The sequence below is a fragment of the Canis lupus genome, chromosome 27 (assembly GCF_003254725.2).
Source record: "Canis lupus dingo isolate Sandy chromosome 27, ASM325472v2, whole genome shotgun sequence".
Lineage (NCBI taxonomy): Eukaryota > Metazoa > Chordata > Mammalia > Carnivora > Canidae > Canis > Canis lupus.
The window spans coordinates 11,899-82,974 of record NC_064269.1 but is presented as its reverse complement, the minus strand read 5'-3'; the positions used below and the strand labels follow the sequence as shown (position 1 = coordinate 82,974).

At 36.3% G+C, this 71,076-nt stretch overlaps 5 protein-coding genes across 9 annotated transcripts; 4 read left to right on the top strand and 1 right to left on the bottom strand.

The window, feature by feature from the left end:
- The first annotated feature begins 1,814 nt into the window (after positions 1 to 1,814).
- Positions 1,815 to 2,753, top strand: LOC112667282 (olfactory receptor 6C74-like). Its single transcript, XM_025458883.1, has one exon. The coding sequence runs from the start codon at positions 1,815 to 1,817 to the stop codon at positions 2,751 to 2,753; it is 939 nt and encodes a 312-aa protein (XP_025314668.1).
- A 7,799-nt stretch (positions 2,754 to 10,552) lies between these two features.
- Positions 10,553 to 11,497, bottom strand: LOC112667281 (olfactory receptor 6C6). Its single transcript, XM_025458882.1, has one exon. The coding sequence runs from the start codon at positions 11,495 to 11,497 to the stop codon at positions 10,553 to 10,555; it is 945 nt and encodes a 314-aa protein (XP_025314667.1).
- Positions 11,498 to 29,632: 18,135 nt separating this feature from the next.
- Positions 29,633 to 30,571, top strand: LOC112667280 (olfactory receptor 6C6-like). The gene has a single exon (XM_025458881.1). It carries the CDS (start codon positions 29,633 to 29,635, stop codon positions 30,569 to 30,571), a length of 939 nt encoding a protein of 312 aa, XP_025314666.1.
- A 14,722-nt stretch (positions 30,572 to 45,293) lies between these two features.
- LOC112667279 (olfactory receptor 6C3-like) lies at positions 45,294 to 46,232 on the top strand (the record flags this gene model as incomplete). The annotated part of the gene is made up of 1 exon (XM_025458880.3): positions 45,294 to 46,232. A coding segment is annotated over exon 1 (939 nt), but the record flags the coding sequence as incomplete, so codon positions are not given.
- A 3,370-nt stretch (positions 46,233 to 49,602) lies between these two features.
- LOC112667278 (olfactory receptor 6C6-like) lies at positions 49,603 to 68,893 on the top strand. 5 transcript variants are annotated; one of them, XR_004809830.1, is made up of 5 exons: positions 49,624 to 49,729; positions 54,043 to 54,128; positions 60,688 to 60,739; positions 66,790 to 66,891; positions 68,501 to 68,893. XR_004809830.1 is itself a non-coding variant. In XM_025458877.2 (4 exons), exon 4 carries the CDS (start codon positions 61,317 to 61,319, stop codon positions 62,292 to 62,294), a length of 978 nt encoding a protein of 325 aa, XP_025314662.1. In that variant the 5' UTR covers positions 49,624 to 49,729; positions 54,043 to 54,128; positions 60,688 to 60,739; positions 61,097 to 61,316; the 3' UTR covers positions 62,295 to 62,317. The 5 variants fall into 5 exon arrangements, 4 of the variants coding, with proteins under 4 accessions (XP_025314663.1, XP_035563197.1, XP_025314662.1 ...); XM_025458877.2 differs by lacking the exons at positions 66,790 to 66,891; positions 68,501 to 68,893 and adding an exon at positions 61,097 to 62,317; XM_035707303.2 differs by lacking the exons at positions 66,790 to 66,891; positions 68,501 to 68,893 and adding an exon at positions 61,097 to 62,317 and having other exon boundaries at positions 60,688 to 60,766.
- Positions 68,894 to 71,076: the final 2,183 nt, after the last annotated feature.

The window sequence follows — 71,076 nt, the reverse complement described above, 5'->3', positions numbered from 1 at the left end:
AAACAATAGTCCTTTCTTTTCATTTATATATGTCTACATTATTAACATAATTTTGATAGTAGATCTCATTTTTTTAACCTTTGAATACTCTGATAAATGCATCTAGATATAATTGGAAACAACTTTTATTTGTCCTTATATATTTATTTTTATTTATGTATATGCTTCTTAATAATAACTTGTGTTTTTGAGATTGAAAATAATTGTCTTGGTATCGAGACAGAAAATATTGTTTTATCTAGTGCCCAGAGCCAAACTTTAATTATTTTATTGCATTTGATGATGAAGATAGCAGGGAAGGAAATAGAGATACAAATGATTTTTTTGGAGAAATAGATCATAATCTGTCCTGTAATTACTTGTACATTTTGTTTTACTTCTAAGGTGATGACTTATTCGAACTTAAACCTGGTTTCCAACTGACTAGCCTAGCAAACTTGGACATATGACTGTCTCAATGTATGCCGGGTGTTGAAAATAGTGTTCCAGAGTTAATATTTCTTTAATTATGAGTTAGCTGAATATCGTTATGTTAGGGAAATATAGGCTTCCTAAAATTGGTGCCATCATTGTTCTGAGATACATTATGTGTTTGAAATTTACCACGCTCACTCCTCATCTCTTTAGGCTATACTGATCTCAAAATTGTTCGTATTTTCAGTCTGTGTTTTAGACAGGAAAATAGTAAATACAGAAGCAGGTGAGGAGGAATTTTTTGGTGAACTTTTTCTCCTTAAAATTTCTACTTACTAAGTTATATATTTTAGTTACAATTTGCATATTTTATATTTTTAAAATTTGTGTCTTATAATTTACATATTTTAAATCAATTAATTCTGTTTTCTCAAACTCATTATTCTATCTCTAAAAAACCTTACCATTTAGGTTTCTGTAAAGCTTTGTCTTTATCTCTGTCCATTCTTTACTTCTGATAGTTCAAACAATTTCCTGAAAAGTGATTTGTATATTTATATCTGCCTCTGTATAATTTATTCTCACTTTCACTTTATTTTATTTGACCTTCTTTCAGAACCATAACATGCAGAGGAAACCTGAATTTGTTTGATATACACACTGAAATTACCAGACTATTTCCACTGATTTTGTTTCAGGATACAAACTGGGAAGGGTGGATATTGAGGGAATGGAAACACTAGTAAGGATGGCAAATAAATATTTTCTCAATGCCTCAGAGTCACTTATCTGAAATTGTATCCCATTAGTCATGAAAGTAAATGAAACGAGAATCATTAATCATTTGAGTTGATTAGTTGAGGCGAATGGTTATGTTATGGTAGTCCTGTCTATTGGTAATGGAAATAAACATTTATTTTATTATTACCGGTCTTTGTGTGTGTGTGTGTATTTAAAATGTAATAGATGGGCTGCTGCACTTTTAATAACAAATACCACTTTGTTTCTAGTATGCAAAACTTTTGATTGAACAGGAAATGGCTTCTATTCCAATTCTTGTGCAAATTCAAGAGAGGAAAAGCATTTTTCTATGTTTGAAATGCCCCTCTAATTTCCATCAAATTTATTAAAAAATCAACAATTTCTACCATCTTATAGGTTATTCTCCAGTAAGATTACAAACTGAAGATGGAATTCTCTGTCCAGATAATCTGGAGACACAAACTATCAGTCTTCCTGGCATAATCATCTAAATATGGATGAGCATTATGTTACTCTGAAACATCACTTTGGTGACTTTTCTTAAACATTACTTATGACTATTATTTTTCCATTGGGATCATCAATTTCTCTCTTTCTTTTTTCTTTCCTATTTAGACCTGAGAAAGTAGAGGACAGTAATGGGAAATCACACACAAGGGATAGTGTTTATCCTGGCAGGTCTGACTGATGATCCACAACTGAAAGTTACGCTATTTGTCTTCCTGCTTCTCACCTACTTGCTGAGCATCTCTGGCAACTTAACCATCATCACACTCACCCTGGTGGATACTCATCTCAAGACCCCCATGTATTTTTTCCTTCGGAATTTTTCCTTCTTAGAAATTTCCTATACTACTACATGCATCCCTAAATTGTTGGTTACTATGGCAACTGGAGACAAAACCATTTCCTATAATAATTGCATTACTCAATTGTTTTTTGCCTTCCTTCTTGGTGCATCTGAATTTTACTTGCTGGCAGCTATGTCCTATGACCGCTATGTTGCCATTTGTAAGCCCCTGCATTACACAACCATCATGAGCAGTAAGATCTGCATGCAACTTGTCTTCTGTTGTTGGCTTGCAGGATTCTTTACCATCTTTGTACCCCTCCTATTGGGTCTAAACCTTGACTTCTGTGCTTCCCACATTGTTGATCACTTCTACTGTGACACAACACCCCTGCTGCAGATCTCCTGCTCGGACACACAGCTCTTAGAGACAATGGGATTTATTTCTGCATCGATGACACTTGTGGTCACATTAATCATGGTGATAATATCCTATACCTTTATTGCATTAACAATCCTAAAAATACCTTCAACTAAACAGAAGAAAAAGGCTTTTTCAACATGTTCTTCTCACATGATTGTGATATCCCTTTCTTACGGCAGCTGCATCTTCATGTATGTTAAGCCATCGGTCAAACAAAGAATATCTTTCTCCAAGGGAATTGCAGTGCTCAACACCTCCGTGGCTCCACTTTTGAATCCTTTCATCTATACTCTGAGGAACCAGCAAGTAAAAACAGCCTTCATGAACATGGTACAAAGGGTTGTTTCTTTCTTAAGCAAATGAATGTCCTGTAGTATTCTATATAAAGGAAATGAACAAAGGAATCCCTGCTAATATCAGTGTATCAGTAGTAGCTTCTAATACATAGTATATTTTGGTTGTTTTTTGAGTTTTTTTTCTTTCATGTTTAAAATTCATCTTTATCTTTTCAAGCTTCCTTTGAAGAAAATCTTTGTTCCAAAGAAGTTAATTTTCTTTATATCCTTCAAGACATTTTTTTCTCATTTTGCTTCCTTTTTTTTTTAATTTTTATTTATTTATGATAGTCACAGAGACAGAGAGAGAGAGAGAGAGAGAGAGAGGCAGAGACACAGGCAGAGGGAGAAGCAGGCTCCATGCACCGGGAGCCCGATGTGGGATTCGATCTGGGGTCTCCAGGATCGCGCCCTGGGCCAAAGGCAGGCGCCAAACCGCTGCGCCACCCAGGGATCCCCATTTTGCTTCCTTTACCTGTGAATATCTGAAAGAAATGGAGATAACCTTTTCAGTCTGTCTCTGTTTGTTATCTTTGAATTCTATTCAAGAATATAAAATATTTTATTTATTTTATATTTAATGTAGCATGCAATGTAAACATTATTATTCTTTATTTGTACTTAATTACAACCTATTTAAAACTAATATTCATTTATATTTTTTATAATACTACCAAATTATTGCTACACTATTTAATAAAATGAAAAGGCAATTGTGGCAGAGAATAACCACTAGTGTTAATAATCAAATTAGAATATATTAGTTTACTTAAAAAAAGATTGTGGGGGCGCCTGGGTGGCTCAGTCAGTTAAGGGTCCACTCTTGATTTTGGCTCAAGTTGTGATCCTATGTCAGGCTCCATGCTTAGCAGGGAATCTGCTTCAAAATTCTCTTCCACTGCCCCTCCTACTTCTCTGTCTCTCTCTCTCCCTCCCTCTCTCTTTCTCTCTCTTCAAAATAAATGAATCTAAAAAAAAAAAAAAAAAGAAATAAATGAATCTTAAAACAATTAAAAATATTGTGCATTATATTCAATTTAAATTGGTTGTTTAATTTGTGTTAGAGAACTGTGAGCATTTACAAATATTTAAATTAAATATGACAAATGACATACTAACAATCATAAGAACGATTGAACATAGCTGCCTCATGAAGAGTGGAGCAGCATAATAATTTCAACAAATACCTAAGCCTGGTTTTGAAATAATCCAGATATGCACAGCAACTTCAGATGAATTTATGAGTATAAATATGTTAAAGAAATTATAAATCACACACATAGATTCATCAGGAAAAAATAGAAGGCACAAATTACCTATGTTAGCATTGATAAAATGACTTCACTACAGATCCTATGGATATTGAAAGAATAATGAGATATTATGATATTATGAACCACTTTATAGGAAAAATAGATAATTTATGTGAAATGGCTAAAATCCTTGTAAAATATAAACTTCCAAAGCACTCAGAAGAAATTTATAAATGGAGTACTCTATAGCTGCTACAGTAAGCTATTTGTATTTAGAAATGTTCCCCCACCCCCCACCCCCACACACACACACAAATTGAGGTTTAGATGGCTTCACTTATGAGGTATACCAAAAATTTCTAAACATTCTCCAAAAAACTGAAAAGGAGGGAATACTTGATTCATTAGTAAGCCATCATTATCATGATACAAAAACACAGGCAAGGCACTAAAAGAAAAAGTAAATTCAGAAAATATTCCTTATGAGTACAGATATAGAAAATCTAAAATAATATATGAAAATGTGATCCATTAACATATAAAAATGATAGTATACCAGTACCAAGTGAGTTTTATTTTTTAAAGAATTTATTTATTTATTTATTTATTTATTTATTTATTTATTTATGAGAGACACAGAGAAAGAGAGAGAGACACAGAGAGAGAGAGACAGAAACAGAGGCAGAGACCCAGGCAGAGGGAGAAGCAGGCTCCATGCTGGGAGCCTGAGTGGGACTCAATCCAAGGTCTCCAGGATCAGGCCCTGGGCTGAAGGCTGCGCTAAACCGCTGAGCCACCTGGGTTGCCCAGGTTTATTTTTTAAATGCATTGTCCATTTAACATTAGAAAACATATTGATATAATTCTTAGCATGCATACAACTAACAAGAAGACATCAAAAGGTGTGGGGAAAAAATAGTAGAATTGAGAAGAGAAGAGATGAATCCACTATCATAGTTAGAAACTTCAATAACTGTATCCAAAATGGGCAGATCTAGCAAGCATAAAATTGGTAAGGACATAGTTAAACTCAACAACACCATCAATTAGCTGTGTATAATCGACATCTATAGACTATTTTAATCAACAATAGCTAAATATCTTTTCTTCTCAAGCTCACAAAGACAGATCATATTCTGGACCATAAAACGCACTTTAAAAATTTTGGAGAGTAGAATTGATACAATATTGGCTCTCAAACCACAATGGTATTACACTAGAAATCAATAAAAATGATGACTGAAAAATCCTAACTAATACATGCATCATAGAAGAAATCTCAAGAGAAATTCAAATTTTTTTAACTAAATGAAAATGAAACAACACCTATTTAAAGTTTGTGGAAGGCAGTGGAAGAAGTGCTCAGAGAGAAATTTATAGCATTAAATGTTTCTATTAGAGAAGAAGAAAAATCTATAATCAGTTATCTAAGTTTCCACTGTAGGATATGGACATTAAAAGGGTCATAAGGAAACACTATGAACAATTCTATTAACACAAATTTGATAACCTAAGTGAAAATGACCATTCTTTGAAAGAAACAATTTGCAAAAACGCAAGAATAATCTGAAAAAACATATCTATTAAAAATTCACTGAATAGTTATTACTTTCTAAAACAGTGTCAGGCATTCCATGTTCATATTTTGTTAGACAGAATTCTATTAAGATACCACCCAAAATAATTTACAGATTTAGTTCAATCTCTGTCAAATTCCAATAACATTATCTTTTTAATGGAAAACTTTTAAAAAACGGGAAAATTTCATTCTCAGATTCAAATGGAATTGTAAAGAAATCCTATTATCCAAAACCATCCTGAAAAAAAAGACAAAGGTGAGAAGACTGACACTTCCTAAAATCATACTATGAAATAATAGTAATAAAAAAGGTGTGAAATTGGCATGAGGACAGATACATAGAAACGTGGAATAAAATGAAAAGTCCAGAAATAAGTCTATACATCTATCACTAATTTTTTTTACTAGAATATCAAAACATTGAATGGAGAAAGAACAGCCTTTTCAACAAATAGTGCTGGCATAACTAGATAATCACATGTAAAAGAGCAAAATTACACTCCTACCCTACACTGTACAAAAATCAGCACAAAGTATATCTATGACCTAGATATAAAAGCAAAAATATCCAACTCTCTTTAAAAGGGTGGATATATCTTCATGACCTCGGGTTTGGATTTGGCTATGGATCTTTAGATATGGTATGAGCAATAAAAGGATTAAATTGTGCTTCATCAAAATTAAATACTTTTGTTGTTCTGAAGACATGATCAAGAAGTGAAAATAAAATCTACAGAAAGGGAGAAAATATTTTCAAATTGTATATCTCACAAGGTTCTAGTATCCAGAATACACAAAAACTATTACAAATCAGCAACAACAACATAAAGAAATAATCCAATTAAAAGTGTGCAAGGATTAAAAGTGTGCAAGGCAAGGGTGCCTGGGTGGATCAGTAGTTTAAACGCCTGACTCTTCGTTTCCCTTCAGGTCATGATCTCATGGGTCTTGAGATCAACCCTCTGGCAGACCCAACACTCAGCAGGGAATCTGCTTGAAGATTCCCTCCCCCACTGGCACATGTGTATGTGCAAGTGCACACTCGCTGTCTCTCAAATAAATAAATCTTTAGAAAATGTGCAAGGATTTGAATACAAATTTCTTGAAATGAAGAACAAGCACATGCAATGGTGCTCTATATCATTTGTCATTACGGAAATGCACATCAATACCATGAGGTACCACTGCAAATTCATTAGGATGGCTCTAATTTTTAAAATGAGGTATGGAGTAATGGAAACCCTTTTCTATTGTTAGTGGGAATTAAAATTACAGTCACTATGGAAAACAGTTTGGCGCTGTGTATGGGCTCGAGGTGTGTACGTCGTTTGTGTTATGTTAAAAGAGAGTCCACTAAAAATGACAGAACATCGAAGTCTATCACAAAGAGCAATAAACAGAGAAATATGGGCTTTCTTGGTTTCTTTCTTTGTTTTCACTTGTATATGACTATTAATGCAATATGTTATCCTTCTGGAAAGCTTACATTAAAGGAAAGCAAATTCAGAGAGTGTCATAGAGTTAGTGAAGTTCTGAGTAAAAATGATATGAGAATTTTGAGAGGATGTCATTGCTGGCTAACGGAATATTGAGGGAGGTTGGGTGTCGGTAACATTGTGTTTATGAGAATACTAAGAGAGTAAGTATCCTTAAAGCCTTTCCTCCTTCTCATTTTTTTCTCTTTTCCTCCTTTTTCCTTCTTCCTAGAAGTCAGTTATGAGAAACCACACAACAGTGAAAGCCTTTATTCTTCTTGGACTGGGCGGTGACCCAGAATTGCAGGTGGTTATTTTTCCTCTCTCTTTCTTTCTCTTTCTTTTTTCGACTTTACCTACATGTTGAGTGTCACTGGGAATCCAACGACAATCACTCTCACCCTACTGGACTCTCAACCAAAGAACCCATGTATTTCTTCCTCCAAAATTTCTCATTTTTAGAAATCCCATTTACAACTGTGTCCCAAATTCCTCATCAGTATGGCAACAGATGATAAGAAAGTAGGAAAGCTGAAGGTATTCCATTTTAGGAAGGCTCCATCTCTGCTGGTTTTTGCTAGACCCCATTTACTCATGTCCATATTTTGCATCTGTAGAAGCCAAAAAAGCTATGTTCCCACTTCAAGGGGGATGCAAGAAAATTTACCATTTGCTGAGTTTTGTTCTAGGCCCCAAACACCTGATAACACCCAAGAAGAGCCAGATTCCAGACGTGTTCCTGGACATTATCTTCAAATAAACCGCTGACGCAGGCATCAATACCCCTACCTTTGGTAATTTATAGAATAATACCTATTGTTCACCTGAAACTTGCTTTTCTCTGGATTCCCAGAGAAACACCTACACTAGACCCTTTTTTGATACAAACCTTACTTAGCACCCCAAAACAACAAAGAGACTTGTTCTCCTTTCCTTTCCAAGTCTCCCAGACACTCCATCTGCTCCTCTCTGTCTGCCGCTTAAACTATTCAATAAACTCTGTTTCTACATTATCTGGCTCACATTTGATTTCTATTCTGTGTGAAGCCAGGGACCCTCTCGGCTGATCCCGTGGGACCCTCCACTGGGTCCTAGGACCCAGTCTGCATCAATAAGACCATTTCTTACAACAGTTGTGAGCACAGCTATTTTATACTGGCTTGAACGCAACTGAATTTTTTCTTGTGGTTCCTCAAGCCGATGTTTATCTTTGGACAAGTACTTCACAGACTCTGGGCAGATGTCCTTAAGGATTGCTGTAGTTATACATTAACTATTTGAATAATGTAACCCTTATTAGTGAATAAAGGGGTTCAAATAAGTTAACTCTTTTAATCTAAACAATAATCTTGTTTTCCAAGGACTTGAAATTCCTAATTATGAAGCTTTCAAAAGAAATGGAAATTAGAATTATGAGATTAGAGCATTGGAAAAATGTTTTTAATAGTTTTAGAAGATTCTCAGAATCATTTAATGAAAGTAATAGTAATCATATTTTCAGTAATGAATTTTAAAAAATTGCTTGCAAATTTGTAAGTCAAATGAGAATTCCCTTTTGACCAAAATTTCTATAAAAATACCAAAGTCAGTTATTTTGTTTAGCAAATTCTAAAAACAATGGCAAGCAATTGAGGTCAGATGCATTTATATAGGGTTTCTAAACAGATGGAAGTATTAATCTAATTACCATGAACGAAAAGGAGTGAGGTAGATGAAAGATATGGTTCTATCACTTCCCTAAACCAAAATTAAGGGTGGAATATATACACAAAGGAAATAAATCTTTCCTGGCTGGAAGTTTGCTGAATTTTTTAATATGGAGGCTTACACTATTGTTGCCAAAGGAAAAGAATCTGTGCATTTTTTCTTCAGGTCAGAATTACTTAACATAATTTTGCTAGGTAGAAAACAAACTGGAATTGAGAGAAAGATTTTGGCAAATACACTTTATATCAGGTAATGATTTAATTGACACTATGCTGCTATGGAAAACATTGCATTTATTTTACAACAATTTTAGAAAACAGATCAGTAACATAGAGTATATTGGCTATATTCCAGACAGAGGAATGAAAGAAGTAGGAATAATATAATCTACATCTGTAAGACTACCAAAGTGAGTCTTACACAAAACCTTTCAACATTACTAAAATACTAAGTTTAAGTCCAAAATACAGTTGTGGTATACAGATCCCTTCAATTTCTCTAGGCTTGTTTTCTCTATCTGTATAACAGCATATGAAGTACTAATTGAACCACATTTTTGAATGTTCAAAATTAAGTGATATCTTTTACTGAGTGCTAAACAGTTTTAATAGCATATATTTAATGAACTATGAGATGTGGATTAAATTTCTCCTACTTTAGGGGTCCCTGGATGCTCAACTGTTAAGCATCCAACTCTTGGTTTTGGCTCAGATCATGATCTCAGTATCCTGAGATCAAGCCCCTCATGGGCTCCAGGCTCAGTGAGGAGTCTACTTCCCCTTCCGCCTGCTCATCCCTACCCCTCTTCCACACACTGTCTCTAAAATAAATAAAATAAAAACTTTGAAAATTTTTCTCCTACTTTATATATGGAAAATCTGAGGCACAAAAATGTTATATATTCTGTGCAGTATTCCATTTTGTATTTGTAAGAAAACCTTTACTGGATTCAGGCTGAATATCTCAAAAACCCTTTTTAAAGCATCAGATATATGAATTCTCCAAATGTATGTCATTATCTAACACCTCTGTGCTATTCGCATATATTTATAACTCAGTCTTCTTTCCTACTGTATATTTTTAGTCTCAATATAATTATTACTTTCTCCTAAAAGTCCTCCCAGAACTCCAAAATTACTTAGAAGCTATATGGTATGCCCCATCATATTTTAATATCCCTTTATGACAACACTAATTATACACTATATATTAATATTAGAGTTAGGTGTCTGTCTCCTTACTTAAGGACAAGTTTCTCAAACATAAGGATTGAGAGCCTTGCAACATCTGAAATGAGAGATACACAAGATGTGTTTAATCAATTAACAAATTACGTATAGCAAATTATACTTATAAAAGGCATATTTTATTTAAAGTCATGGTTTCTAGTAGCTAACATACAATAAAAAATGCTATTTAAAGCTTGCATTACCACTTCAGAGAGTAAGCTATTGTAGCAGGGTGTTTTCATTAGCGAGAATAAAATATGAGGGTGAGACTGAGCTGCAGGATTCTTCAAGAAAATGTCCTATATGGGATAAGTAATGAAATAGAAAAACATGATCAGAAGAAATGAATGAGGGCGCCTGGTGGCTCAGTTGGTTGAGTGTCTGCCTTTGGCTCAGGTCATGATCCCAGGGTCTGGGAATCAAGCCCAGCATGGGACTCCTTGCTCAGCTTCTCCTGCTTCTCCCTCTCCCTCTGGCCCCCACTCTGCTCCCACTCTCTATCTCAAATAAATAAAATCTTTTTAAAAAAGAAATGAATGAAAGATTTTTTGTTTTTATGACAACGTTGTGATTTGTAGCAATTATCACAATTTTTTTTTTGAAAAATACAACCTTTTTTGTAACATATCCCAGAAGACTTCTTTCACCTGCTGGTTCCTTAGGGTATAAATGAAGGGATTTAGTAAAGGGGCGATTGAGGTATACAGCAAAGCTACACCTTTGGATACAGTCACCCTTTCTTTGGCAGATGGCTTAATATACATAAAGATGCAGCTCCCATATGTCATGGAGACAACAATCATATGGGAAGTACAGGTGGAAAAAGCTTTGGCCCTTTGCTGTGCAGAAGGGAATTTCATAATGGTCTTCATGATGCAAGTGTAGGAGAGAACCACTAACACCAATGTGACCACAAGTGTCACCACGGCGAAGATGAAAGACATCAATTCTAGGACATGTGTGTCTGTGCAGGATATCTGCAGGATGGGGGAAGTTTCACACATAAAGTGATCAATCGTTTTGGAAGCACAGAAATCCAGCTTGAGTCCCATGAGCAATGGGGGAAAGATGATTAGGAATCCAGTCAGCCAAGAAGCAAGTACAAGCTGATAGCACACTCGGCTGTTCATAATGATTGGGTAATGCAAGGGTTTGCAGATGGCAACATAGCGGTCATAGGACATAGCAGCCAGAAGGTAAAACTCTGTAACTCCCAGTAAAAGAATAAAAAATAATTGAGCCGCACAATTATTATATGAGATGGTTTTTTCTTTAGTCACTATGGTTTTCAAGTATCTGGGAATACATACCGTTGTGAATATGATTTCTAGAAATGAGAAATTACGGAGAAAGAAATACATTGGCATCTTGAGGCGAGGATCCAGCAGGGTGAGGAGGATAATGGTTAAGTTCCCCATCAGGCTCAAAGTGTAATTAAGAAATAAAAACACAAAAATCACAACTTGCAATTGTGGGTCATCTGTCAGTCCTAGGAGAATAAACTCTATTTCCGTTGAATGGTTTTTCATCTCTCTTTATAAGCCTTATCAAATATACATAAGAAAAGAGGACAAAGTCAAACATATACATGAATATAATATACTGTAGTGTAATGTGAATTAACCTATATATACACACATTAACATATATATATAACTATATAAAACCTAAATATATATAAATAGGCCTAAGTGTATATAAATTGAATATATAGAAATTAACCTAAATACATATAAACTAAATGAATAGGTGCAGCCTGAGTGCCTCAGAGGTTTAGCGCCACCTTCGGCCCAGGGTGTGATCCTGGGGTCCCAGGATGGAGTCCCACATTGGGCTCCCTGCAGGGAGCCTGCTTCTCCCTCTGCCTGTGTCTCTGCCTCTCTCTCTGTTTCTCATGAATGAATAAAATCTTTTTAAAAAATCCAAATGAATATATATACTAATTTCACATTTTAACTAAATATATATATATTAACCTAAATATTTATATATTTACCTAAAGTGGAAAAGGACATATATTCTCTAATTTATCTATTTGTAAATTATTTTTCCATCTGAAATTTACAATGATGCATAATTACATGCTAAAGGTAACTCTAAATTCTTTCCTATCCATTTTTTCTCTTTATAGTAATATTTCTCACAATTTTTTCTCTGGAACTTGAATATTTTCTTTGGCTAATATGCATTTTTACCCATTCTTCCTGGGTCAACTCAACTCTACATGCATAATTTAAATAAAAGAAGATGAATTATTTTTAGTGTAGTTTTCCATCATTTTTTTTCACCTGAGCAAAAGAGACTAAGTTGTTCTGTGTTTTAGAAATTGTATCCGAGTGATTTTCAAAACCAGGATTTAGAGTTATATATGATAATTCCTATGATAGTCAATGACTAAGCAGGATTGACTTCCATTAATTAGATAAAGTGAATTTTTTTCTGCACTAAGAATACACAATTATTATCAACTTTCTTGACTGGCTATGCTATGACATTCAAATGGTTGGTTGTCTTTCAGGATATATAATAAATACAACAAAGGAAAACATGACAAAAACAAACAACATATTTTAATAAAAATATTCTATTTTTTTCAATTAACCTTTTTGAGGTGTATTCCTAATGTATCCACATAATTTGGGTCACTGCTTTTTAATATTCCCCCATATTTTTGTAAAACTATTGATTACTTCAGAAATTATTGTAAGAAAGTAAAATCTGCCACCCCAAAATGTGTCTCTTTGACATGACGATTAATTTAAGCTGATTATTTTTAAGAAATGGAAGTCTCAGAATGTTTTCCTTTTTACCTCCTCAAATTTCTAAAAGAATTTATATAAAAGACTTGCTCCAAAAAGGGAGATATTACCACAAATAATTATGGTTGTTTGTATGCTAATATGAATTGGCAAGATCTAAAATGTGGTCGAGAGGGAGGACCTTAGCAAAGTCTGGTTCTTAAAATTCTTCTTTATGTTCATTCTTTCTGTGTGGCCCAGCAAAAAATTGTTTCCCAAACACTTACTCTTTTTCATTTTCCTTTGAATTCTCTTCCATGTCTTTAAAGTCCCAGACCCCTACATCTTTGGAGCTCAAAATGGTAACCTCAAAAAAAAAAAATGGTAGCCTCCAATGCCTGACTGCCCATAATTCTCATAATCTTACAAGGCTCCCGTCCCATATATATGCAATTAATTTGATATTGTCCTGTTAATGTCTCATGTCAATTTAATTCTTAAACCAGCAAAAAAGAATCTGAATAGTAGAGTAAAATTTTTCCTCTCAAACATTATATTACTCTCTGTCCTTTCTAAGTATAAACATTCTATTTATTTCCATGTTATAGTATTCCATTTTATGTGAAACATGCTAGTCTGTTTCATTATATGTGTTACCTGCAACGTTTTAAAGGAAATAAATTATTAAAGCACTCTGTTATTTTTATTCTTTTGCTTTTGTCTAATTAATATTGCTGTTTCTTAATTTTTTTTGTTAGGAGAGGAACAAAACTAGGATTCTCCATGCTTAATGTGGTTTTCTGAAACAGATTTTAGGGAATAGCTTAAATTTTATTAATGGCAATTGAAGACTTGTAGTCTTCAGCTACTGAGTGGTCACAAACTTTTTTTATAAAAATGTATGTTTATGTTCATCTTAAAACTCCCAACTTTGCTCTATTTCTGACTTGAAAAAGTATGCTCTAGGAGTTATTCATACAATTTTGGTTACCAAGTGGATCTATCAGACTGTTCTAGAACTATGTTATTCCATTTGAGAAAACCGTTGCTCAGCATTTTTTCCACATCACTTAACCAAGGGCAATACATGATTCATACAGAGAATCAGAGAAAAATGAAATTTAGATGCAACTGTATATGAATAAGATAGATTACAATATCTGTTAATACACAGCCAACAAATGACTGTAGCATATAAGTGTAAAAACACTTATAGACCTTAAAAATTGAGAACTCAAATTCAACTCCCTGAATTGGACTTGTGCATTTGATATAACTTCTGATTTTGAAGTCAAGTTAAAATTATTGTTGCCTTACCTCCTTGAACCTATTGTATCTAGTGTTCCCTTAAGTGTGCATGGCAGAGATGTTTCTTGACATAATTAATTATGATTTTACTCTCTTATCATCATATTTTATTTTCTGAGCTGGATACTTACTATGAATGATTTTTGTGGGAAGGACCATGTATATACAGTGCTTCTGTAAAGAATTTCCACATTCCCTCAGATTCATACTCACTTTGAAGCTCAGAACTCAAGTATTAATAATTTTAATGGACATCCATTTTCTATTCCAGATAAGTTGCATTTTGTGAAAGCTTGTTGTTACAATTGCTGTCATTCAAAACCTCAAAATGAGTAGTTATACTTTAAAATAAAATGAAATACGGCAACTGAAAAAGACTCGTGGCATCATCTGATGAAAGATAAGCAGCTGTTCCAAGAGAAATTCCATATTGGTCCCTGTACACTTATGAAATGCTGCAGTTTTATCACTTTCTACTTACTATAGGTCCAGGGGTTCTACTGAAATAAAGGAAAAGAAAACCTAATCTTTGGGGATCAAAGGTCCAAAAGTACTAATGACTGGCAATAAAAGACACCACTGTAATCCACTTTAAATAAACGTTGAAGTAGAAGTATCCCAGAGGAGTATAATAAGTGATTTATAATAATTGATGAAATATTTAACAGGATCATCAGCCGTTCACTGTCCTGGCGCAACACTGAAAATTCCCAAACCGGTTTATACAAGCCCAAGACACTACCTTGCTTCCAATTAGCAAAGAAGCAATTTCAGACATTAATGTAAACCATCTTACACTCTGACACCTGGTAGTGAGTTATATTTACAAGTAACAAGCATAATATTTTATCAGATTAATAAGTTGAGGCTTCAGATGGATGTTTGATGAAATTATTTTGATCCTTCAACTGAACTGATTTTACCTGTAAAATACATTTTATGTTAATGCCCAAAACTAGAAATGATCCAATATCCACCATCTTGTAAATAGTTTAACAAATTACGGCATATGTATATAATGCAATGAATTAGATATAAAAAATGATTGAGGGGATCCCTGGGTGGTTCAGCAGTTTAGCCCCTGTCTTCAGCCCAAGGCATGATCTTGGAGTCCTGGGATCGAGTCCCACATTGGGCTCCCTGCATGGGGCCTGCTTCTCCCTCTGCCAGTGTCTCTGCCTCTCTCTCTCTGTCTCTGTCTCTCATGAATAAATAAAAAAATTTTAAATGATTGAATCTTAGAAATATTATGCTAAGTGAAAGAAGCCAAATGCAATATCTATATACTCTATGATTATATTTCTATAATTCAGAAAATCACTGAACTTTAGGCGTAGAAATCTAATCAAAGGTTTTAGAGGCTAATAGTGAGAATGAATGACCATAAAAGTGTCATGAGAAAACATTTTACAATGGACATATTTTATATCTTGATTGCAGTGGTGGTTGCATGACTATATATTTTTCAGAGTTCATCAAAATATATCCCCCTCAAAAGGTGATCTTTTTTGTAGTTAAATTCTATCTCAATAATCTAGCAAATATATTTGGATGTGACCTACTTTTTTTTTACTAGACTATTAATTAGATTACTTAGATGTGTACTGTCTGATATAACAGCCATTTAGTCATATGTGGATATATGAATTTAAAGTGTTAAATATTAAATTAAAAATTAAATATTTAGTTCCTCACTTGGGGGTCATGGGATGGGGAACTGCTACTGTGCTAAGATCTAAAATCACCAAAATTAACAGTAATTTATCATCTCAGCCTTCCTCTGGGAGTTACAAGCCTTCATTAGACTCTAAAGTTCTAAACTGATTCCATCAGACAGATTCTCCCAATGCAAATGATGCCCAGATTCGGGGTGCTTCCTATTTCACTATCTTCTTAAAGTTCCCTCAAGGATCCACTTATTTTCATGACAAGGTTGTAAACTCCAAGTAAATAACATACTTGACTGGAACAGATTCATATTTAAAGTCAATATATTCCTCTTTTTTCTACATTGATCAGTGTATCGGGTTTTAAATAACCATTCTTTAATAATTTGAATACAATATATTATAAGTATTCACATTTTGCAGATAAACTCCAATATCGATTTCTTTTATTAAAAAGAAATAAACTAAGTCCTTAACATATTAATTTGGTTTGGTGAGGTTTTTGTTTTGTTTTGTTTTGGTTTGGTTTTGGCTTTGGTTTTATCTTCTTTTTTCTCTAATTCATGAGCTACAGATACGTCTAGAAAGGAATTCCCTCTAATCTTGTGACAACTTCCTGACTTTTTCCATAGTGATACATTTGTCAAATTTCACATAATCTATTTAGAATCTGTGAAACTGTAATAAATAAATGCCACAAATAGCTGTTAGTTTTCTTTTTTTTATTGGAGTTTGATTTGCCAACATATAGCATAACACCCGCCAAGTGCCCCCCTCAGTGCCCATCACCCAGTCACCTCCAACCCCTGCCCTCCTCCCCTTCCACCACCTAGTTCATTTCCCAGAGTTAGGAGTCTCTCATGTGCTGTCTCCCTTTCTGATACTTCCCACTCATTTAGAGGCTAATAGTGAGTCCTGGGATGGAGTCCCACATCAGGCTCCCTGCATGGGGCCTGCTTCTCCCTCTGCCTGTGTCTCTGCCTGTTCGCCCCCACTATTTTTTATATTCCCCAAATGAATGAGACCATATAATGTTTGTCCTTTTCTGATTGACTTATTTCACTCAGCATAATCCCCTCCGTTCCATCCACATCGAAGCAAATGGTGGGTATTTCTCATTTCTAATGGCTGAGGATATTCCACTTTATACATAGACCACAGCTTCTTTATCCATCATCTGTCAATGAATGCTATGGCTCCTCCCACAGTGTGGCTATTGTGGACATTGCTGCTATAAACATCGGGGTGCAGGTGTCCGGGCATCTGTATCTTTGGGGTAAATCCCCAGCAGGGCAATTGCAGGGTCGTATCTGCCAACACTTTGATTTTGGCCTAGTGAAACTGATTTCAGATTTTAGGATTCCAAAATTGTGAAAGAATAGTTTTCATTGGTTTCAGCCATCTATTTTGTCATAATTTGTTACAGTATCCACAGAAAATTAATACATTGTCCAGTAAAATAAGTGGCAATATATACAGTTATAGAAAAAAAAACAGTAATAAAAATCAAGCCTTGGGAACATAAAGAAGAGCCTTCATTTCCTAATAGATGGCACTCAGATCCTTCAAAGATCTTCCTGGTAAAAGAATTCTAAAAATTCTGAAACAAATTTAAAAAGAAAATGAAAGGATGAGTGGCTGAGCTGGTGGAAAAGTAAGTAAAATCTACAATGTCTACAAAGGTAAAAAGAGTGAACAAATCCTGAAACAGATCATCATAGGTAAGAGGAAGTGCCGGCCCATGTTTTGGATTTTTCTGGACTTTATACAATTAAGTAACAAAGCAGTTCAGTGTTCATACACAGTGGATAATTTGTGTTGCTTGTAGATATATTGAACCTGAACCAGGAAAATCCATCTCTCTCAAAACTCGAATAAGAAATATAAATCTTCACCAGAGAAAGATAAATGTGGACACTTGCCTCCTTGATTGAAAACAAGTGCAAGAAAAACAAAACAAACCAAAAAAAAAACTTTCTTTAGGATTTTTTTTAATTTAAAAAAGGATGTCAGAAAACCAGAGAAGCTGAATTTCATGAGTTCTTACAAACAGAGGGACTTAAAGCCTGGAATTTTAAAAATCAGTGGCTCATTGGTGGGCCTGGAAAGCAATAGAAAGCTGAACCCCTGTCCTTAAAAAAAGCACAACAATCAGCCCTGCAAAGAAGCAGCAGTTTGAAAAACACCTGGGGTGGGGTGGAGCTAGGATAGCAGAGAAGTAGGGGGATCTGGGCTTTCCTCATCCCTGGAACACAGCTGTATTGATCACTTGAAATACCCAGGAAATGGATCTGAGGATTGGAAGAAAGATTTCCATGGTTGGAGGGAGACAGTGCGGCAGGTGGAGGTGTGTGGAAGTGAGTTAGGGGAGAGAGCTGCCCTGCTTCACAGGGGAGAGAACCCTTTGCACAGGGAAAGAGAAGGGAAAGAGAGGTTGAGAGAGGAGATGTAGGGTTCACAAAAAAAGAAAACCTATTGGACCACAGACTGGGGAGTTGGGGGAGCTGCGTGGCACAGGTTTATTATGGTCAAACTCTGAGCTTTGAGAAGTGTGATACTCCGGAATGGAGCTGTAGTGAGTGCTCCTGGTGAGAAGGAAGACTTTGGATGGGGAAGAGGCACAAAGTGGTGTAGGGTTCTCATGGGTCGCACTGGGAGAGATTGTTCCCCTTCCTGGATTACACAGGGAAGAGGATATATACCATCTCCAAGGACAAAAGACACTGTAGGCATCAACAAATGGCCTTTCATCTGCAAGGGACAGAGGCCTGTGCAGAGAGGGGATAACCTGGTTACTGCTATTTGAGGTGCCACAGCATAGAATGTGCCCACTTCAAGGGCAGGAGACTGGTTTTCTGGGACAAAGAACACTAGTCAGAGTGCAGGGAGCCTCTAATCCAGAGGAGGGAGCATATCCAAGTGGTGGTGGCTCCTTTATGAGTTGGAGCTTTGAATCCCAGCCTCACCAGAGATAAATGCAAGATACCTGGCACTGGCCTCCTGACGGCCCTGGCTCCAGTGAGGGCTTCCTGAACAAAGGGGGGGTGTCACCAATTTGCCCAGGCTGCAAACACTGTTGGACATCAGAGGGCAACACAGTGGCCCCCAATGGAGGTGGAAGCCACTGACATCAACCCCCGCCCCCTAATGCTAGGCAACTGCTTTTTCTTTACTGGGGCAGGTGACTCAGAGCCAACTCAGCTACCCTTTCCCCCAGAAGAGCACACAGACAGGACTCTACATGAAACAAGTTTACTGAGAATACAGTGCCCCACAGTATCCCCTTCGGTTCTGGTAGAAATAGAACCTGGTAGCATTTTTTTCTTTTGTCTTACTCTTTTTTTTTTTTCTTTTTCCTTTGGAATTGGGTTTACAGTTTTCTGTTTGTTAGTTTGTTTTTACATTTCCTTTTCTCTCTTCTCTTTTATTCTTTTTATTTTTTGAATCAGGATTCTTTTCTTTTCTTTTTCTTTGAAATCAGGCTATAGTTTTTTGATTGTTTGTTTTTGTGTTGTGTTGTTGTTCCCTTTCCTTTTCTTTTTGAAGCAGGCTTCGCCCACCCACTCCCTTTTTTTCTTTTTCTTTCTTTCCTTTTTTTTCCCAGGCATTTTTTAACAAACAAATCAAAGCATACCTTAATAAAGGTCCCGAAACTCCTCACTGCACCAAGGAGGAACTCTACAGAGGATGGACCTGTGGGAAAGAGCTGCCAAAACAGCAGAATTGACACGGCATACACCAAAAACACTTCCTTAAGTGCCAGGCCCTGGACACTGTATGACTTTTTAAAATTTAGTACTACTCCGAGGTGCAAGAAACATAACAACCCTTCATAACATACAAAAGATAAAAACTTAGCCAACATGACAAGATGGAAGAATTTGCCCCAAAAGAAAGGTCAGGAAGACATCATAGCCAGGGACTTGTTCAAAGTAGATATAAGCAATATATCTGAAGAAAAACTTAGAACAGTCCTTAGACTACTAGCTGGACTTGAATAAAACATAGAAGATACCAGGATAACCCTTGCTTTAGAGGAAAAGACCCCAAAACTGGTCAGGCTGAAATAAAAAATGTTAAAGCAGAGATAAAAACCTGATGAGATATAATTACTATGAGGATTGAAGAAGCAAAGGAGAGCATAAGTGATATAAAAGATAAAATTATGGGGATCCCTGGGTGGCGCAGTGGTTTAGCGCCTGCCTTTGGCCCAGGGCGCGATCCTGGAGACCCGGGATCGAATTCCACGTCGGGCTCCTGGTGCATGGAGCCTGCTTCTCCCTCTGCCTATGTCTCTGCCTCTGTGTGTGTGTGTGTGTGTGACTATCATAAATAAATAAAAATTAAAAAAAAAACTTTAAAAAAATGTTTAAAAAAAATTAAAAAAAAGATAAAATTATGGAAAATAATGAAGCTGAAACTAAGAGGGAAATAAAACCATTAAACCATAAAGGTAGACTTAGATAACTAAATGATTCCATAAAGTGAAATAATATCTATAGCATAGGAGTCCCAGAAGAAGAAGATGGAAAAGGGGGGGGAAGAAGGTTTATTGGAACAAATTGCAGCTGGGAACTTCACTAATCTAGGGAAGGAAACAGGTATTCAAGTCAAAGAGGCACAGAGAACTCCCCTCAAAATCAACAAGAACAGATCAACACCATTACATTTCATACTGAAACTTGCAAAATACAAAGATAAAGAGGGAATTCTGAAAGCAGTGTGGGAGAAAAGGTCCTTAACCTACAAGGGTAGACATATAAGGCTGGCAGCAGACCTGTCCACTGAGAACTGGAAGGCCAGAAGGAGAGGCATGATATATACAATGTGCTAAATGGAAAAAATATGCAGCCAAGAATACGTTATCCAGGAAGGCTGTCATTCACAATAGAAGGAGAGATAAGAGTTTCCAAGACAAACGAAGACTAAAGGAGTTCGTGATCACCAAACCAGCCCTGCAAGAAATATTAAAGGGGAGCCTTTGAGCAGAAACAGAGACCAAAAGTAACAAAGACTAGAAAAGGACAGAGACATCTCCAGGAATAGTGACTTTACAGGTGATACAATAGCACTAAATTAATATCTTTCAATAATTACTCTGGCTGTAAATGGACTAAAGGCTCTTATCAAAAGACATAGTATATCAAAATGAATAAAAAAAACAAGACCCATTGATATGCTACTTACAAGAATCATGCCTGTGGCATATGGGAGGAAGTGTTATTTACCAATCTGAGAGCACATCCTGGAGGGACAGAGACCCCTGGGAGACTCTCCAGGAGCAAAGGAGCTGATGGGCAACATTTCTCTCCCCACCCCTGGCATAAACACAGAGCCATCTGCAGACAGTGCCAACATTCATTACCCAACTCACTTACACTATGGCCACCCTGCCCATCTTTCCATCTTCAGCAGATCTGCTATTTTCAGTAACAGTTGCCTCAGTCCTGGTGCTGCAAATGCCCTCCTCCAGACTACCAGTGAAAATCCTGCCAACACTGCATCTCTGGACCTGTGCATTGTGCAGGGCCTCAGTCCCAGTTGTATTGGTGGCTCCCTTCCCACGAACACTTAAACACATCTTGTTAAAACTGCACAACCCACCCTCACCAACCCATTCCTGGTGGTGAGTATACATCCTCTCTCACTACTATGCAAACTTTAAAGGCATTGTGTGCCCCACTACCCCCCCACCAATATGTTCTTAGCCAGAGCCCATTCAAACCAGGCAAAAGACTGGCACTGTGCAAGGAATCCTGTGAAGGGCCAGCATCACTCCAAAGTGCCTGGGGTGAGGGAGAGATAACAACTGCAGCCCTAGCAGTGGGCTGGGGGACAACAGTTGGACCCACCCACCTTGAAAGCTTCTCAAGGGACAACGCAGGGAAAGCACCCTGCACTTTGGTGCTACTGCATCTTTGGCAAACACCTGGTCCACCTAAACTCAGCCCAAGGCAGCCCCAGATTGATCCAACAACACCACAATGACACAACACTGCTCACAAGAGGCAAGGAGCACTACTGTAGATGACTGTAATAAAGGAAAAAGTGGCTAACACATAACAGCAAGGCACGTGGAGCACACAGAAGAGACACCCCTGCAATGCCTGGTTCTGGTGAACAGGGAACACTCCACTGCAGGACAATGCAGGGACTCTTCTTCATAAAGCTATTACTTTCAAAAACTGGAGAAGTAGCTGACTTTCCTAATATGAAGAAACAGACACAGTGTTAGAAAAAAGGAGAATGAGGCATATATCCCAAATGAAAGCCAGAAAAAAACCACAGCAAAAGATCTAAGTGAAATGGAGATAAATAATATGCCTGATAGAAAAATTAAAGTTATGATCATAAACATACTCACTGGACTTGAGAAAAAAGTGGAGGACCTCAGTAAGACCTTTAACAAAAAGATAAAAGGAAGCAATCAGAGATAAAGGGCACAATAAGTGAAATTTTAAAATACTACATGGAATAAAGAGCCACTGAGAGGAAGCACAAGAAATTAGCGACCTGAAGGATAGAGTAATGGAAACTAATAAGGCTGAGCAGATGAGAGGAGAAAAAATATGCAAAATGAAAACAGACTTAAAGAACTCAAAGACTCCATTAAGTGTAATCTCATTCACATTATAGAAATCTGATAAGAGAGAAAAGATGGCAGAAATTTTAATTGAATAATTAATAGCTGAACATTTTCTGAATCTGAGGCAGGAAACAGAAATCAAGATCCAAGAGGCACAGAGATGCCCAACCAAATCAACCAAGGTGGTCCACACCAAGACGCATAATTATTAAAATGGCAATAAGTAGTGATAAAGAGAATTTTAAAAGCAGCAAGAGAAAGAAGACAGTTACATACAGAACTCCTATGAGGCTTTTAGCTGTTCATTCAGCAGAAATTTTGTAAGCCAGAAGAAAGTGCCATCACATATTCAAAGAGCTAAAAGAAAAAAAAAAAAAAACCTATAGCCCCAAATACTCTATACATGAAGGCTCACACTTAGAATAGAAAAGAGATAGACAGTTTCATAGATAAACAAGAGTTAAAGGATTTCATGACAACTAAACCAGCCCTACAAGAAATGTTAAAGGAGGACTCTAGTGGAAGGAAGAATTTTAGGTAGGAGGAAAATAGTAGGAAGGACAAAAGAGGTAAAAATGGTATACTTGGGATTCATAAATGGAGTTTGAGGAACTCATAAATGAAAGAATGTAAAGAATGACACCATATATCTAAACAGGGAGGGAAAGGCATTAAGAATGGGTTCAAATTTGGGGATCCCTGGGTGGCTCAGCGGTTTGGCGCCTGCCTTTGGCCAAGGGCGTGATCCTGGAGTCCCAGGGTCCAGTACCCCATCGGGCTCCCTGCATGGAGCCTGCTTCTCCCTCTGCCTGTGTCTCTGCCTCTCCCTCTCTGTGTGTGTGTGTCTCTAATAAATATATAAATAAAATCTTAAAAAAAAACAAGTACCCTTCCAAATTAACTAGTACTTGAAAAATAAGAAAATATGCCAAAGACCAGAAAAATATGTCTACCGGATAAGTAGATGTCATGAATATACTGAATGCAATGTAGTACCCTGGATTAGAGCTTGTAAAAGGGAAAGAAAATTAATGATAAAACTAATGGAATACAAATAAATTCAGACATTAATTAATAGTCTTGCTTGTTTGGTGGTATCTTTTCATTTTGACAATAGAATACTGATAATACAAGATATTTACATTAGCAGAAACTGGGTAAATTTTTCTCAAATAAAAGGGCTTGTTGAAAACAAGTAGCCTTCTCTAAAACATTAGCAAAAACTCCTTATGTCATCAGAGAGTAAAAATAACAGCAGTACAAAGCCACAGGTAACTGATTTAGAATCCAAGAAAAAAATTACTGCTGTCTCCGAGTCTCTGCAGACAAATATTTGACATTTATGATTTGCCAAAATGGAGGAACCCGAGTCAAAACTTAGGCTTTTATTTGAGACTACTGAAATCTTACTTCTAAGAATAAACACAAAGAACTTATCATTTGTCAAAAAGCATGGAATACAGAGTTGTATAATCTCATTCCTTGTTTTGTCCAAGGTTATCCGTCTTTAATACATGCCAGAATAAACTGAATTCATTGATTAATTACATTTATCTAATAAATTTATTTGAATAAATTAAATAGATAAAATTTTTAAATGAAGTAAATTAAATCCTATTTCTAGGAATAAATCATCATCCAAAATCATTGGCATTTGCAGTTTTGCATATATGATAAAAATTGCAGAAAGGTCTAAAGACTAAAAAAACATGAAAATAACAAAAATACAGAGACCTGAATGCATGGTCAGTGAAATATTTAGAATTAATAATTTTTATTAGATCTATAAAATTAACAATTTAAAAATAATTGGTATTAAGAGTTCAAGAAATATTTGCCCAACAATCTGAAGCAAAAAAAATGGGGATCATGGACTGAAAAATTGATAGGAAGAAATACCCAGAATCACTGTTACAAAAAAGTGCATGGAACCTACATTCTTCACTATGGAATATAGTTATGTAGAGGAAACAAGTTTTGATAATACTATAGATTTCACAGAGTATAAGGAAGACAAATAGTACTTTAACAAAAATAACTGTATTTTTGTCTTATTTAAATTGTTCAGACTAGGATGTTGAAACTCTTCCATGAGGTCACTGTGTTTCTAATCTGATATGCCTAGAAACACACCTAGGTCACAAACCTAGGTGTGTTCTGTGCTCTCTCTTGTTGATTGGCCAGTGTATTCCTAGTGTGATTGCTCATACTCATGGCTTCAAATGGTTTGCCCTCCCATGTGTGGATATCACAACGAGAGAGGGTGGAGAGGACGAGGAGGGCAAACCCCTTTTATCAAAGAAAAAACAAAGGAAATTTCACATCATTTCCGTTTACATTTTTTGGACATAATTTGTACACATGGTCACAAGTTGCAAGGAAGACTAGCCATGGACATAGATAAATATTCCATCAATACAAAGTGAAGAATTCTTGGGTATTTTATTTTTTTAATAATAAATTTATTTGTTATTGGTGTTCAATTTGCCAACATACAGAATAACACCCCGTGCTCATCCCATCAAGTGCCCCCCTCAGTGCCCGTCACCCATTCACCCCCACCCCCCGCCCTCCTTCCCTTCCACCACCCCTAGTTCGTTTCCCAGAGTTAGGAGTCTTTATGTTCTGTCTACTTGGGTATTTTAAATGTCAGTTTAAGATCACTGAATCATATCACAAAGACTATTTGGGGTAAAGACAGCTTTCAGAAAAGATAGTGAGGATATGTAGGAAATGCATCAACTAAAATAATCTTTTTATTTCTGTCTTTAAATCCTTATCTATATATCTGGGACTCAAGGATTTTTTTAAATGTGCGTGAAATAATTAACTAAAATGACTGTGCAGAAGAGCAGATTATGGAAATCTATACTGAATTCACAAGAGACACAGTAAATAGTAGGGGTTTTTAAATATATTTTTAATTTAAAAATTTTTAGTTCCTGGGGAGAATTCTTATATAACATATAAGTTTGTGTCCATTGAGGAATACACTTCTTTGAAACCATATCATTCTGAGAAATCTTTGTAATCTTTAGATAGTTTCTTCAGGACAAAATAGAATAAGTACCCCACAGAGTCAAGTGTTGGCCATTTTATATGGCGCTGAGTAATACATAGAAAAGTATTCAAAACACAAATAAGTATGCTATAGTAATGAGGAAGTTTAACACATTAGATTAGAGCAGAAATAAATAAAATAGAACCTAAAAAAAAAAAACAGGAAAAAAAGGAGCTAGTTGGTTTTTTTTTAAGATCTATGCATTTTGTAAACTGTTAGCCAGACTCATTTAAAAAAAAAAAAAAAAGGACTCAAATAAACAAATCACAAATGATAGAGGAGAAATAACAACTGACAACACAGAAACACAAGATTTATAAAAGATTATGAAAAAATTGTATGCCCCAAAATTGTGCAACCTAAATGAAATGAAATTAATAAATATCTCAACACATAAAAGCTACAAAAACTGAAACAGGAAGAAAGAAAATTTGAACAGAACAATTATAAGCAATGAACTGAATCAATAATTTTAAAAATCCCAACACACAAAAGTCCAGGAACAGATAGCTTCACAGGTGAATTCTACCAAACATTCTAAAGAAGAGTTAAGCCCCCCGCCCCCCCCAAAAAAAAGAGTTAAGACCTATTCTTCTCAAACTTTTCCAAGACATAGAAGAGGAAGGAAAGCATTACTTTGATACAAACACCAGATGAAGACACCACAAAAGAGAAAACTACAGGCCAATATCCCTGATGAACATAGATGCAAAAACCCTTAACACATTATTAAAAAACTATAATATCCATTTCGTGATAAAACGCTCAACAAAATAGATGTAGAATGAACATACCTCAACAAAATAAATGCCACATTCTCAACAGCTAATATCATACTCAATGGGGAAATAATGATCTCTTCCCCTAAGGTCAATAACAAGACAAGGAAGTTCCCTCTCACCAGTTCTATTCTATGTAGTATTAGATGTATTAGCCACAGCAATCAGACAAGAAAAAGGAATAAATGCCATGTAAATTTATAAAAAAGAAGTAAAATTCACTATTTGCAAAAGACATGATACTATATAGAGAAAATCCTAAAAACTTCACCAAAAAGTGACTACAACTAATCAATGAATTCATTAAGATCACAGGATACAAAATCAATGCACAGAAATCTGTTGTATTTCTATACATCAATAACAAAGCAACAGAAAGAGAAATTAAGAAAACAATCCCATTCACCACCACACTGAAAACAATAAAATATCTAGGAACAAACTTAACCAAGAAGGTGAAAGACCCATACTCTGAAAACTATAAAAGACTGATGAAAGAAATTAATGATGATACAAACAAATGGCAAGATATTCCATGTTCCTGGGTGGGGAGAACAAATACTGGTAAAATGTCTATACTACCCAAGCAACCTATACATTTAATACAGTCTCTATCAAAATACTAACAGTATTTTTCAAAAAAACTAAGAAACCCCAAAACCCTAAATTTGTATGTAACCACAAAAAAACTGAATAGCTAAGCTAAAGCTAGTAGCAAAATTATAGTTATCACAATTCGACTTAAAATTACAATATTAATTGTAAAAATATTATAATTATTATATTTATATTATAATTATAATAAAATACTATATTATCATATATTAAAATATTATATTAATATATTACAAAGTTTTAGTCATCATTAGTACTGGCAGGAAAGTAGACACATAGATCAATGGAACAGAATAAAAAGCCCAGAAACAAACCATGATTCAATTACTCTTTGACAAAGGAGACAAAAATAGGCAGTGGGAAGATCATCTTTTCCACCAGTGGGGTTGGGAAAACTTGAAAGCTACATGCAAAAGAATGACGCTGGATCACTTTCTTACTCCATACATAAAAATAAATTCAAAATGGAATAAAGACCTAACTGTGATACCTGAAACCATAAAAATCCTAGAAAAGAGCACTGGAATTAATTTCTCTGACTTTGGCTATGGCAACGTTTTTCTTAAGATTTTATTTATTTATTTGAGAGAGAGCACAACCAAGGGGAGCGATGGAGGGAGAGGGAGAAGCAGACTCTCCTCTGAGCAGGGAGCCTGATGCAGGACTCAGTCCCAGGACCCCAGGATCATGACTTGAGCCAAAGGCAGACGCTTAACTGAGCCACCCAGGCATCCCAACTATAGCAAAATTTTTCCTGAGGCAAGGATACAAAGGCAAAAATACACTATTGGAACTTCATCAAAATAAAAAGCTTCTGCATAGAATATTCTTGTTATAAATATGTACCACTATATTGAATGGCAGATGGAGCATCAAATGGTGCTGGTATAAAATATATTCATGGTGTATTTGTTCATTTTTTTGCTTTATATTTTCTATTGTTTCAAAATTTTAAAAAATAGCAAAACATTTAAGTACTTCAGTACACCTTTAATTTGAGGTATTAGGTCCCCAGCTAATGAAATCTTGACATTAACTAAGGAAGCAAAAGAAAAGTTTCCTTTTGGGGTAAATCCTCTTAAAGCTACATATGGTCAAACTAACTCAGGGCAGTGGAATATCTGAAATTCGTGTTGGCATTAATTGTAGGGTTTAAGTTATCTCTAGTTCTCTTTTGGGAGAATATCTGTTTTGTTTTGTAGTTAAAGAAATTCAGCTTTTTGCTGAAAGTGATTCACAGTACTTTTAATTTCCTTCCTTCTTTGTTTGTTTGTTTGTTTGTTTTGGTTGTTGTTTTATCTTTTACACAAATAATACTATTCCTGACACTAGTCTCCAGGGGCATTTCTTTTTCTTTCCTTTTCTTCTGTTTTAATTAATCCCTTGTGTCTCTTACGAACAAAATAATAAAACTCTGCATTTTGCTAGTGCACAATTTGAAGCAAGAATTCGTTGTTAAAAACTTTGGGTTCTGTTTATATGCGGGATTTCCCATTTACAGCATGACATTTTCATGTAGAATTTTTATGGAGATATTTTCTTTCATTTTAATATATAAGAAAAGAAGACAGAAAATAAATTTTACCTGGCCTGAGAGAGGAATCCAATTATTTGTAATAACTGGGTCCCGTCATTTTAATGGGTGTAAGTGGAAGTGAAAGTTATAAACAGATGCATATAATTTCCAGAATGAATATCTGTTTTTAATTTATTTATTTATTTATTTATTTATTTATTTATTTATTTATTTTCCATATCTGTTTTTAGAATACTTCTGGAGAAAAGCTTTGCAATTAACTTTCCTTTTAAATGATTGATTTTTTTTTTTACAATATTATAAAAGAGAGAATATTCATCATTTCTTTTTGACCCCTGTTTCTTCCATATCCCCATAGTGGGAAAATTATATCAATGTATCCTAGATAGGGTAAGTCACTTATAGTATACACCTAGGTCATAAATGAGAGCATTCCCACAAGTAAGAGTCAGGTCAAACAGTCAAAATTTCATGATTAAATGTAACTGATAGGAGATGACTGATGTATTTGAAATCAAAGAAAAATAATAACAGTGAAATGAGATATAGGAACAATGGGAAATTACTGCATAGGGACAAAATAATGGTATATATCAGAATATTTCAATCAGAGAAAATATGTAACTGCCATGATTTGTATATTTCACAAATTTTTAATTGTTTTAATGAGCTAAGTAGTTCTGTATCAATATTGCAAGTTGACTTTGGTACTAATTTTCAAGATGTTACCAGAATTTTTTCCGTAATTCTTAAGCTATTTGTTGTGAGGCTCCTTCCACAGTTTGGCTATTGTGGACATTGCTGTGATAAACATTGGGAACAAGGGGTGTTGGAAAGGGAGGTGGGCGGGGGGTGGGGGGACTGGGTGACGGGCACTGAGGGGGGCACTTGACGGGATGAGCACTGGGTGATATGCTATATGTTGGCAAATTGAACTCCAATAAAAAAAAGAAACAAGTTTTTAAAGTTTTATATTTGCAAAAAAAAAATAATAAGTCTTAAGCTATTCATAGAAAATACATTTTAAAGTCAAGCTATTTTCTGTCTATTTAGAACACTGAAACAGAATTCAACTCTTTTAGAAATGATCAGCTAAAGTTTACATTATCTTTCAGGTTCAAAAAGGGACAAGAAAAAAATTTAATAGTGTCGTTATCATACCTGTCACTTCAATGGAACCAGCACTCAGAGGCGCCTAGGTTAACCTGTGTTAGAATTTTAAAGATTATCTGTCTTGTTAAATTGGATCAACTTTTTAAACTTGCTTAAATTTCTGATTACATATATTTTTTTTCTGTAGCTTTTTAAAAATCCTCTTGTTTCCACTTCTGGAGTTGTTCTCCAATGCCGATTTCATAAGCCTCAAGTCTAAAATGAGGAATCAGTCAACAAAGATCGAGTTCATTCTCCTGGGACTGACCGATGACCCACAACTGCAAATTGTGATTTTTACATTTCTCTTCATCAACTATGTGCTGAGCATGACTGGAAACTTAACCATCATCCTTCTCACCCTGCTACATCCCAGCCTCAAGACTCCCATGTATTTTTTCCTCCGAAATTTCTCCTTTATGGAAGCTTCACTGACAACAGTCTGTATTCCCAGATTCCTGATAAGCCTCATAACTAAAAACAAAGTCATTTCCTACAATTGTTGTGCATCTCAGTTATTCTTTTTCCTCCAATTAGAAATTGCAGAATTTTACCTGCTGGCTGCCATGTCCTTTGACCGTTATGTAGCAATCTGCAAACCCCTGCATTACCTGATCATCATGAACAACAAAATGTGCTACCAACTCCTGTTCAGCTCATGGGCCGTGGGCTTTCTGCTATCGTTTCCACCATTGGCTGTGGGCCTCACACTGGATTTCTGTGCTTCCAGAGTAATCGATCATTTCATGTGTGACATTTCCCCTGTGCTGCAGCTTTCCTGCACTGACACTCGTTTCTTGGAATTGCTTTCGTTTGTCTTATCTCTTGTAACACTTCTGATCACGTTGCTGTTACTGATTCTTTCTTACACATACATTATCAAGACCATTCTCAAGATCCCCTCTGCTCAGAAAAGAACCAAGGCTTTTTCTACTTGTTCTTCTCATATGATTGTGGTCTCCCTTACGTATGGTAGCTGCATCTTTAATTACCTAAAGCCAACAGCGAAGGAAAGGGTGACTTTGTCCAAAGGTGTAAGTGTTATTTATACCTCGGTTGCCCCTTTATTAAACCCTTTCATTTACAGTCTCAGAAACCAACAAGTCAAACAAGCCTTCAAGGATGCACGCCAAAAGATTTGCTCTTTTTCCAAAAAATGAAGAGAAATGTTAAGTTTCAAATCTTGGAGGAAAAAAATAAACAAAAATTTGACTTTATTTATAAATTTACTTAATCTATCCTTCAATTAGTTCACCTCATAATAATTATTCACCTCATAATGTTTTATTTATTTTATTTTTTAAAAGATTTTCTCCATTTATTCATGAGAAACACACAGAGAGAGTGAGGCAGAGACACAGGCAGAGGGAGAAGCAGGCTCCATGCAGCGAGCCCAATGTGGGACTTGATCCCGGGTCTCCAGGATCACGCCCTGGGCCGAAGGCAGGCGCCCAACTGCTGAGCCACCCAGGCGTCCCACTTCATAATATTTTAACTGAATCTTTCAGCACTATGCATCTTTTCCCTTCCACTTCTCTTTATGATCAGCATTCCTTTCTGTACTACGGTAGGATTCTTCTATTAAGTCATCAACACAAAGGTGAAATTTCATTTGCTCTACAACATATGTTACTGACCTCCTCGAAAAACCCTGTTTTAATTAGATATTCATCATAAGAAATTTATAGAATTATACAGACATCAATATAACAACATGGACTACCGTGGGGACTCTAGGAAGTTCTTCAAAAGTCTCTCAAAATGTTTTCAACAAGACAAGCTTTGAAGTCATAAAAAGCTCATATGTTCTAAAATGTGGCAAGACTTTATCTGTTAGAGCCTTAGATCTGGAAACTTGGAGTGAATAAGAATCACACACCTGGTTGGCTTATTTAAAAACAAAGTCAGTGTTCTCATTTCAAAAATGTCTTTTCAATTTACCTGTAGTACAATGTAGAAAAATGGACTGCAGCAATTCTCAGTAAGTGGTTTCTATGAAGATTTCCTTTTTAAATATAAAAACCTATGTGAGCAGGTTTTTAGTTTATAAAAATAGTTATGTTAAAGGTACTGGATGGGTTTTTGGATTGGAGTCAGGAAGACAAGTGAGAGAGTAATGTTTTAAACTAAATGAGCTATTTCAGAGTTGAAATGCAACAGTGTCAATGAATTTTGAAGCTTCAGTAGATGGTTCCTGAGATATTTAGGAGAAAAAAACTGAGAGAAACTGTTGAACATTTGGTTATAAGGGATAAGTGAAAGAATTTAAAAGAATGAACTGTGTCCTCCTTAAACCTTCCTTCTGCCCATCCCTGCACTTACTTCCTTATAATTTCAATATTTTTAAAGAAGAGAGTATTATTAGTATCCTGTCAGATTCAAAAAAAAGACTTAAGACTACTTAATTTGCTGACCTTATTATTTCAGAAAAGATTTTGTATGTATTATATTTGTGGGAAGGTAAAATAATGGTTTGAAATTGTTATCAAATATGGAGAGTAGTTATTTATGAAAAACAAAGAAATGTCTATTTTTGTTTCTTTGTTCCCAATTGATGTAGATACATTTTAAAGTGCATTAAAAGCAATGGTAAAGAAAATAAAAAGATTCTGTGCACGTCCTTTTCTCCTCATGCTTTTATGGAGACACACACTGCTTTCTAAGAGTACCTGAGGAGATATGTGGATTCTAACTTCACAATCTGATTTCTCAGATGGTACTTAAAGCGGCAATGTTTTTATTCATGTGAAAATCAAGCAAATTCCAGTCACCAGAAGCAAAACTAATGAAAACATGTTTTACTTGAATATGCTTCATAGGTTTCTTCTGCCGATCCTGTGATTGTATCATGATTCACTTGGAAGAAATGAAGGGGAATACATGTAAGACCAGAGGGGGGAAAAAGGGATTTAAGGCAATTATAAGGGAGTAAGTCCATGTTATTATATTCAAGCCCTCAAAACATTCCAATAAGCTCTTTAAAAACTACTCCAAAATTACTAGATTGGGTTTGTGAGTATTTTTCTCATTCATCGGGTTGTCTTTTCACTTTCCTATTAGTGTCCTTTGGTCACAAAAGTTTCAATTTTGATGAAGTCAATTTTTAATTTAATTAATTGTGTGTGTGTGTGTGTGCGCGCGCGCACACACATGCTTCCGGTGTCATATTTAAAACACCATTGCTTGGGATCCCTGGGTGGCGCAGCGGTTTGGCGCCTGCCTTTGGCCCAGGGCGCGATCCTGGAGACCCGGGATCGAATCCCACGTCGGGCTCCTGGTGCATGGAGCCTGCTTTTCCCTCTGCCTGTGTCTCTGCCTCTCCCTCTCTCTGTGACTATCATAAATAAATAAAAATTAAAAAAAAAGAAAAAAAGAGAAAAGTTTAAAAAAATAAATAAATAAATAAAATAAAATACCATTGCTTGATCCAAATTGCAAAGATGGATGCTGACTACTTACACTAAGAAATTTGTAGCTTTATATCTTACCTTTAGGTCTGGTTTTAACTGAGTTAATGTTTGCATATGGTTTGAGGTAGACACTAAACTCATCTTTTCCATAAAAATAGTTGGTTATCACAACATGTTTTGTTGAAAAGACTATTATCCTCCAATGGAATGGAATAATCTTGGCACCCTTGTTAAAAGTCAACTGACCATAAACAGATCTATTATAGGGCTCTGAGTTCTATTCTTTTGAGCTATTGCTCAATTGCTATGAATGAACAAACAAAATGTAGGACAAGTATGCCTCATTTTTATTGCACTTTGCGTTGTTGCACTTTACATACACTGCATTTCTCACAGTTGGAGGTTCGTGGCGATCCTGCATCAAAAGTCCATTGGTGAGGGATCCCTGGGTGGCGCAGCGGTTTGGCGCCTGCCTTTGGCCCAGGGCGCGATCCTGGAGACCCGGGATCGAATCCCACATCAGGCTCCCAGTGCATGGAGCCTGCTTCTCCCTCTGCCTGTGTCTCTGCCTCTCTCTCTCTCTCTCTGTGACTATCATAAATAAATTAAAAAAAAAAATTAAAAAAAAAAAGTCCATTGGTGACATTTTTCCAACAGCATTTGCTCATCTCTGTATCACACTGTGGTAATTCAAATGATATTCCAAGCTTTTTCAATGCTACTAACTGTCACAGTCATCGGCGATCCGTGATCTTCGATGTTAGTATTATAACTGCTTTGGAACACCATGAGCACTGCCCATACAGGACAGCAAATGTAATCAGCACAAGCTGTGTGTGTTCTGAGTGCTCCACTGACCAGCTGTTCCCTCTCTCTCCATCTCTTCTGGCCTCTCCATTCCTTGACACACACCAATATTGAAAACAGACTAAATAATGACTCTAAAGTGGCCTATAATGTCCAATGTTTCTTACTTTAGGTCAAAAGCTAGAAATGATTCAGCTAAATGAGGCATGTCAAAAGCCAGGGTAGGCCAAAAGCTGGTTCTCCTGCACCGGATAGCCAAACTGTGAATACAAAGAAAAAGTTCTGGAAGGAAATTAAAGTGCTACTCCCATGAACACATGAGTGATAAAAAGGGAAGCGACTTGCTGCTGATAGGGAGAAAGTTTTAGTGGTCTGGATAGAAGATCAAAGCAGCGTCAACATTCTCTTAAACCAAGGCCTAACCCAGAGCAAGGCTCTAATTCTCTTCAATTCCGTGAAGGCCGAGAGAGGGGAGGGAGCTACAGAAAAAAGTCTGAAGTGGGCAGAGATTGGTTCATGAGGTTTAAGGAAAGAAGCCGTGTCCATAGTACAAAAGTACCAGCAGCAAGTATTGATGTCATCGCCACAGCAAGTTTTCCAGAAGATGTAGCTAAGGTGGTACACGAAGGTGGCTGCACTTAAGGACAGATTCTCCATACAGACGAGAGAGACTTCTAGTGGAGAAAGACGGCATCTGGGACTTTCATGGTTAGAGAAGAGTAGCCGATGTTTGGCGGCAAAGCTTCAAAGAAAGGCTGACTGTCTTGTCAAGGCTAATGCAGCTGGTGACCCCAAGCTGAAGCCAATGCTCATTGATTCTGAAGTCCTAGGTCTCTGAAGAATTAAGCAGACTCAGGGACGCCTGGGTGGCTCAGCGGGGCCTGACCCTGGAGACCTAGGGTCAAGTCCCACGTTGGGCTCCCTGCATGGAGCCTGCTTCTCCCTCTACCTGGGTCTCTGTCTCTTTCTCTGTGTGTGTGTCTCTCATGAATAAATAAATAAAATCTTAAAAAAACAAGAATTAAGCTGACTCTCTTCTGCCTGTGTTCTCTAAATGGAATATTAAAGCTGAATGGCAGCACATCTGTTTGAACAAGGCTTACTAAGGTTTTAAGCTCACTGTGGAGACCTAGTGCTCAAGGAAAGATTCCTTTCAGAATATGGCTCTCTATTGGCAGTGCACCTGACCATTCAAGAGCTCTGTGTAGAGGCACAATAAGATTCATGTGGTTTTCACGACCGCTAACACAATAGCCATTCTGCAGCCCACAGACCAACGGGTAATTCTGACTTTCAAGTCTTATAATTTAAGACAGACATTCATAAGGCTAGAGATGCCATAAACACTGATTCCTATACTGGATCTGGGCAGCAAGGTAAATAGAACATTTTCTAAATGCCATTAAGAACATTTGTGATTCAAAGGAAGAGGCCAAGGAGTGTAACCATGAAGAGGAGTTTGGAAGAAATTGATTGCAACCTAGGGTATTTAAAATATTTTCTGTGTGGAAATAATTGAACCGCAGACTTTGGTCAAAGTTATTCATATTATACAAATGGTAGTGACCCTTAGAGGAAATTAGAGGTATGATTTTTTTTATGTCTGTGTTTGGGGAACTTTTCATATGTTAACCCATTTTTTTTATTGGAGTTTAATTTGCCAACATATAGCATAACACCCAGTGCTCATCCCCCAAGTGCCCCCCTCAGTGCCCCAGTCACCCCAACCCCCACCCACTTCCCCTCCACTACCCCTTGTTCATTTCCCAGAGTTAGGTCATTTTTGAATTAAAAATTCCCAATTCATTCTAGTTATGTCAATGTAATCAAATTTTATACCTTACATGAAAGCATATTCAATCATTTTATTCTAACAAATGTTGTCAAGTATTGAGAAAGCATATATAGATTTTCTGCAGGATACTAAATGATTCCCTTTGCGTCTTCAGAGCCATTCCCTCTACTCCCCATTCCTGCCACTGAATTCAGGTATGCACTGTTGTCTTAGGCCACATAAGTTACTTTTGCTTTTTCTGGAATTTCATATAAAAGAAATCACAAATTGTCTGGATTCTCTTCCTTAGCCATATTTTGGAGGTTCATGCATTTTATTGCATGCATCCTTAAGTTCTTTCCTTTTTAGTAAATATGATTTAGCCAAATCTCACTGTATCATATTTGATTTAGTAAATTTGGAATCTCTGGCATTCTTTCGTCATAGCCAGTTTTCCCTCCCCATTCCCACACATTGGTGTTCTTATATCTGAGGAATCTCTGCACAAGACTGAATCATTTGCTTTGACCATCCTAATAAGCAAGTACACACCATATCCTGAAATATCAATCCCTAAAAGCATGTATCGCCCTATAATGGCCTTCTGACATAAGTATCTGCTAAAGGAAAATTAATCGGTAGGAGCTATTCTCCTACGCCTTGGTGACTACTCCTCAATTCCCATTCTCCATGGCAATTGGAATTACAGAATTATGGGAATTGTCTTTAGAGGAAAGTAACAAAGATACATGAAGAGGAAAAAATTCAACAAAATTCACCATTTTGTTGCTCTGTTTGGCATCTCATCCCAAGTCCAAATTAATACCATCTACTCTCCTTTTTGGATGCAGCATGTTGCAAGATTCAACCTACATTTCTCCTTTGCACTAGTAGCTCACTTGACCCTTTGGTTTTTACACCCACAAAGACTTGCTGTAGAATAGTACACTGTCCTACCTCGTGTCTTTGCTAACCTCTCACAAATCTGCATATTTGGATTAAAGTTCTACTGTCAGTTATATATGGAATCACAAAACATTGTAATTATAAGAAATCATAAATGTGCATATTCTTACTACATGAGTCTTATATTGATCAAGTTTCAGCTGAAGGTAGGATTTCTGTAACCACACTGGAAAGAAAGGAGCTAGCTAGTGGAGGCAGTACGGCTTTTAAAAGTAATGGAGAAAGGGAAAGAAAAGTTTGAGCACCGGAGAGAATGCTGTTGAAACAAACCAAAGATCTCATTTCAAAACCCTGTGAGAAAAAAAAAAAAACAAACCCTGTGAGAATGGTTCGAGTAGCTTAATGGGAAATCACAGTGACTCTCAGGTATTTCTGAGAAAGCATCTACCTACGGTCTTAGCAGTAACGTTGGTAGTTTTCAAATACTTTTGAAAATGCACTGTGATTCTACCTTGCGCTCTCCAGCCTGAGTACAAACTGAAATGCCTCTGCTTCCCTTCCAACTTCCAGATTTTGCACCAAGTCCTCTTCCCGACAAATCATAAACTAGAACCAGACAGCAAGGGACACCCTCAGAAGCAGCATCCCAGTGTCTCCACGGTGCTGAGAGAACAACTAAGGATGTATAATGTGATGTTGAGTTGGCAACAGACAGTTCAACACAGATACTTTGAAAATAACCAATTCAAGTCTCAGAAATTGCAAATTAGTGCTTTCATCACTGCATCAGCCCAAAGTGTGATGCCAGTATTTGGGCAACTTAGAAGAGATGAGATTTGGGGCCTCTGCGTGGCTCAGTTGATTAAGCATCCAGCTTTTGGTTTCAGCTCAAGTCATGTTCTTATGGGTGGTGGAATTGATTCCCATAGGGCACCACCCTCAGAGGGGAGTCTGCCCTCTGCCCATCCCCCTCATCATTCTCTCTTACTCTCTCTCTTTCTAAAATAAAATAAAGTTTTAAAAAGAAAAAATAAGAGATGAGATTTATTTTGCACCTTCTTTTCAATTTATTCCCACTATATAGGACACTCTTTCTTGATCCTGACATTATGAATGCTTAAATCCATGCAATCCACTCATATTATTCCTAATACGTTTACTACCTGGTTGAAAATTACATTTCTACACGGTGGAATAGAGGAGCTTCTCAGAGGAAAGAATGAGAAGAAAAGTGAATAAAGTAGGGTAATAAATTATTTTATTTAGTAATAGTGTAATTCCCCATGAAGCTAGTGCAGGTCTAAATATTAAGCTCTAGAATGTTTGAAGGAGAATAAGACCACTGTAACAATGTCTTCTAAAGGAAACTCTTTTTACTCAGTAAATCCCAGATCTTGAATGGATCGCTGATGTACATTTATTCACTAATCAATCAAATATTTTTTTATATTTGTATTTATTTATTTTTTAAAGTCTGTATTTAAAATCCAGTTACCATACAGTGTAATATTAGTTTCAGGTATACAACCCAGTGACTCCACACTTTCACACCACACCCAGTGCCTATCACAACAGATGCACTACTTAATCCCCATCGCCTATTTCATCCATCCCCAACCCATCTGCCCTCTGGTAACCATCAGTTTGTTCTCTATAGTTGAGAGTCTATTTATTGATGTGTCTCTGTCTTTTTTTTCCTTCCTGCTTATTTGTATTGTTTCTCAAATTCCACGTATGAGTGAAATCATATGGTGTCTGTCTTATTCTGACTGACTTATTTAGATTCACATAATATTGTCTAGTTCCACCCACATCATTTCAAATGGGAATATTTCATTGCTTTTTAATGGTTGAGTGATATTCCATAATATATCACATTTTCTTTATCCATTCATCAGTGGATGGACACTTGAGCCTTTCCATAATTTGGCTATTGTAGCTAACAATGCTACAAACATCGAGGTGCATGTGTCCCTTGAAATTAATATTTTTGTAAATACCTATTAATACAATTGCTAGATCATAGAGTAGTTCTGTTTTTAACTTTATGAGGAACCTCCATACTGTCTTCCAAAGTGGCTGTACAGTTTATTCCTCCCAAAAGTGCAAGAGAGATCCCCTTTCTCCACATCCTCGTGAACAGCTCTTATTTCTTGTATTAGTGATTTTAACCATTCTGACTGGTGTGAAGTGATATCTCATTGTAATTTTGTTTTTTATAATAAATTTATTTTTTATTGGTGTTCAATTTGCCAACATACAGAATAACACCCAGTGCTCATCCCGTCAAGTGCCCCCCTCAGTGCCCGTCACCCAGTCACCCCCACCCCCCGCCCACCTCCCCTTCCACCACCCCTAGTTCTTTTCCCAGAGTTAGGAGTCTTTATGTTCTGTCTCCCTTTCTGATATTTCCTACCCATTTCTTCTCCCTTCCCTTCTATTCCCTTTCACTATTATTTATATTCCCCAAATGAATGAGGACATATAATGTTTATCAATTTGCATTTCCTTAATGAGTGTGTCTGTTAGCCATCTGGATGTCTTCCTTGAGTATGTGTCTATTCACGTCTTCTGCCTACCTTTTTTATTGGATTGTTCATTTTTGGAGTGTTGAGTTTTATAAGTGCTTCATATATTTTGGATACTAACCCTTTATTGGATATGGCATTTGTAAATATCTTCTCCCATTCTGTAGAATGCATTTTAATTTTGTTGGTTATTTCCGTTGTTGTGCAGAAGCTTTCTATTTTGGTGTAATCTCCATGGTTTGGTTTTGCTTTCATTTTCTTTGCCTCAGGAGATATATCTAGAAGAAAGTTGCTACAGTCAGTGTCAAAGAGGCTACTGCCAGTGCACTCCTTTAGAACTCTTATGGTTTCATATCTCACATTCAGGACTTTAATCCATTTTGAATTTAATTTGTGTATTGTATAAGAAAGTGGTCCAGTTTCATTCTTTTGCATAGTGCTATCTAACATCATTTGCTGAAGAGAATATCTTTTTCCCTTCGGATATTCTTTTTTCCACTGTTTAAATTAATTGACCATATAGTTGTGGGCTTATTCTGGGTTTTCTACTCTATTTCATTGATCTATGTGTCTATTTTGTGCCAGTACCATACTATTTTGAGCACTACTGCTTTGTAATATAACTTGAAGTCAAATTGTGATTCCTCCAGCTTTGCTTTGCTTTTTCAAGATTTCTTCCACTATTCAGGGTCTTTTGTGGTTCCATACAAATTTTAGGATTGTTTGTTCTAACTGTGAAAAATGCTGTTGATATTTTGATAAGAATTATTTTAAATCTGTAGAATGCTTTGGGCAGTACAGACATTTTAACAATATTTGTTCATCCAATCCATAAGCATGGAATGTTTTTCTATTTGTTTTTCCTTTCCTTTCATCATTGTTTTATACTTTTCAGAAAATAGTTCTTTCACCTCTTTGATTAGGTTTATTGCTAGGTATCTTATGGTTTTTGGTGCAATTGTAACTGGAATTGATTTCTTCATTTCTCTTTCTGTTGTTTCATTATTGGTGTATAGAAGTGCCAATGTCCAATAGATTTCTGGACACTGATTTTATGTCCTACAACTTTACTAAATTGTGTATCAGCTCTAGAAATTTTTTGATGGAGTCCTTCAGGTTTTCTACATAGGCATCATGTCATCTGCAAATAGAAAAAGCTTTGCTTCTTCCTTGCATTTTTCAGTGCCTTTTATTTCTCCTTGTTGTCTGATTGCTAAGGCTGAGATTTCCAGTACTATGTTACATAAGTTGTGAGAGTGAGATCCCTGTCTTGTTCCTGACTGTATGAGAAAAGTTCTAATTTTTTTCTCCATTTCAGATGATATTGGCTGTGGGTTTTTCATCTACAGCCATTATTATATTGAATTATGTTCCCTCTAAACCTAATTTCTTGAATTCATACTTATATGTATATAGCCACATGTGAAACTTATTCTAACAAGGGTGTCACCTCATTAACAATTAAAATATGATTACTAATATGAAAATGTTGCATAAGGAATTATGAAAGTTTGCAAAAACCAAAGAATCAAGAAGATTACTATAAAGGGTGAAATAAAGCTAGCATTTACAAGAACAAATGAATAAACAGATGAAAAGCAGAAATAGACCATAAATACAGAGAACAGACATGTGGTTGCCAGAGGGGAGGGGGGCTGCAAATAGCTGAAGAGGAGTGAGAGGTCCAGGCTTCCAGTTATGGAATTAATGAGTCACAGGAATAAAATGTGCAGCATAAGGAATATAGTCACCGCTCCTGTAATTGCTCTATATGGTAACAGATCATAGCTATACTTGTGGTGCACATAGCATAACGTAAACTTGTCAAGTCATTATGTTTTCCACCTGAAACTAATATAACAATGTAACTAATGTACTAATGTAAAGAATAGTTATGTGTCAACTATATTCAAGCATAAACAAACAAACAAACAAACTCACATCGATGAATGATTAGAAGTGAATTGAGATGCCAAATAAACCACTTCCAGCAGGGAAAAGAACATATGTGAATGTGAATGACTTTCATTCACTATTTCATTTAACCTTTACAATATCCTATAAGAGTACTAGTCTTCTCATTTTCTGAGTAGAGAAATTGATAGAAAGGTTAAATAAATTTTGTAAGTGTACAAAGATATTGAGTCTCTTAAGGAACCTCAAAATTTAGGCACAGTGATCCGGTTTTTAAGATAATTCATTATGTGAATTGTGGTTTCATTTCTGTCTCTCTGTTTATAGAATGTATGAATGGTTTCCAACATCTGTGAAGGCTAGAAAGCAATAAAAAGGGCTCATTCTTGTCTGTAGGAGGGAAATTTTGAAATGTCATCAAAATATGGTACTCATATATATATTTTATTCTAGTATTTGTATATGTGCAAATGAATGCATAAAATGGACTTAGCATTTAAGCTAATGATGTAAAATTGTTAGCAAGCTAATTCCTTGAATCTTAACGAATAATGAAATTATTAAACTATTAGAAGTTTCCTCTGGCATTCTATGAAGAAGAGGAGTCCCATCTGTATAAATTTTATACTTTATTTACTAATTCAGAGACAGAGACACAGGTAGAGGGAGAAGCAGACTCCATGCAGGGATCCCGATGTGGAACTCAATCCCAGGATCCCGGGATGATGCCCTGAGCCAAAGGCAGAAGCTCAACCACTGAGCCACCCAGGTGTCCCCATCTGTACAATTTGACAAGGAATGATTTCCATTACATATTGTTAACTTAAAAAAAGAAAAATTACCAAACATTTTCTGTAGAAAAATTGTATTACCACTGTATTAAAAAATATGCTCTCCAACTATGTGAATATCACTATGTTTATGAATGAAATTTCTGATAGAATATTTAATACTGGTTAATTTGAAAATCTGAGGGCAATTGGAGGGTTAGTTAGTAACATAAGGGCCGTTCTGTCTGTCGTTATATACCACTGATTTGATAACTGATTCCTTGACACTTATTTCTCATGGTATTATATCTATATACCTCTTGAAATTAAAATATTAAAAACTGAGTTTCGTAGTACAACCTGAAATCTGGCATTGTGATGCGCCCGGATCTGGTTTTCTTTTTTAAAATTCTCCTGGCTATTCGGGGTCTTTTCTGATTCCACACAAATCTTAAAATAATTTGTTCCAACTCTCTGAAGAAAGTCCATGGTATTTTGAGAAGGATTGCATTAAACATGTAAATTGTCCTGGGTAACACTGACATTTTCACAATATTAATTCTTCCAATCCATGAGCATGGAACATTTTTCCATCTCTTTGCGTCTTCCTCAATTTCTTTCAGAAGTGTTCTATAGTTTTTAGGGTATAGATCCTTTACCTCTTTGGTGAGGTTTATTCCTAGGTATCTTATGCTTTTGGGTGCAATTGTAAATGGGATTGACTCCTTAATTTCTCTTTCTTCAGCCTCATTGTTAGTGTATAGAAATGCCCCTGACTTCTGGGCATTGATTTTGTATCCTGCCACGCTACCAAATTGCTGTATGAGTTCTAGGAATCTTGGGGTGGAGACTTTTGGGTTTTCTGTGTAGAGTATCATGTCATCGGCAAAGAGGGAGAGGGAATAAAGGGGAAAGGAGAACAAATAAGTGGGAAATATCAGAAAGGGAGACAGAACACGCAAGACTCCTAACTCTGGGAAACGAACTAGGGGTGGTGGAAGGGGAGGAGGGTGGGGGGTGGGGGTGACTGGGTGGCGGGCACTGAGGGGGGCATTTGACGGGCTGAGCACTGAGTGTTTTTCTGTATGTTGGCAAATTGAACACCAATAAAAAAAATAAATTTATTATAAAAAAAGAGTATTGAGCCTTGAAAACATATTCTAAAGAAAAAAATAAAAATAAAAAATAAAAACTGAGTTTCAAATATGCCTCTGAGTTTCAAAATATTACAAATCTCTCTTGATGGATTCATTCTTCTTTGTGCTAGTGGAGATGTATAAATGAATAAAACCTGAGTGCTATCTTCAATGAAGCATTGGAGCTCAGCTCTATATTTAATGAACCCTAAAGGAATTGAGAATAAATCATCTTCTGAGTGAAGACCAAGTGCCATGTGCATACTAGAAAAATGAAATACAGCCAAGGGGAAACTAGTTTGATTATATATGCTGGTAGCTACAGTTTTGCTTTTGTCACTATATTGCTTGGCTCTCTGGAAGATGTATGTCATGACATCACTATACCTCTTGGGTCCATCTCTCCTACCTCTTGCCTTTCTTTATTCTGGTCTCTCATACATTTATACATGGACTAGCAAAGGTAAATTTGTTTTCCTTTTATCCATTGAAATGGCTTACCTTTCGGTCATTAAGCAGTGTTCCCTGGAAATTTACCTAAAGAACTCTCAGGTTTACAATAGTAGCTTTTAAAAATTCATATCAGAACAATGTTTATGTTTATATAGAAAGATAAAATAAATAAAGAAACCTTACTTTACTTATAGGAGAAGCTGTAGAAAACTGGTATGCAATCAAGCCTGCATTTTCTTTGTGTAAAAGGCTTTCATGTCATAAAGGAAGGATGAACTAATGACAAAAAGTCTCAGGAAGTAGCTTATGAATGCATTGCCTCTAATATTTTAAGTGAATTGAGAAAATCCGGGATGATATTTCTTTTTTTAAAATATTTTATTTGTTCATGAGAGACACCGAGAGAAAGGCAGAGACATAGGCAGAGGGAGAAGCAGGCTGCCTGCAGGGAGCCCGATGCGGGACTTGATCCCCGTACTTCGGGATCAAGACCTGAGCTGAAGGCAGATGCTGAACCACTGAGCCACCTAGGCGTCCCTGGGATTATGTTTCTGTCTGGAATCATTATACATATCAGAAAGTAAGTGTATCCTGCATTTGTCGAAAATATATTTTTTATATTTTTAGTATATCTTCTCCCATTCAAGAGTTATTTTTTGGAATACATTGCAGGGATCCCCAAATGATCACTTTAACATATTTACTATTTATAATTTTATATTTTAATGTTTCTTCAAAATAGAATAGTAGTCTCTGCCTTTTGGTATGCCAATTTTGTTGCAATGTGTTGCAAAAATGTGTCTAAAGGAAGACAATGCTGATATTCAGGAAAAAATTAAAAGAAGGAAAACTATACAAGCTTTGACACTTCGGACCTACTGACTTGTCCAGTTCATGCTATAAAAAGAAGTACAATAGATATTATTGAGAACTATAGCATAAATAAAATGCTTGTTGCCAAGATAAGGGGAGAACAACACAGACAAAAGCCATATAGACTATAGTTTAGCAATTTGTCGTTCTATAAAGTAAATCTTAGAATTTTCTTTATTCTACTTAGTCTTCTCCTTCTAGAAAGAAGGCAATGAGATATACTGGCCTTAAAAAAAACCCTTTATGATTCCTTCTTGTTCTCAAAAAAGTTTGAGTGAAAAGAAAAAGTGAATATAATTACAAAACAAAGCTCATTGTTAATTTACATAAGGAACATAATAAAAATGATTTAAATGGATCAATATGGAGTAAGGACTATATTATTTTTTTTTAGGACTATATTATTGATGTAAGGTCTATCTATGTGACAATATTTCTGGCTTCACTTTTGTTTCCCATAAATTAAGAATTTTACTTTTATTTATGAAAATATAATTCTAGTCCTATATTTATGTAATTGGAAACAATTCCAGTGGAGCATATTTAAAAGAATGCACAGTAAGGATAAAATAATTATAGCTATTATTAAGCTCTGGAATTGAGGTTAGGTCGTCAATTTCGACCAAAGCCTTACAATGCAATAAAGTTTTTAAATGGCCTCAAAATTAAAACTGAAAATCAGATATTTCAGTCCTTAGAGCACACAATTTTGGAAACTGGAACACAATGTCTCAATATGAAAGTAAGATACAATTACTACACATTGTTGTAGAAACATATAATTAAGAGATGTATTGTACATATAGACAATGTGGTTACAGGTACATATGTAAAGTCACTCATGAAGGGACTTTTAACATAGACCTGTGAACATGGCTTTCCTTTGCAAGAGTGGATGTTTTAAATATTTCTGTTTAAACAGGATTGAATGGATATTGCAAAACTAAAAAAAAAAAACAGGAAAACAATTCCATTGCTTCATTCCTTGGAGCTGATAATGTGAACATTTAAATCTTTAATTCTGGGATGCCTGGGTGATTAAGCAACTGCCTTTGGCTCAGGGTGTGATCCTGGAGTCCTGGGATCGAGTCCCTCATCAGGATCCCTGCATGAAGCCTGCTTCTCCCGCTGCCTGTGTCTCTGCCTCTGACTGTCTCTCTCTCTTTCTGTGTCTCTCATGAATAAATTTTTAAAAATCTTATGAAAAAAATTATTAAAAAATAAATCTTAAATTCCTTTACTATTCACATACTCTTTCTTTTTGTTTTGTTCTTCAACAGGAGATTTTGCTTAAAGAAAATAAGAAGCAGCATGAGAAACCATACAATGATTACAGAGTTCGTTCTCTTGGGCATCTCAGATGACCCACAGCTTCAGGTTGTAATCTTTATCTTTTTATTTATGGCTTATGTATTAAGTGTCACTGGAAACCTAACCATCATCATCCTCACCTTGATAGACTGTCATCTCAAGACTCCTATTTATTATTTCCTGCAGAATTTCTCCTTCTTAGAAATTACATTCACCAGTGTTTGTATCCCCAGATTTTTGGGGACAATCGTTACTAAAATCAAGACTGTTTCCTATAACAGTTGTGTAGCTCAACTATTTTTTATCATCCTCACGGGTGTTACTGAATTTCCCCTTCTCACTGTCATGGCTTTTGATCGTTATGTTGCCATCTGTAAGCCTCTTCATTATATCATCATCATGAACAAGAAAATCTGTACCCTGCTTGTCTTTGGGTCCTGGTTACTAGGATTTCTTACCATTTTCCCACCACTCATCCTCATCCTCCAGCTAGATTTCTGTGCTTCCAACGTAATTGATCATTTCTGTTGTGACTATTTCCCCATTTTACAACTCTCATGCTCAGATACATGGCTTTTAGAGATGATTGGCTTTTACTTCGCTTTTGTTATTCTTTTCTTCACATTGGCATTAGTGATTCAATCCTACGTGAGCATCCTTAGCACCATTCTGAGACTCCCATCTGCTAGTCAAAGGAAAAAGGCTTTATCCACGTGTTCCTCTCACTTGATTGTCATTTCCATCTCTTATGGGAGCTGTATATTCATGTATGTCAAGCCTTCAGCAAAAGAAAGAGCATCACTGACCAAAGGAGTAGCTATTCTCAACACCTCGATTGCCCCCATGTTGAACCCTTTTATTTATACCCTGAGGAACCAGCAAGTTAAACAAGCTTTGAAGAACTTGCTTCACAAAGTAGCATTTTCTATCAGAGAGGGAGACAAAACATGGAAGACTCCTAACTCTGGGAAATGAACAAGGGGTAGTGAAAGGGGAGGTGGGCGGGGGGTGGGGGTGACTGGGTGACGGGCACTGAGGGGGCACTTGGCGGGATGAGCACTGGGTGTTATGCTATATGTTGGCAAATTGAACTCCAATAAAAAAAAATTTTAAAAAACAAAGTAGTGTTTTCTAGAAACAAATGAAAGTATGTATTAACATGAATGGCTGCCATAGTGAAGATCCAGCAATGGAAAAATGAAATTTCAACTTCTACAATATCCTTCAATACTCATCTCACAGATACTTGCAAGGCTGTGCTCATTTCCTTAAGCTTTCTTTTCTTTCTTTTCTTTTCTTTTCTTTTTTTTTTTTGCTTATTCCTTTTTTTTATAAATTTATTTTTTATTGGTGTTCAATTTGCCAACATATAGAATAACACTCACTGCTCATAAGCTTTCTTTTAAACCAAAAGTAACTATTGTGTCTTTCTTTCAAACCCTCTATAGTTTCCTTTTCCTCATTGATTTACAAATCTAGATCGAACGCTAGTGGCTATAAAACAAAAATCATTTTTCTGATCATTCGAAATAATAAAAGTACTTATTTTTACTTTAAAGACTTGAATAAACACACTTTGAATTAACTAATTCTTAAACCCTACATTGTTACTAACATCACATTTTTTCTTACATTTTCTTAGAGCTATAAAAAATATGAAATAAATTGGGGATTTCTGGGGGGCTCAGTAGTTTAGCACCTGCCTTCGGCCCAGGGCATGATCCTGGAGTCCTGGGATCGAGTCCCATGTCAGGATCCCTGCATGGAGCCTGCTTCTCCCTCTGCCTGTGTCTCTGCCTCTCTCTCTGTCTCTGTCTCTCTCTATCTCTCTCTCTGTCTCTCATGAATAAATAAATAAAATCTTTTAAAAAATATTAAATAGATTATCTAACAATCATATTTTGTGCATACTAGTGGCAATATCTGTCCAGTTCTTCCCACTCACCTGAGTGTTTATTTTACTGCCTATAAATTATTTAAAAATCATACATCTTTTGCTTTCTAATTATGCTTAAGGCATGTGTTATGTCTTTTTAATGTATGCCCCTTGTTTAACTGTATTATTATTTTTTAAAGATTTTATTTATTGGGGTCCCTGGGTGGCTCAGTCAGTTAAGTGTCTGCCCTCAGTTCAGATCATGATCACAGGGTTCTAGGATCAAGCCCTGAGTTGGGTTTCCTGCTCAACAGTGAGTATGATTCTCCTCTTCCTCTTGCTCTGTGATCGCTCTCACTCTTGCTCTCTCTTAAATAAATATATTAGATTTTATTTATTTCAAAGAGAGAGAGAACATGAGGAGGGGAGGGAGAGGGCCAGAGGGAGAGGATCTGAGCAGGAAGCCTGATGGAGACGCAATCCCAGGATCCTGAGATCATGCTCTGAGTTCAAGTCAGATGATTAACCAACTGAGCCACCAGCCATCCCATATCTGTGTCATTTTTTAAAATACGTAACAGAGAAAGATGTAGACAGTCACCCTTATACCTATGCCATGTGAAAGTTTGATAGGAATTTCATAAATAATAATGCATCTTCTATAGAGAGCAACTATTCTGTGCCATATGCTCAACCAGGTATGTTCTAATTAGCATCATGTTTAATCTTCACAGCTATATGGCAACTTAGGCTAATCATATCTTTCTTACGAATGTGCAAATTGATGCTTTGAAAGATCGAGGAATTTGCCTGAGGTCTTGAGGTATAATAGCCTATGTGATAACTGGATATGAAAAACACAACAAAGAGACAAAACCCTGTGTTTATTTCATGCATATTTAAAACTGTGGGAACTGGCAAATATCTATAGCTTTTACTTAGAACATGCACAATTCTACTGGTATTTTACACTCTCATATCATTTGGGCATGATTATATTATTATAGTCTAGTCAGGGAGGGTACTAATTCCTAATATTATACTTGCATATATAGTAGAACTTTAATAAACCAAAGCAAGAAACTCTTCAGCTGCCATTGATGGTGAGCAAAGACAAAAACGTATAAAGTATTAGCAGTATTATAGTACCAAAAATTGTTATTGGAAGGAAGATTAAATATATGGAGTAAGAAATGGACTTAATACTATATAGAGAATTGTCAATTTTTAAAAATGGCATAAGGTAGATGTTCACTCAGTAACAATGTGCATAAGGAACTAGATGTTCAGTTGTTAATCTCTTAAAAGTGATGTGAAGGGAAACAAACGTTACCTAGTGTGGTTGTTTGCTTGCTTTTTTTTTATTTTTTTCTGTCTCTTTGGACACTGTGCCCCAAGATTCCTTTTCAAATCCATTACTAATGTATATGATGTTTTATATTCCTTAGTGCTTTGTGTGTAGTCCTGTTCTGGCAATTTTGATTCACTGAATTATTCCCTGTGAGCCAGTGCCAAAGAGATCGGGTAAAACATTAAGTTGCTCATGTTACACAATATCTGTGGAGAAACCATGCCACATAGTTTTAAAACATCGTCTGATATTTTTTTCTTCTTCATATATTTGCTCCTTTCTCATGCTCTGTACTCAAGGAAATATATTCCCTCCAGATAAAATGGAAAGTGTAAGACAAAGACGTTAACATAGAAAGCAAAGGGGTTCGCTGGAGGACCTCTATCCAGGAGTGCTGGTTTCCCGCAGTACAACAGTGGCAACTGCTAATGTCTTTTATGTTCCAGCCACACAGCCTGTTAGTGAGCCTGCATGAAAATCAGAGCTAAGTCAGAGTCTAGGGAGGCAAAGGAGTCTCCCAAACCTTATCATTGCTTCATTACTTATCAGCTCAACTCGTAATTCGATTAAATAGGGTATACTGGAGTCCTATTTTGCAACTGCATATAGATATTAGTATATTTTGTTTTTTTGTTTTTTTTTAATTTATTTTTTATTGGTGTTCAATTTACCAACATACAGAATAAACCCAGTGCCCGTCACCCGTTCACTCCCACCCCCCGCCCTTCTCCCCTTCTACCACCCCTAGTTCGTTTCCCAGGGTTAGCAGTCTTTAAATATCAGAAAGGGAGACAGAAAGTATATTTTGTTTTATTGGATCAATTTATTCATTCTCCGTTAAATGAAAAGCATGAAATTACCATTTCTGTGCCTCTGTTTCTAATTGAATATAGGCTACATAGTACTTTCTTTAAGAAAGTCTAGACTTTAATTGTAGGTAGTTCCTGGCTATATTGAACACTTATTAGTTATATGAATATATCTAAGGTACAAAACCAGACTGACCCTAGTGCTTCATTTGGGAATAAAGACAAAGTTCCATAGGTGTGTCATAAAGACTGAATGAGATAGAACATATAAACCCTTAGTATGTCATTGGAATAAATGTCTTTGCTTAATCACAGTTACTATCAATATTCTGCCCAAAGTTGGAGATCAATTCCAAGTTAAGGAAAAGAAGATAAATAAGCCAGCTCTTCTGAAAGTGTAGTAAGTGCCACGTGGTTCATATAGCACTTTCATTTATACTACTTCAATTAATTCCCAAAACACCCTTGAATTTCACATCCATGGTAGAGAAAACTGATACTTAAGGAAATTAAGTACCATTTAAAGTTACATATATATATGAAGTTACATATATACTAAGTGGCCCATTTGTATTTAACCCACATTTCTGAAACCACAGAGCCAATATACTTTTTGTGATAACGATATAACTTAGAATTTGATAAATAAGAAATAATATTGTTTCAAAAACATCATCTTATTAGGTTTACATACTTTTCCTTTTTTCTTTGAATACTGATGACTAAAGAGCTGAAAGTTTGAGGGCAGTTGTTGGTATTTGCTATAAACTGCTAGAGATTCAATCCCTCCACCCACTCAGTGGGTTCTCTAGAGGAGTCTTTGCTTCTTTCAGGCCAAGAGAAGTTCTTAGAGAAAACATCTCATGGCCTAAAGCCCAGAATATTGAGTAGCTCCAGTAACGTTTGCATTGTTCAGTTATTGTTTTTCATTCTGTTGGGAGTCACTGAATTTTACCTGCTGGCTGCCATGTCCTATGACCAATACAATGCCATCTGCAAACCTGTGCATTACATGACCATCATGAATCAGAGTCTGCATACTCCTTGCTTACTCTTCATGGCTGATTTCCTTCTTAATCATATTCCCTGTGCTCATGTTGCTCTTAATTACTGTAGGCCTGATATTATTGACCATTTCACCTGTGATTATTTAATAAACTTATTTTCTTCATTATTTTTCTAAAAAAAGTATAACATAAATGTTTAGGGAGGCACGAACTTTTAATTTTTAAATTTTAAAAAAAACTTTCTTTCTTTCTTTCTTTCTTTCTTTCTTTCTTTCTTTCTTTCTTTCTGACAGAGAAAACATATGAGGGTTGGAAGACAAGTAGATGGAGAGGGACAAACAGATTCTGCACTGGGTACAAAGCTTGAAATGGGGCTTAATCTTACAACCCTGAGATCATGACCCTAGCAGAAATCAAGAGTTGGCCGCTAAACCAACTGAGCCACCCAGGTGCCCCAAGGCAGCCACTAACTCTTGTGTTGCCTAAAAGTTTGATAGGAATTTCATAAATAACAACTCTTCTATAGAGAGCATACATTCTATATCATATGCAAAACCAGGTGTGCTCCATACCATATTATATTTAATCTCCACGGCTATATGACAAATTAGACATGATTATCCTTTTTTACCAATGTGTAAGTTGTTGCATAATTTGCCCAAGGTCTTGAGCTACAGCAGTCAATATAATAACCTAATTTGAAAAACAAAACAAAGAAAATCTTGTTTGCTCTCTTTTACACATATTTGAAATCCTATAAAGACTTGCAGGGGATCCCTGGGTGGCGCAGCGGTTTGGCGCCTGCCTTTGGCCCAGGGCGCGATCCTGGAGACCCGGGATCGAGTCCCATATCAGGCTTCCGATGCATGGAGCCTGCTTCTCCCTCTGCCTGTGTCTCTGCCTCTCTCTCTCTCTCTCTCTCTCTGTGACTATCATAAGTAAATAAATAAAAAAAAAAATTAAAAAAAAAAAGACTTGCAAATTTTGCATAGCTTTTACTAGAATAAGCACAATTTTACTGGTGTTTTTACTCACATTATCTGGTCAGCACATAATTATATTATTACAGTCTAGTCAGGGAAGGTACTAACTCTTACTGTAATAATTGGCATATAAATTAGAACTCTAATCAATTAAAATGAGAACTTTTCAACTGCCACTGCTGGTGAGCAATAAACAGGAAAAACAATATTATAACAGTATTATGATACCAAAAACTCTCACTAGAAGGCGTATTAATAATAATGGAATCAAGGAATAGTCTTAGTACAATGTGGTAGATTACCAGTTTAAAAAAAAATGGCATGACATAGAGACGCATTCAGTAGAGATCTACATTAGGAATTAAGATATTTGGTTGGTAATTTCTGTCTGAAAAACAATGTCAAGGAAAGCAAACTTCACACTTAGTGAGGTTGTTTCCCTGTTCGGGTTTTTCTTTTTATGTCACATTGGACCCTGTCCTCCAGGATTTCCTTTCTAATGACAATGTTTTATGTGTTAGTAGTTTATGTACCTTCCTGTTCCTCTTCTGACAATTTTGATTCACTGATTTATTCCCCTTGAATGAGTGGCAGAGAGAATAGATAAAATATTAAGTACTTGTTCAAGTTGAATCTCCATGGAAACCATGCCAAAGAGCTTTAAAACGCTTTCTGATACTTTTTTTTTTTCATTTTATATATTTGGTCCTTTCTTACTCTATACAGTTAAATAAGCATATTCCTCCTGTGGGAAAAAAAATGGGAAGGATAAGACAAAATGTCAATAATAGAAAATATACTTTTTCAATGGCAAAGGAAAGGCTATCAGAAATGCTGGCTCCCCTAGATGACAATGATGGAATTTACTAATATTTTACTATTCCAGCCATTCTGTGTTTGCGAACCTATACAAAAAGTAGAGGTAAGTCAGGAATATAGAAGGTAGTGAACATCTCTCAAACCTTATCATTGGTTCATTACTTAGTTCAACATTTTATCAGATTAAATGGAATGTATTAGGGTTATAATTTGCAGCTGTTTGTATCAAATAAAAAGAGGATAGTACATTCTTTTATTACATCAGTGTAGTCTTTCAGTTAAAGACAGGAAGTTACTGTGTTTCCATCTGTGTGTTTCCAAATGAATACGGGCTATGTGGTACACAATTCAAGAGAACAGACTTTAACTGCGTATCACATTTGACACTAGTTGCTAGTATATGAATTGATGTAATGTGCATAACCTCTCTGAACCTCAGTTCTTCATTTAGGAACAAAGATAATAAAGTGTAGTAACTGTGTTATAAGAACTAAGTGAGATAAATAAGTCCTTAAATACTACTGAAATAAATAATGACTTTGCTAATGTTAAGAATTAATTCCAATGAAAAGAAAAGTAAAATAAATAAAACAGCTACTTATCTGTCCTAGTAAGTGCCACATAAATTATAGACCATGAGGTTTTGACCAGATATTCGGCCTAAACCCCTACAGATATGTGCATTACTATTTCTGAAAATACTATTAAATGTGATTTAGTGATTTTTCTCTTGATTTGTTTCTATATACGATTGCATGACTACTAAAAACCCGAGTCTACTCATCTTCATTGAATCAAAGAAGCATAAAATATTCAGATTGATTCAGGGAAATGTCATCTAAAATGATTATGAAGAAGAGTAAAAGATAATTCCAACAGAGCAATTCTTCCAACCATTCAGTGGGATCAACTGTGGAGATCTTGTCTTTCACACAGGCAGAGAGAAGGATTCCCATGAACTTGAATTAGTCAAGAATGAATAATCAGTGCCAGAAGTGTATTTTAGTGTAATTATGAAGCTGAGCTAGATGTTATTGTCATTATTATTAAATAAATAAATTATTAATTAGTATTAATTAACTTCTTTTCCTTTTCTTTAATATATTAAGTTGAGCATGATCAATTACTTTATTGAACATTTTAATAAAGGAAAAAGAAACAGGAAAACATGATCAGAAAAGCAGATTGCTTTGGAGATACCCTCAAATATATTTTTTAAATTACTTTTATTAGGCTTAACTAAAGAACTCAGTAAATGTATAAGATGAAAAAAATAGACTTTCAAAATTAATACATTACTAAGGGAGTTTTCCACCTAGCACAATAGAAATCACTTTCTTTTATTTAAAACACCAGAAATTAAGTGGAACCAGTCAAAATATTCTCTTGGACTGTCAAATGGACATTCTTTAAGACTTAAATCTCATGTATTTTTTAGAGTCCTTTTCTTACCTTGAGCATCAATGAAATTGCCATTGACTAATTTATCAGATGTTCACTGTTAATATTTACTTGATGGTAAGGATTTCAGAAAGGTAAGATATTGATATGTTTTAAGAACAAAAGCCCTGAAGATGTTTTCTAGCCTTCTTATTTAGCCAATGTTCAGTATTATTTTTTTATTTAAATTTTAAATGGCTCAGTGAATCTGCCTCCAAAATCCTTAGAAGGCAAGTCAGAATTAATTGTGATGAAAGGAGTGGAAGGAAATGTGTATCTTAGTAGCATAAGTCATTACACCGAACTGGAATAAATATAAATAAATGTATATTTAGATGATGAGATAACTAAATGAAGCAGAAGTATTCCAAACGATCTTAAATGTTATAATCTAACTGTACATCCAAGTGGGATTTAATCTAAGGGCAGAAAGAATAGCTTAAAATGTCTTAAATTGTTCCTAGGTAGGAATAATATCATGGATGATAGTGCTGTCACTGCTATTCTAATGCTGTTGTATGTGCAGTGTGAGGAAAAGAAGTAAATGAAGGTTAGTGTGATACAATTTTATCTAATTCTATTTATAGCCAGGGCTCTTATTCTGAGATAAAGCTAAAAGTGGTTTCATAAAAATACTGTAGTTCTAAGTTCGAATGGTACATTGAAATTGCACTGATAGGCATTTTGCTTGGAAATTATATATATATATATATATATATATATATATATATAATGTTCGCTGGCCCTGTCCACTGAAAATACCTAGAAAGGATGATCGAACTCATAGTAATTATCACAGCTAGTCCCCAGATTCTTCTTCTTGATTTACCATTTCCTAACCAATGTAAGGAGATTTCTTTGGAGAAATGACTCAGTCTAGGTCCAATACAGAAAAATACAGCATGAGCCTGGGAACACTTGTGCTGCAAGATGAGAAGGAAACAATTAAGAAGAAAAGTATACTGTCCAAAAGAGGATTTTTTCCCTGTAGCAAAAGCACTTCAAAGAGAGAGTGATGCCAATTTAAGCCTCCCTTGAAATATTTATGGCAATCATTAATGTGACCTATACAATAAATACAAAATTTATAAAGCCATGTATTCATAAAGATACCAACAAAAAGATCCTAGAGAACCAACTTTGACTACTGAATAGAAATAAGGTAGTTTTTCATCTGGGCTTTTCCATATAAACTGTAACAATATATAAACAAATGGTAAATGACAGATTCAGAGCATAACTATTTGCCACACATAATCAATTAATGGATCCAGCCATTAATCAACAATGGCTGCTAAGAATAAAAAAAAGAAGACAATTAAACACGTACCTCTTGCTGAAAGTTGCCAAAAATAAATCCCAAACCTAAATTTCTGCAAAACAAATCCCAAACCTAAATTGGGATTAAGCCTCTATATCTAAGCAGCAATTACAAAAATTCATGAAGATGAGCATGCTACCAATTGAAGCATTATTGCACATGTGCCCTCCATGAATACAATAGAGTTTCCTGTGGCCTATTAATTGGGCTTTTAGGGTAAAAACAGAACACCATTTCATTATTGCAACAAAACTGATCTACAAGATTACCTTATTGCATACTTAAAGTTGCTGAGAGTAAATCTTAAATGTTCTCACCATAAATAAATAAATAAATAAATAAATAAATAAATAAATAAATAAAATAAGAGAGAGAGAGAGAGAGTAAATATACAAGTTACAAGTGATATATTGTTAAGTAACCCTATCATGGTAATCGTTTCACAATGTACAACTATATAAAGTCAACACTATCATATGAGTTCTCCTTTACTAGATTAAATAAACACGGTATATACTGTCATAAATTTGAGTTATGCCTGCTTTTCTTCCATTTTTCTCCACAGCCTAATTCCCCTCTTCTGATAAGTAATTTCCAAAAAATCTTGCATCCCCGCTGTGATTTACTTCTGCATTAGTAACTATGTCACTATCTGAACTTATGTCACTATGTGAACTGACAATTGTATTTTTATGTTAAATGTATGTTTTATTATTTTATTTAGATATACACTTATTTGATATTAACTAATATGCATTATTAGTTTATATAATTATGCATTATTAGTTTATATAATTATGTAACAAATGTATACCTTTCTACTAGTCACATATAATTTTTATTACCAAAATATTTTAGAAATATAAACAATATTAAAATAATCAAAATAATACATTTTCTAAATCTTGAATAAACAAAATATTAGTATTAGTGGCAATATCTCTCTTTAAAATATTTAAACTATGATGAATAAATATATAGGCAATGATGAAATATTGGATGGGCAAATTGACACTGAATTAAATATTGCTATTTGTGGGGCACCTGGGTGGCTCAGTGGATGAGCATCTGCCTTTGGCTCAGCTCATGTCGTGATCCTGGGTTCCTGGGATAGGGTTCCACATCAAGCCTCCATGGGGATCCTGCCTCTCACTCTGCCTATGTCTCTTGCCTCTGTGTGTGTGTGTGTGTGTGTGTGTGTCTCATGAATAAATAAATAAAAATCTTTTTAAAAATTGCTATTTGTACTAAGGTTTAAATTAACATGTGTATTAGCATTTTAAAAATGACCAAAATATGTGCTTTATAATAGCTATTATTTAAATTAGAACTATGAAATAAACTTGCTTCTCAATGCTTCAACACCAACAAAGCCTAAGGAAAAACAACAAAGAGGATATATTTAGAAAAATTTATATTTCCAGATGATTAAAAATAGATTGAGGGTTTATTTTTTATAAGAAAGTAAGTTTCACAACTGCTTTTATTACTCATGAAATGTTAAGTAATTGTGATTAATGGAAGTAATTATTTTGTAGAAGTCAACATTTCAGGTCCTCTGTGGGATACAAAGATGAACACAATTATTCTCAAGGGAGATTCACCATAGAGAAGAGTTAAAAGGCTACTGAGAAATGCAACAATGGCTTCCAGAAATCCCTTATGATCTATAATAGAGCACAGATATGGCCTGGACTTGGCCTTGTTCCCAGGAGATCAATGAACAACTTTGTTTTGAGGCCCAAACAAGTAGACTTGGAAAATTTGAGCTATAAGTGCAAGCGAAGGGAAGCCAAACTAAGAATGTGTACTCATAACTCGATGATGGTATATCCCTCTCAGTCCTCTCTTTAAATATTGCTTTCCTAAGTTTTAAGATTAACATTATTGAAGAGGACTATCATATTATTTCCACATTTTTTTAAGGTTTCTAACATTCCATATGTATTTTGTGACTGTTTATTTTGAGCAAATATAAAATAGAGACAGGGCAAATCAAATTTGACTAGGGTGAACTTTGCTAGAGAGTGGCAGAGAAGCAATGATTTGCATTCTATTCTTCACGGCACAAGTGTGACTGTTTAAAATAAAGGAGGAAACTGACATAATTTTAGCAAAGAAAATCTACAATATAGTATATCCGGCACAGGTGGGAACTGGCTGAATATGCTAGCACAAATAGAAGACATTTTCCTGTATGTTTCTGAAGTAATCTTATGGCTCATCGGTGTCATATAAAGGTAAGTATGAGGAAGAATTTCAAGAGAATAAAATTGCTTTTCATAAAGCTAAGAAAGGAAGATGTTCAAATGGAAAATGCACTGGGCAACAATCTTGGTGACAGAGCTGCTAAGATCTGAGGCCAGTACTTAATTTCCCCATTTGTGCTTCAGTGTAGAATTTTAAAAAGGTAAATATTGCCTGTCCCTTAAGCAAGAGGTGAAGGACCTGTACTCTGAAAACTGTAAAACATCAATGAAAGAAATTGAAGATGATACAACCAAATGGCAAGATATTCCATGCTCATGGATTAGAATAACAAACATTAGTAGAATATCTATACTACCCAAAGCAATGTAAACATTTAATGTAATCTTTATGAAAAACTAACAGCATTTTTCATAAAAGTAAAAGGAACAGCCTAAAATTTGTATGGAATTACAAAAAAAACCCAAGTAACCAATGCAATCTTGAAAAAGAACAAAATTGGAGGTATAACAAAACCATACTTAAACCAAACTCAAAACAGTATGGTACAAGCGGGAAAGTAGATACAGACATCAATGGAACAGAATAAAAAGCCCAGAAACAAACCATGATTCAATTACTCTTTGACAAAGGAGACAAAAATAGGCAGTGGGAAGATCATCTTTTCCACCAGTGGGGCTGGGAAAACTGGAAAGCTACATGCAAAGGAATGAAATCAGAACACTTTCTTACACAGAACATAAAATTAAATTCTAAATGAATTAAGGACCTAATGTGTCACCTGAAACCATAAAAATTCCAGAAGAGAGCACAGGCTGTAATTTCCCTGATATCGGCTATAGCAACATTTTTCCTGACGTGTTTCCTGAGGCAAAGAAACAAAAGCAGAAATAAACTATTGGGACTTCATCAAAATAAAATCTCCAGCCCACTGAAGGAAACTATCCACAAAACTTAATGACAATCTACCAAATGGGAGGAAATATTTGCAAATGACATATCTGATAAAGGGTGAGTCTCCAAAGTATAGACAGAACTTATGCAACTCAACTCCATAAAAACCAAATAATTCAATTAGCAAATAGGCTGAAGACATGAACAGACATTTCTCCAGAGGACGCAACCAGATGGCCATCAGACATTTGAAAAGATGCTCAGCGTCACTCACCATCAGGAAAGTGCAAATCTAAACTAAACTGAGATATCATCTTACACCTGCCAGAAAGGCTAAAATAACAAGTAAAGAAACAGTAAGTGTTGACAAGGACGTGGAGAAAAAGAAACCCTCATGCACTGATGGTGAAAATGTAAACTGGTGCAGCCGCTGTTGATGGCAGTATGGAGGTTTCTTTAAAAAGTAAAGACAGAACTACCATGTAATCCATTAATCCCACCTCTGGGCATTTGTCCAAAGAATATGAAAACTCCAATTTGGAAAGATATATGCACTCCTATGTTTTTGCAGCATTCTTTACAGTAGCCAAGATATAGAAGTAGCTCAAGTGTGCATGGATAGATAAATGGATAAAGAATGTGTGTGTGTGTGTGTGTGTGTGTATGTGTGTGGAGAGAGAGAGACAGATGAACTATTACCATACAAAGACAAGAATGAAATTGTACCATTTGCATCAACATGGATGTATGTAGAGAACACAATGCTAGCAGCATAATATAATGCTCAGCAACATGAGTCAGAGAAAGACAAATATTTGATGTCACTATGTCGAATTTAGCAACAAAACCAATAAACAAAGAAAAAAAGAGGCATACCTATAAAGAGCAAATACATGGTCACCAGAGGAGAGGTGCATGGGGGAATGAGTGAAATCTAAGAAGGGGAATAAGATCTCACTTATTGGGGCAGCCTGGGTGGCTCAATGGTTTAGCACCGCCTTCAGCCCAGGGCATGACCCTGGAGACCCGGGGTCGAGTCCCGCGTTGGGCTCTCTGCATGGAGCCTGCTTCTCCCTCTGCCTGCGTCCCTGCCTCTCTCTCTCTCTCTCTCTCTCTCTCAGGAATAAAATTAAAAAAGAAAAAGATTGCACTTATCTTCAAGAGCACTGAGTAATGTGTGGGATTGTTGAATCACTGTATTATACACCTGAAACTAATATAACACTGTACGTTAAGTATATGGGGTTTAAAATTCTAAGATTGACTTAGAGTCAATTTAAGAAGAAAAAAAAAAGAATTTTCAAGGAATGTTCTTGAAAGTTAAGGAGAGACTAGGGAACTATGTCAAATTAAAGGCGACCAAAACATTACGGAAATTAAATTAACATGTAGTTATAAACAGTGTTTTTTTCTATAAAGAAAAATTTTTAGTCACTGGTGAAACTTAAATAGGCTTGGAGAAGTACACGTTAATAATGTATCAATGTTAATGTCCTGAAAATAACGATTATATCATGCTTATCTAGTAGAAGATTCTTTTTTGTTATAAACACATACTACTATATTGAGTAGCAGATGGAGCATCAAATGGAACAGATGACCTACATGGTGTATTTGATGGCTTTTTTTCTTTATATTTCATGTTGTTGCAAATTTTTTAAAATCGCGCAACATTTAAGTACTGCCACACTTCCAATTTGGAGCGTGGGTCACCAGCTAATGAAATCCTAACATAGACTAAGGAAGCAAGGGAGAGGTTTCTCTTTGGAGTAAACCTTCTTAATGTTCAGAATTGGTCATATTGTTCCAGGACAGTGGAATATCTGAAATTTGTGTTGATATTAACTGTAGAGTTTAAATTATTTCTAGTTTTCTTTTGGGAGAATATCTGTTCTGTTTTGCATTTCATGAAATTCAGTTTGTGCTTACAGTAATTCAAAGTAGTTTATTTCCTTCTTTGTTTTTTGGTTTGGTTTAGTTTTATTTTGTACATAACTGGTATTCCCCCAGCATTAGTCTCCAGGGGATATTTATTCTTTTCTTTCTTTAAAATTTTTAATTAATCCCCTGTGTCTCTTATGAGCAAAACAGACCAAACCGTTCTGTTTGTTGGTACACACTTTGAAGCAAGAAATATTCGTTACAAAATTTGGGTTCCTTTCATATGAGAGATTTCCCAAGACGTCTTTACATTTAGAGCATTACATTTTCATTTATGATTTTTATAGAGACATTTTCCTTCATTTTAATATACAAGAAAAGAAGATAGAGAAAATGAATCGTATCTGGCCTCGAAGAAGATTCTAATTGAATTATTTGTAATATCTGGGTTGTCATTTAATGACTGTGAGTGGAAGTGAAAGTTATTAACAGATGCATATAATTTCCAGAATGCATATCTGTTTTTAGAATCCTTCTGGAGAAAAGCTTTGCAATTAACTTTCCTCTTGAAATATTGAGTTTAAAAATATATTATAAAAGAGAGAAAATTTATCCTTTATTTTTGACCCCCGTTTCTACCATATTCCCATAGGGGGAAATTCACATCAATGTATCCTAGATATGCTAGGTCACTTGTAATTTGTGATAAATATCTAGATCCTAAATGAAAGTAATCTCAGAAGTACAAGTGAGGTAGAATTCCCTGACTTTTGAACGGTCATATAGTCTTCTTTTTTTTATGTAGATACAAGAGTCAAAATTTCATGATTAAAAGCAACTGATATGAGAAGACTGAGGTATGTGAAACCAAAGAAAAATAATAAGTAAGTAAAATGAGATAAAGAGACAATGGGGAATTACTGCATCGGGACAAAATAAATAATAGTATATGTCAGGAAATTTCAATCATACAAAAATGTGTATCTCATTATTTCCATATTTCACCTCTGTTTAAAACATGTTAGTGAGCTAAGGAGTTTTGAATAAACATTACAAGTTGACATTGGTATCGTTTTTGATGTGTTAGAAGAACTTTCTCAAATAATTTTTTAGATATTCAGAGCAAATACAGACAAGCTGATGTTTTACCTAGAACATTGAAACAGAATTAAATAATTTGGAAATGATCAGCTAAAATTTCCATTTTCTTTCAGGTTCAAATAGGTTAAAAGAAAAACAAATTGGTAATGTCGTTATCATGCCTGTGCAAAAGTGGAACAATCAGTCAGAGGCGCCTAGGTTAATCTGTGCTGTATTTTTAAGTATCATCTGTCTTGTTAAATTGGATCAACCTTTTAAACTTGCTTACATTTCTGATTACATTTTTTCTGAGGTTTTTTAAAAAAAAAATCTCTCTTCTTTCCACTCTTGGAGATGTTTTCCTATGTTGATTTCATAAGCCTCAAGTCTAAAATGAGGAATCAGTCAACAAAGATTGAGTTCTTTCTCCTGGGGCTGACCGATGACCCACAACTGCAAATTGTGATTTTTACGTTTCTCTTCATCAACTATGTGCTGAGCATGACTGGAAACTTAACCATCATCCTTCTCACCCTGCTACATCCCAGCCTCAAGACTCCCATGTATTTTTTCCTCCGAAATTTCTCCTTTATGGAAGCTTCACTGACAACAGTCTGTATTCCCAGATTCCTGATAAGCCTCATAACTAAAAACAAAGTCATTTCCTACAATTGTTGTGCATCTCAGTTATTCTTTTTCCTCCAATTAGAAATTGCAGAATTTTACCTGCTGGCTGCCATGTCCTTTGACCGTTATGTAGCAATCTGCAAACCCCTGCATTACCTGATCATCATGAACAACAAAATGTGCTACCAACTCCTGTTCAGCTCATGGGCCGTGGGCTTTCTGCTGTCGTTTTCACCATTAGCTGTGGGCCTCACACTGGATTTCTGTGTTTCCGGAATAATTGATCATTTCATGTGTGACATTTCCCCTGTGCTGCAGCTTTCCTGCACTGACACTCGTTTCTTGGAATTGCTTTCGTTTGCCTTAGCTATTGTAACACTTCTGGTGACCTTACTATTAGTGATTCTTTCTTACACATACATTATCAAGACCATTCTCAAGATCCCCTCTGCTCAGAAAAGAACCAAGGCTTTTTCTACTTGTTCTTCTCATATGATTGTGGTCTCCCTTACGTATGGTAGCTGCATCTTTAATTACATAAAGCCAACAGCGAAGGAAAGGGTGACTTTGTCCAAAGGTGTAAGTGTTATTTATACCTCGGTTGCCCCTTTATTAAACCCTTTCATTTACAGTCTCAGAAACCAGCAAGTCAAACAAGCCTTCAAGGACACACTCCAAAAGATTTTCTCTCTTTCCAGAAAATAAAGAGAAGATTCAAGTTTCAAATCTTGGAGAAAAAAGTAAATAAAAATTTGAAATCATTTTGTAAGTTTAGTTATTCTGTCCTTCAGAGAAATATGAGTGGAAAAATTAAAAGATATTTAATGCTGTAATTCCTATCCATGTGGCCCTAAGAAGAAAAAATTTAACTTCAGGTTTATGTTCTGATTTATTTTACTATGTTAAGTCAGGACTGTTAACCATCTTCTTTTCTAAGGCAATTACAAGGGATAAGTTCATGTTATTATATTCAAGCCCCACAAGGCTTTCCAATAAGTTTGTTTAAAACTACTTAGACACCTTTTAGATTGGGTTTGTGAGTACTTTTTTCATTCTTGGTGTTGTCTTTCTACTCTCCTGTTAGTGTCCTTTGGTCACAAAAGTTTTAATTTTGATGAAGTCAAATTTTTTATTTTTTGTTTTGTTGCTTGTGCTTTGGGGGTCATATATAAGACACCATTGCTTAATCCAAAGTTGCAAAGATGGATACCTACCGCTTACACTAAGAAATTTGCTGTTTTATACCACACTTTTAGGTCTTTGATTTCTTTTTTTATATAATTTTTTTATTGGAGTTCAATTTGCCAACATATAGCATAACACCCAGTGCTCATCCCATCAAGTGCCCCCCTCAGTGCCCATCACCCAGTCACTCCCACTCCCTGCCCACCTCCCATTCTACCACCCCTAGTTCGTTTCCCAGAGGTAGGAGTCTCTCATGTGCTGTCTCCCTCACTGATATTTACCACTCATTTTCTCTCCTTTCCCCTTTATTCCCTTTCACTATTTTTCATATTCCCCAAATGAATGAGACCATATAATGTTTGTCCTTCTCCGATTGACTTACTTCACTCAGCATAATACCCTCCAGTTCCAAATGGTGGGTATTTGTCGTTTCTAATGGCTGAGGAATATTCCATTATATAGAGACCACAGCTTCTTTATCCATTCATCTGTCGATGGACATCGAGGCTCCTTCCACAGTTTGGCTATTGTGGACATTGCTGCTATAAACATCGGGATGCAGGTGTCCCGGCATTTCACTGCATCTGGATCTTTGGGGTAAATCCCCAGCAGTGCAGTTGCTGGGTCCTAGGGCAGATCTATTTTTAACTCTCTGAGGAACCTCCACACACAGTTTTCCAGAGTGGCTGCACCAGTTCACATTCCCACCAACAGTGCAGGAGGCTTCCCCTTTCTCCACATCCTCTCCAACATTTGTTGTTTCCCAATCCAATCATGAAATGGGCAAAAGACATGAACAGAAATCTCACAGAGGAAGACATAGACATGGCCAATATGCATATGAGAAAATGCTCTGCATCACTTGCCATCAGGGAAATACAAATCAAAACCACAATGAGATACCACCTCACACCAGTGAGAATGGGGAAAATTAACAAGACAGGAAACAACAAATGTTGGAGAGGATGCGGAGAAAAGGGAACCCTCTTACACTGTTGGTGGGAATGTGAACTGGTGCAGCCACTCTGGAAAACTGTGTGGAGGTTCCTCAAACAGTTAAAAATATACCTGCCCTACGACCCAGCAATTGCACTGTTGGGGATTTACCCCAAAGATACAAATGCAATGAAACGCCGGGACACCTGCACCCCGATGTTTATAGCAGCAATGGCCACGATAGCCAAACTGTGGAAGGAGCCTCGGTGTCCAACGAAAGATGAATGGATAAAGAAGATGTGGTTTATGTATACAATGGAATATTCCTCAGCTATTAGAAATGACAAATACCCACCATTTGCTTCAACGTGGATGGAACTGGAAGGTATTATGCTGAGTGAAGTAAGTCAGTCGGAGAAGGACAAACATTATATGTTCTCATTCATTTGGGGAATATAAATAATAGTGAAAGGGAATATAAGGGAAGGGAGAAGAAATGTGTGGGAAATATCAGAAAGGGAGACAGAACGTAAAGACTGCTAACTCTGGGAAATGAACTAGAGGTGGTAGAAGGGGAGGAGGGTGGGGGGTGGGAGTGAATGGGTGACGGGCACTGGGGGTTATTCTGTATGTTAGTAAATTGAACACCAATAAAAAAAATAAGAAAAAAAATTTGTTGTTTCCTGTCTTGTTAATTTACCCCATTCTCACTGGTGTGAGGTGGGATCTCATTGTGGTTTTGATTTGTATTTCCTGGTGGCCAGTGATATGGAGCATTTTCTCATGTGCTTGCTGGCCATATCTATGTCTTCCTCTGTGAGATTTCTGTTCATGTCTTTTGCCCATTTCATGATTGGATTGTTTGTTTCTTTGCTGTTGAGTTTAATAAATTCTTTATAGATCTTGGATACTAGCCCTTTATCTGATACGTCATTTGCAAATATCTTCTCCCATCCTGTAGGTTGTCTTTTAGTTCTGTTGACTGTTTCTTTTGCTGTGCAAAAGCTTCTTATCTTGATGAATTCCCAATAGTTCATTTTTGCTTTTGTTTCTCTTGCCTTCATGGATGTATCTTGCAAGAAGTTACTGTGGCTGAGTTCAAAAAGGGTGTTGCCTGTGTTCTCCTCTAGGATTTTGATGGAATCTTGTCTCACATTTAGATCTTTCATCCATTTTGAGTTTATCTTTGTGTCTGGTGCAAGAGAGTGGTCTAGTTTCATTCTTCTGCATGTGGATGTCCAGTTTTCCCAGCACCATTTATTGAAGAGACTGTCTTTTCTTTAGTGGATAGTCTTTCCTCCTTTGTTGAATATTAGTTGACCATAAAGTTGAGGGTCCACTTCTGGATTCTCTATTCTGTTCCATTGATCTATGTGTCTGTTTTTGTGCCAGGACCACACTGTCTTGATGACCACAGCTTTGTAGTACAACCTGAAATGTTTCTATTGAGTTAATGTTTGTGTATGGTTTGAAGTAGAGAGTAAAGTCACCTTCTCCATGATAATAGTTATCACAACATGCTTTGTTGAAAAGGCTATTATCTTCCCATTGGATAAACTTGGCACCCTTGTTAAAAATCAATGGACCATAAATGGGTCTATTACAGGAGTCTCAGTTCTATTCCTTTGAGCTATTGCTCAATTGCTATGCCAATATCACATGGTCTTGATCACTGTAGCTTTATATTAAGTTCTGAAATTGGAAAGTATTTCTCTTTCAATTTTGCCCATCTTTTTCAGTATTGTTTTGGTTACTCAGGGTCCCTTGCAATTCCATATGAATTTTAGGATCAGAATGCTCATTTATGCAAAAGATTCAGTTGAAAACTTAATAAGGATTACATTGCATTAACTCTATGGGTCAGTTTGAGACTATTATCATCTTAATTAACAATGTCAAGTCTACTATACGATAACATGAGATGTCTTTTTATTTATTCAGAACTTCTTAAATTTTATGGTTTTGTTATTTCTTGGTAAAAATGTGGCACTTCCTTGGTTAAATTTACATAAAATAACTCCTGCAACTGAACAACAAACACTCCATAATATATAGACAAAGGACTTAAAGAAGCTATACAAACAGGCAAAGAGCACATAGAAGGACGCTTGAGAAGAGTAGTCATTAGGAAAATGAGAGTTAAAACCAGACACATACCACTTTACAGCCAGTAAGACAGTTAAAATACGTATGTGTATGTGTGTGTACCTTTGTGACTCTGTTCGTACATATATGTTGGTTATATCTATCAAGTACCTTTGTGACTCTGTTTGTACATATATGTTGGTTATATCTATCACAAACAATAACAAGTGCTATTGTACATAATAACAAGTGATCGTGTACAGAATTTGGAACCCTCATACATTGCTGGTGGGATTGTAAAATGTGCAGCCCCTTGGAAAAATACAGCAGTTCATCAAGTTAAATACAGAGGGGCCATATAACCCAGAAATTCTTAACCTAGGAATTGAAAACATAGGTTCACACAAAAACTTTTACACACATTTTCATAGAAGCATCAGGCATAAGAGCCAAAAAGCAGAAGCCACGGAAGTAACCTCCAAGTGATGAATGGACAAACAAAATGTAGGACAGGTATATGTCATTTTTATTTGTTTTGCACTGTTGCACTTTACATACACTGCATTTCTCACAGTTGGAGGTTTGTGGAGATCCTGCATCAAGAAGTCCATTGGTGGGCAGCCTGGGTGGCTCAGTAGTTTAGCGCGGCCTTCAGCACAGGGCATGACCCCGGGGTCCCGGGATCGAGTCCCACATTGGGCTCCCTGCATGGAGCCTGCTCCTCCCTCTACCTGTGTCTCTGCCTCTCTCTCTCTCTCTCTTTCTGTGTCTCTCATAAATAAATAAATAAATAAATAAATAAATAAATAAATAAAGTCTTTAAAAAAAAAACAAGAATTAAGCTGACTGTCTTCTGCCTGTGTTCTCTAAAGGGAATATTAAAGCTGAACGGCAGCACATCTGTTTGAACAAGGTTTACTAAGGTTTTAAGCTCACTGTGGAGACCTACTGCTCTAGGAAAGATTCCTTTCAAAATATGGCTTTCTATTGGCAGTGCACCTGACCATTCAAGAGCTCTGTGTAGAGGCACAATAAGATTCATGTGGTTTTCATGTCTGCTAACACAATAGCCATTCTGCAGCCCGCGGATCAACAGGTAATTCTGACTTTCAAGTCTTATAATTTAAGACATTCTTTTTTTTAACTAATAAATTTATTTTTTATTGGTGTTCAATTTGCCAACATACAGAATAACATTCTTAAGTCTAGAAATGCCATAAACATTGATTCCTATGCTGGATCTGGGCAGCAAGGTAAATAGAACATTTTCTAGATGCCATTAAGAACATTTGTGATTCAAAGGAGGAAGCCAAAGAGTGTAACCATGATCAGGAGTTTGGAAGAAATTTATTGCAACCTATGGTATTTAAAATATTTTCTGTGTGGAAATAATTGAACTGCAGATTTTGGTCAAAGTTATTCATATTATACAAATGGTAGTGACCCTTAGAATAAATTAGAGGTATGATTTATTTATGTCTGTTTGGGGAACTTTTCATATGTTAACCCATTTATGAATTAAAAATTCCCAATTCATTCTAGTTATATCAATGTAATCAAATTTTATACCTTACATGAAAGCATATTCAATCATTTTATTCTAATTTATTGGCATATAGCTGTTAATAACATGTTTTTAAAATCGTTTGTATTTCCTTGGTGTTGGTAGTGATCTCTCCTTTCTCATTCATGATTTTATTAATTTGAGTCTTCTCTCTCTTCTTTTTAATAAGGCTGGCTAATGGTTTATCTATCTTATTAATTCTTTCAAAAAACCAGCTCCTGGTTTTGTTGATCTGTTCCACAGTTCTTCTGGTCTCGATTTCGTTGAGTTCTGCTCGAATCTTTATTAACTCTCTTCTTCTGCTGGGTGTAGGATCCATTTGCTGTTTTTTCTCTAGCTCCTTTATGTGTAAGGTTAGCTTTTGTATTTGAGTTCTTTCCAGTTTTTGGATGGATGTTTGTATTGCGATGTATTTCCCCCCCAGACCTGCTTTTGCTGTATCCCAAAGATTTTGAACGGTTGTATCTTCATTCTCACTAGTTTCCATGAATCTTTTTAATTATTCCTTAATTTCCTGGTTGACCCTTTCATCTTTTAGCAAGATGGTCCTTAATCTCTACGTGTTTGAAGTCCTTCCAAACTTCTTGTTGTGATTTAGTTCTAATTTCAAGGCATTATGGTCTGAGAATACGCAGGGACGATCCCAATCTTTTGGTATCGGTTCAGACCTGACAAATCATCATATTTGGATTAAAGTTATGCTGTCAGTTATATATGGAATCACAAAACATTGTAATTATAAGAAATCATAAATGTGCATATTCTTACAACATGGGTCCTATATTGATCAGGTTTCGGCTGAAGGTAGGATTTCTGTGATCACACTGGAAAGAAAGGTGCTAGTGGAGGCAGTATGGCTTTTAAAAGTAACAAAAGAGAGAGGGAAGGAAAAGTTTGAGCACCGAAGAGATCTGTTGAAACAAACACCGAAGATCTCACTTTGAAACCCTGTGAGAATGGTTCAAGTAGCTTAATGGGAAATCACAGTGACTCTCAGGTATTTCTGAGAAAGCATCTACCTATGGTCTTAGCAGTAAAGTTGGTAGTTTTCAAATACTTTTGAAAATGCACTGTGATTCTACCTTGCACTCACCAGCCTGAGTACAAACTGAAATGCCTCTGCTTCCCTTCCAACTTCCAGATTTTGCACCAAGTCATCTCACCGACAAATCATTAATTAGAACCAGACAGCAAGAGACGCTCTCAGATGCAGCATCCCAGTGTCTCCACGGCGCTGAGAGAACAACTAAGGATGTATAATGTGATGTTGAAATGGCAACAGACAGTTCAACACAGATACTTTGAAAATAACCAATTCAAGTCTCAGAAATTGCAAACTAGTGCTTTCATCACTGCATCTGCCCAAAGTGTGATGCCAGTATTTGGGCAACTTAGAAGAGATGAGATTTGGGGCCTCTGCGTGGCTCATTTGATTAAGCATCCTGTTTTTGGTTTCAGCTCAAGTCATGATCTCATGGGTGGTGGAATTGATTCCCATAGGGCACCACCCTCAGAGGGGAGTCTGCCCTCTGCCCATCCCCCTCATCATTAGCTCTCTTTCTCTCTTTCTAAAATAAAATAAATAAATTTTTATTAAGAAAAAAATAAGAGATGAGATTTATTTTGCACCTTCTTTTCAATTTATTCCCACTATATAGGACAGTCTTTCTTGATCCTGACATTATGAATGCTTAAATCCATGCAATCCACTCATATTATTCCCAATACGTTTGCAACCTGGTCGAAAATTACATTTCTACACGGTGGAACAGAGGAGCTTCTCGGAGGAAAGAGTGAGAAGACAGTACTGACTCTGTTGCCAGGCTGTACTTTCTAAATTTCTGGGATTTCTTTATTTAGAACCAGACGCTTGTAGCTTTTCCTATTGTTCATCCATGTTGCCTACCTGCCCCCCGCGGCCCCTCTGATCAGTCAGCACGATCCATCTCATTAACCAAAGAAAGGACATGGGGCAGCCCGGGGGGGCTCAGCGCTTTAGCGCCTGCCTTCGACCCAGGGCGTGATCCTGGAGTCCCAGGATCGAGTCCCACATCGGGTTCCCTGCATGGAGCCTTCTTCTCCCTCTGCCTGTGTCTCTGCCTCTCTCGCTCTGTCTCTCTGTGTCTCTCAAGGATATATAAATAAAATCTTTAAAAACAAAAAACAAAACACAAGAGAAAGGACAAAACGCATATGATCCCCTCAAGAGTTGCAGAAAAAGCATTTGACAAAATACAACATAAAAAGCACAGTGGGTTTTGAGGAAATGTCTATCAACAGAGTAAAGGCCGTGTAGGAAGGCCTGCAGCTGACGTCATCCTCAAGGGTGACAACCTGAAATCGTCTCCCCTAAGAGCAGGAACCAGCCAAGGAGGTCCCCTCTCAGGGCTGGAAGTCCTAATGTAGTCAACAGACAGGAAACAGCAGAGGTTCCACACCTGGAAGGGGGACGTCACACTGTCCCTATTTGCTGAAGACACGGCACTAGAAACAGGAGTCCCGAGAGCCTCCACCAAAACCTGTTAGAACTAAGGTGTGAATTCAGGAGTGTTCAGGGACACAGAACGACCCTACAGAACTCAGTAGCCTCGCTGTGTCCCAACAATGAGCCTCAGGAAGGAAATTAAGGACCTGACTCCCTTCTCAGGAGCATCGCAGAGAACAAAGTAGTTAGACTGAACCAAGGGAGTGCGAGACTTGTGCGCTGAGACCCTCCTGGCTCTGGGAGGCCGTCCTGGGCTTGTGGGGCGGGAGCCTCAGCTTGTGAAAATGTACACAGTTCCTGAAACCACCCTCAGTTTCAGTGTCACTCCTATCAAAATCATGGTGCCAGATCTTAGAAATAGAAAAAAAAAAAAAAAAAAACCCATAACATCCGTCCGCCCCCACGAATGACCCCGGACAGCAAGTCAGTATTGGAGCAGCAGGACAGAGCGAGACGCAGCACTTTCTATTTCAATCGATGTCACAGAGACGCAGGATGAACCAGCGCGGTTCTCTGCCCCGGCTGGCTCCATCGGTTAAGCACCCGACTCCTGACGTCGCCCCTGTCCTGATCTCGGGGACGTGAGTTCTAGCCCTGGGCTGGGCCGTGGACGAGGCGTGGCGCCTACTTAAACAAACCAGACCCACAGAGAGTGGTCCCGGTATCAGCTGAAGGAGCAGAACAGAGAGCCCGGAAGGACATGTGCTCTGATACAAGGGATTTTTTTTTAACTTAATTTAATTTAAACCCAATTAGTTAACAGTGTAGTGTATCATACTTTCAGAGGTGGAATTCAGGGATTCACCAGTTGGAGAGAACAGCAGTGCTCCTGACATCCCGCGCCCTCCTTCATGCCCGCCCCGTGGCCCCGCCCCCCTCCCCTCCCTCCAGCGACCCGCAGTGTGTTTCCTCGGATTAAGAGTCTCTTTTTCCTCCGTCTGTTTCCATCTTATTTGTCTTTCCTTCCCTTCACGGATGTTCCTCTGCTTTGCGTCTTTAACTACACCTGTGAATGACGCCACCCGGTCATTCACTTTCCGGACTGACTTATTTCACTTAACACGATCCCTCTAGTTCTGTCCGCCTCACTGCAAACGGCGAGATGTCCTTCTCTTCGACAGCTGAGTGACACCCTATCTCTCTCTCTCGCCACAATCCGTCTCCATCCCCGTTATCCACCCTCTGCCCGAGGTCACGGAGGCTCCGCCCGCAGAGTGGCTGCCCTGGACCCG

Coding starts and splice junctions, on each gene's coding strand:
- LOC112667282 (XM_025458883.1), top strand. CDS start 1,815: ATGGGAAATCACACACAAGGGATAGTGTTTATCCTGGCAGGTCTGACT.
- LOC112667281 (XM_025458882.1), bottom strand. CDS start 11,497: ATGAAAAACCATTCAACGGAAATAGAGTTTATTCTCCTAGGACTGACA.
- LOC112667280 (XM_025458881.1), top strand. CDS start 29,633: ATGAGGAATCAGTCAACAAAGATCGAGTTCATTCTCCTGGGACTGACC.
- LOC112667278 (XM_025458878.2), top strand. CDS start 61,317: ATGTTTTCCTATGTTGATTTCATAAGCCTCAAGTCTAAAATGAGGAAT.